This window comes from Hyperolius riggenbachi, chromosome 5 (assembly GCF_040937935.1).
Source record: "Hyperolius riggenbachi isolate aHypRig1 chromosome 5, aHypRig1.pri, whole genome shotgun sequence".
Lineage (NCBI taxonomy): Eukaryota > Metazoa > Chordata > Amphibia > Anura > Hyperoliidae > Hyperolius > Hyperolius riggenbachi.
In genome coordinates this window covers 241,165,393-241,237,481 of record NC_090650.1, presented here as the reverse complement: position 1 = coordinate 241,237,481, position 72,089 = coordinate 241,165,393, and positions in this window count along the sequence as shown.

Genomic DNA, 72,089 nt, shown 5'->3' with positions numbered 1-72,089 from the left:
AGTGCTTACCCATGTAAAAATGAAGGCTGCTGCTGGGGAGAAGGAGGGGGAAGCCTTGCACGTTCGCAGTGTGCGGCTGCTTCTATGGAGGCTCATATGTTGGGCTCCAATTTATGTGGTATAGAGTTTGTTATGTGCACATAGCTTCCACTCCTATCGGTTAGGTGCAGAAGCTGGAAGTGCCTCTACATTGAGCCGACAACTGCATGTGAATGCACAGGTTGTGCCGTGTAGGATCCAGGGGGGCTGACACAATCCTGCCAGCTAGTGATGATCGTTAATCTGCTAATTACGATTACACAAAATTTCATGTACATTTTTGTAGTCCTGGGCATAAGTAACTATGTTTTCAAAATTCAATCAATTTCCTGTAATCCATTCATAATTTTGCATTATTTTCATGTAATTTTTGAGTCATTTTGTGCTGACTTTATCTGTTAATAGCAAAGCCCTCATACATGCTATCATCACCAAAATAGCTACCTATCTTTAATGGAATAGTGCAGGCATGGGCAAACTTGGCCCTCCAGCTGCTAAGGAACTACAAGTCCCACAATGCATTTGCCTTTATGAGTCATGACCGTGGCTGTCAGACTTCTGCAAAGCATTGTGGGACTTGTAGTTCCTTAACAGCTGGAGGGCCAAGTTTGCCCATGCCTAGAATAGTGGGAACAAGTAAACAACAAAAATATTTTTAATAAAACCTTGTAGTTTTTGAGAAAATCGATTTTAAGAATGCAAAGGAAAAATGATTTTTAAACTCAGAAAAGTAAATAAAAAAATCCTCTGCATTTTAAAAATCGATTTTCTCAAAATCTACAAGGACTTTTTGAATTTAACTGCCAAAGTCGGCACAAAATTATGCAAAAATTTCACAAAATTACAGTTTCTGATTACGGTTACAAATAAAAATAATTAGGAATTTTCCCAACATTTGTCATTACAATTTATCATTGCAATTGTGAATTATGATGTGAAATTACGATTATGCGGAATTTGTGCTCATTTATTTATTCATTTATTGTATTTATAAAGCGCCAACATATAATGCACTACTGCCGTCACCCATCCAAAGAAAAATATTGTGATGTCATGATTGGCTGCTCAGGTTGCTCAGGGTAAAGGCCAGCAATCCCATTTTCAGGGGTAGCAGAGGTGGAGGGGCTCTGAAGTAAGGGCAGGCACATTCAGAGAGTGCAGGGAGCAGTCTTACATCTCCAGGATCCACATGCTGCCTGTGTTCTGCCTCCTTCCATCCTTCACAATGGTAACAGCACCCCCTGTGATTACATAATGCTTACGTCATTACAAGGGGCGATGTTACCAATGTGAAGGATGGAAGGAGGAAAAAATCAGGCAGCACATGGATCCCAATGAAGTGAGTTACTTCTGCCAGGAGGGGACAGGGCCTTCTCTCCTTCTACCTATACTGTTGGAGGGGAGGGGGCTCTGTGTCTACCGTTTCCTGGGAGGGTGCTCTGTGGTTATCTATACCAGGAAGGGGGGAGATCCTTGACTAGTCAATCTATATGAGGAAGGGCCTCTATGGCTACCTATGTGAAGGGGGAGGGGGACCTCTATGGCTACCCATACTGTGAGAGAAGAGGGGCTCTGACTACCTATACTGGGGGGAACTATCAGGCTACCTATATTAGGGGAGAAATCTTGCTACCTAATACGAGGTGGACCTCTTTGGCTACCTATATATTATAAGAGGAGAGGGGGCAGTGGCTCCACAACACTGTGGCGCACTGGGGCACTGGCCACCCCTGGGAATCACTGTGCCCCCCTGAGTGCCCCGCCTTTGTAACAAACATTTAATGGTTTCCAATCTCCGGAAGTGTGCACTGAATTAAGTAGGGTCTGTATAAAACTCTCCATGTCAGCCTGAGTCTATGTAGGGGTTAACTAAACAAAAAGCCTTATCTATCGGACTACCATAAATACCTCAGAAGCCGGTTCCCTTGAAATTAATGTATCTTGATGACACTTATATTAGCAAAAAATCCCCCTGCCTCCTTCTGTGTATTCAATGTATGTAAACTGTGTGTTCTGACATTGTCAGCCTACAGTAATAGAATCTGCAGCAGCTTATTAGGCAAAAGCTTACTTATTAGGCAAAAACTTACAATAAATTGTATCATCCTGATTCAAAACTTCCTGTCTCCAAAGTCAAGCTCTCTGCCTGAATGCTCAGCTAAAACAGAGAAGGATTACAGAGTGTTTCCAAATCCTGCCTTCTCCCACTCTTCTTAGCTCAGCTTGTAGAATCTGGAGCTGTAATGATTTGTGTGTGATTGCACACAAAACTGGAGAAGTGGATGACAAGAGTTGTGCTGCAGGAAATCCTGTAAATCTACCACCAGCACAACAGTGTGGTCAGAGTTTCTTACAGTGGTCTACTTTGTAGTTAGTAAGATGAGGATGTCAGTGAGCAATGCAGACTCAGAAAACAAGGAAATTGATGCTAGTTTAGAAGCCATAAAGTCATGTCAAGTAAGAGTAAGGTTAATGCGGGGTTTCATGTTGGGTTCTGTTCATCTAAGGGCTAAGATATGGGTTAGCAACAGCTGTGACCACTGTATCCCCCCCCCCCCGCCCCGGTGTAAAAGTGTGCCCAAACGATTCCCACCGGCCAAGCATCATGCCCCTTTTGCACCCCACTAAAGATTTAAAGCTGGAGCCGCCACTGAGAGGGGGCTCTCTGGCTACCAATACAGAGGGGACGGGCCCTATGGGGCTCTATGGCTACCTATATCAGGAAGGAGGAGCTCTCTGACTACCTATATGAGGGGGCCTCCCTGGCTACTTATACAAGGTGGGAATCTCTGGCTACTGATACTGTGGGGAGGATTTCTTGATACATATACTGTGGGAGGGGAGGGGGCTCTCTGGCTACCTTTTTTGAGGGGGGCTCTGGCTACCTTTTTTGAAAGGTTGGGTCTGGCTACCTATACTGAGGAATGGGAGTTTTCAGGCTACCTGCACAGAGGGGTGGAGGCTCTCTGACTTCCTATACTGGGGGGAGTGGTGGCTACAACTGGTAACCTATACAGAGGACCTCTCTGCCTACCTATATTGGAAATTTGGGTTGAGGCAGCATCCGGCTACCTAATACTGAATGCTTCTGTGGCTACCTATACTGGGAGGGAGGGGCTTCATCTGGCTATTTAATATTGGGGATCCTCTAGTTTGCGCATCACAACAGAGTACTTGAGCCTGGGGGGATGCAATATTTACACCCCTGCCCTAGGAGCTACATAGCTTAGAAACTGCTCTGAAGGTCAGTCTTGGCTATAATAACATTTTGCCTGTTTGCTGCTTCTTGCATATTGCTTAGGGGATTGCAGCATTTCTTAAGAGGTGTATTCACAAAACTTCGGTAAAATATATTGTGCAGGCAGCATGCATACATTTTGATGGTTGACAAGTAAAAGACACTACTTTCTTTATGTGTTATACACACAATACACGTGTGCTTGTACAGCATACAATATGTTATTTGTATAATGCATGATACACACAAGCAAGACACACTTTGGGCTTGATTCACTAAAGCGTGATAACTGCTATCACAGCAGTTATCATGCGCTCTGCCGCTCGCAAAAGTTTACACGCGAACAGCATTAGTTCACATGATAACCGAAGGTTATAGCGCAATCACGTGCACTTTTCACGTGAAACACGCACGTGATCGTGCGCAAACGTTTCTTTATCGGGCTTGATCACTAAACCGTGATAAGACAAATATCACACCCTATCAAAGTTATCAAACGTTATCAAAGTTAACATGCCTTATCAGAGTAGCTTAGCGAGTGCTACGAACCTGCAGGGGCTCAGGGCAGGAGGAGTGCCATTGCCAATTAGCAGGCATAAGTTTGTAGCACTCGCTTTGGTACTCTGATAAGGCATGTAAACTGTGATAATGGCTTGATTCACTAAACCGTGATAACTCATATCACGGCCGCACTAGTGTTTTTTATGCGATCGTGAATTTTCGTACTTAATTGCAAATTTTCAAGTGCAATTGTGCGCAAAAATTTGTGATTGTTTGGGAAACCGCGAAAATGCGCATGGACGTGATATGAGTTATCATGGTTTAGTGAATCAAGTCTAACGTGTGATAACTTTGGTAACATGTGATAACTTTGATAACGTGTGATATCTTTGATAAGGGGCTTGATTCACTAAACTGTGGTAACTCATATCACGGCTGTTTTCACACGCATTTTCGCATTTGTGAGCGATCGTGACTTATCATGCGCAATAGCAAATTTTTACGCAAAAATTATATGTTTTTTGCATGAAAATTTGCGATCGCTCACAATATTTGTGCGCGAAAACAGCCATGATATGAGTTATCACGGTTTAGTGAATCAAGCCCTTTGTGTGCAGGAGGAAGTTTTTGTTTCTCCTTGTAAAATGCATTGGAATACAACCCTTAGGGCCCATTTCCACTAGCCACCGCACACGGCTGCGAGACGCGCGGTAGCACTTCCGGGTCTGTGGGTACGCAGACGAATACCAGAAGCCATGCCATGCATGGCTATGGGATTTGCTGCCTCCCACATGAAAACTGAGGGCAAGCCGGCCGAATCGCTAGGGCAAGAAATTCGGCCAGTGGCGCCATTATTTTCTATGGCAGAGTTTCCCCAAGCTATTTGCCTGCGGGGAAACTGCGGATTCGACCCGGTTTCCGTGCTAGTGGAAACAGGCCCTTAGGATTATACAAAAATGGGAAACTTAATAAGACAAGAATTTCACCATGTACTGTAGATTTACTGGAATGCATAAATGGACAAAATATGAATTACATGTGGCCCCATTGACTGAAATATTAAGCCAGAATATAGCAGGTAAAGGAACAACTAGTGAATGTGTGCAAGGTCCAAGCAACCTCTGCATCAGTTAACAAAACAGAAAAACTAGCTGGTGGATTGTGCGTTGAGGTTCCTTATGTTCATTTTGCATTGAATTGGCCATGTTCCATACAAATCCAGTTTTGTATAGACTGATCTCAGCACCACATTTCCTAAATGGGTTTGTGCAACTGCAGTCATTTGAGTTCACCCAGAATGAGATGTTTTACTTAATAAATGCTGCCCACGATGACCTGGATACATTGTTTTTTTTTCTGTTGGCGTGTGCCCTCACTGCCCTGCTAGTTTTAACAATGCTCCCTAAATTCTTCCTAAAGTTACTAACTTGTGTGAAGTAATTACGGACCATTTACACTATAAAAGATCAGCTTCTAAATGCCCGAGCCTAAAAGAATAAAACTGACGAAAATCTATTGCAATTTTCCTTTAAGCCAAAATATAAATTGACATTTAGTGCCATTTCAACTATTGCTTTCAGATCAGCAGGCTCCCTTTTTCTAACAAATCTATTTCACTTCCAATAGACATGCACAGTGTGATGAATGATTTCAATACACGACCAATAAAACCCTAGCAGTGATAACATATGTCAATGTTCCTTGGAAGTCAGTGTCATAAAAATGGCTTTAGGCAGATATCAACAACTTCTCTTAAGTTTCATAAATGCACAAGTTGCTTTGTTTGTGGATTTTATACACTAACTTCCTGGCTCTACATAATAAAAATTATTAGATTTGTGACAGCTGTGCTTTCCATGTAGCAAGATGTTCAGTAAAGAAATGAATCTTTACTTACAGAGTTCTTATTTTGGCGCTAATTGCAATGATAGTGCAATTATAACATCAGTGAAAATTATGGAGTGTTATAATAATCCCTAAATAATTTTCTAATAAGCACAGGTTAATGATTTTGGCATATGCTGTAAAATGTCCATGATATTTGGCAGCGGTTGTAGGGACCTTTCTGTGGTTATACAATAAAAAACATTGGGAAACATATTTGTATGCATATCATTCCTAAACTGTCACCAGAGATGATTATTTATGATCATTTCAGATGGCAATAATTGATGAGATAAACAATTGTATCTAAAATCAGTCCTATAATATTATTTTGTATCTAAATCTGCCTGTTCTGACAGTTTTCCTCCTGTTTCCTTGCTCAACCACAGACAAAAAGAGATGGCCCGAACTGTTCGCCGGTGGACAGTTCCTGGTGAACAACGCATGTTCATGTTCACGTCTGTTCACAAAGATCGAACATAGGGCGTATTCCACCCTCCCCCTATACATTATAATGGAGCCAGAAATTGCCCCCTCACCACAGAGTCAGCAGACACATTGCAGCCAATCAGCTATCTGTCTCACCTGGACCCCCCCCCCCCTCCCAACACACACACACCTATTATAAAGCCAACACAACAGCCATTTTAGACTCTGCCTGTAGCTGCTGTGAAGAAGACTAGGAACAGAGATGTACTGCTATTAGGAAAAGCATTAATTAGGCCTGTGTTCTGTGTCCCCAGTGTAGTTTCTTTTTGCTACAGTACCAATTCATCATCTACATAAACCCTGCACTCTCACAGATGGATGCTGTTTTATCCCTGGTCACAGTCATGGCATTCCGCCACCATTCCCCCTTTCCATTTCCTTATTTCCCCTCTTTTGACTTCCCTCTCGACCAGGCTCCCCCTTCCAGGATCTCCTTTGGCATTTCCCTATTGCTAGACCTGCCTGTCTGTCAGCCTGCTATCCTGCTATGTTTGTTACTCTCACAGATGGATGCTGTTGTATCCCTAGTCACAGCCACGGCATTCCGCCACCATTTCCCATTTTCCCTTTCCTTATTTTCCCTCTTTTGACTTCCCTCTCAACCAGGCTCCCCCTTCCAGGATCCCCTTTGTCATTTCCCTATTGCTATACCTGCCTGTCTGTCAGCCTACTATCCTGCTATGTTCGTTACTTGTATTTTGTTCAGTTAGGCCTCTCTTGGTTGTTACCGTGAGATGTCAAGTCTGAGGACACTCCGAGGATCCCTAATGGTTAGGCCTTTCTGTCCAGCTAGCCTGTCCTGGCCCGATTGCTTAATGGTCCGCATTGCTCATTTCCTGGCAAGCACCAAGCAGAAAAGTAGCCTGCCACCCACTGGGGTGATGGCCTATCATCCCTTGTGGGGTGTGCTGGTGAAGACCTGTACCTGCTTAGACCCCATGCCATGGGGCTGCTTGCCCCTTGATACCAGTGATGTAACGTTCACTACATCACTACAGGCAAACATTGACAAATCATTTTCCTTTTTTATTTGTTCCATGAATGCAGATGTGTTTTTTGAGTCACAGTGATTTTCATAACATCTGCTTAGTTATCGGTCAGAGTTACACCGTACATGAAAATGGTTTTATCAAGCCCTTAAAAACTTTTGAAGAGAGCCATTGGAATTGTTGCTATCCTAAAAAAAAATCACCCACCTGAAGAAGGAAGCTGACTATTGAAGGAGGCAGCTAAAGACACCACAGAATTAACACATGTATATTACATATATTTGCATTTATTTATTTTGCTATAAAAGTTTAGCTCTTGGGTTATAACCTCAGAATTAAAACTTACTATTGGGCTAGCAATAATTCATAGTGCCATTCTTTTACACTAAAAAAATGGGTCACAGAAACATTATAGCCAGGATTTACAATAAATTGCTGGCTTTAAGGACACACACTGGAAATTGGATTAGTGACAGGTCTGTCCTGCTGCTGCCAAAGTTGTTCCTTGCTTAAAAATGTAATTCTAGTAGACATAACTCTATAAAATCTTTATGTCAAGAGAAGCAAGTAGATTACTTGAATTCTCACACACCATTTGAGTCTTCAATATAGAAAACATTATCACCCTCATCATCAACATCATCAACAACAATATTAGGAAGGTTGCAAACACGGAAAGGTGGGTACATAGCAATGGCAACTGCTTATGTTACCTACTGAAACAAAAACTATTTTTATGGCAGTTGTGAGAACTGTTATATTTTGGGAGTGCTTTAAAGTTTGTGAAAGAAGAGAGGGATTTTTAAAACGAGATTCATTATTGAAAACATATTTTATGACTGTGTGGTGTTCAATAAGTGAAGGTAAAGTAAGAATATAAAGTGTATCAATTTTTGATTTTACAGTAATAATCTGGATGATATGCATCATACATTAATGTTTAAGAACATTCATTAAAGTTATTTGACACTATCTACTTTCAATAATTTAAAGTTTTCTTATTAAGGCAATATTAAGCGCCTAGTTTTAATTGCCAAGAAAGAATAAAGTAAAAACTAATTTAAACTTTCACGCCTCTTTTCCATTCTTTTGAACTTGTTAAAGTGGTCTTCAGGACCATAATTTGCATGGCCTGAATTTTGGGATGACAAAGCTCAGACAAACCTACTATGGACTGGCCCAGTCTTGTTCATGTCCAAAATGTAAATATCAAGTTCATGGGACTCAAAGCCAGTATCTCACTTCATTATCATTAATAAAATATAAAAAGTGTCATGCTACCACTTAATAATCAAACCACTTTTGTGTGGTAGTTTCTAATTTCTCATTGCAACAAACTGGACTGCTGAATAATGGGCGTGTATCCTTTTTCACATTACTTATATGGTAATGGGATGTTTGATTCAATAGCAAGGGTGTAGCAATAGGGATTACAGAGGTTGCAACGGCTTCAGGGTCATTGGGCCAGAGGGCCCCCAAAAGGCCCTCCCTCAACTGCAGTATTAGCTCTCTATTGGTCCTTTGCTCATAACAAATTATCACTTCTATAAATACTTTGAATAGTAGTAATCATTAACAAACTGTTCCCCATCCCCTTCTTCCACTTCTGGCACTGTAGTTGCCATTGGCAGGTTTTGGTGCACCTTATCAATTGTTATGTATAGAGTGCTTGGGGGGGCACAATGTAAAACTTGCATCGGGGCCCACAGCACCTTAGCTACACCACTGTTCAAAAGTCATGCAATTAGACTTTAAGGGTTTACTCACGAACTTTACTATGCAAAATCGACCATAAAAATAACAAGTTGATTAAAAACACAATGCATAGGATGTTGTCATGTTATGTAGAGGTTTTATTTACAAAGTAAGCAACAAGTCTTTTGGACCTGGAAGAACTTATTTTGGGTATAGAACTTAGTTTGGGTATAGAATGATTATCGAAGTAGAAAGAAAGATGGAGATCTTAAAGGGCATATGCTCAAGAAGGGTGCCATGGAAGTTGGGGTGCTGGGGGAAGCAACTAGTAGATTATAGGTAAAATGAGATATATTCTACTATTGGGCAGTGGCTAATTCCAGTAGTAGAATATCAATATATTTTACTATGACCTAACCCAATTCTCTTCTCACACCAACCCCCCCCCCCCCCCTCCTACCAGTAGTAGGTCCTAACACTAACCTACCTCCACTCCTCTGCAATGTCTTCCACTCCCTCTGCCAATCTCTGTGCCACTTATAACTGCTATTTATCAGGTGTCACCAGTGTTCAAATTACACAATAAGTGCAGCTATAGCTGCAATTAACATTACAGTCTATGCTCCGCTCATTTTACTGAATGACTGACAGTGCCCAAATTACCTGCTTTGCTTAAAGGACCTTAAAGGTAAACACTATTATGCCTTTTGAAAAAGTATTCCACAAGTTCAAATATTTATTGTTATTATTAAATTTCAGACATAATTTGCTTTGAGAAAACTTTAGATGTGTTACCTTTCTTTAATATGATTAATTTGTTTTGGGGGCGAGCGCTTGTTTATAATAAATATGAATAAATACAATTTGTATGAGTCATTTAGAAATCATTGTACCAGTGTGACAGACAGAAACACTGTCATTATGTGATTGGTCCAGGGCCGAATATACCATAAGGCACTGTAGGCACGTGCCTACAGGTGCCTGATAATGGAAAGGTGGCTCACTCCCCTCCCCAAGAGTATTTCTCCCTCCTTCTCTATGCAGAGTCCTGATGACAGTGTAAATAAGAAGTTATTCACCCTTATCTAGGCATTCCAGTGATGAGAACTCCCTTCAGCCAGGGGCACCTCTAGCTACTTATTGGTCAAAATTTAAAAATAAAGTGTCAGGCTCTGCCACAGGCCTGGATTTACCTCACAGGAGCCTATAAGCATAGATGTCCTGTGCTTATAGGCTTTGCCCACCATGAACCTACAAACCCCCACCAAACTGCACAGCAAGTGTGTTGGCTTTCCCAGCTCTGACTTCTTCTTTACTTCCCTTGCCTGCAGGTGTCCCTTCATATTAGGTAGTCATCAGTACCCTCAATATTAAGTAGAGAGAGGTGCCCCCAAGTATCAGGTAGCTAGAGGAACCTCAGTATTAAGTAGCTAGTAGTAGAGGTAGGGGAAGCACAACCCAATATGGGGGCCTCCTCTGTATACTCTCTGCACCATAAACAGAAGACGTTATGCTGCTCTTACTGGTACCTGCCACTTTCATTCTGAATTTTGGCAATTACGTAGCTAGAGGTGCCCCTGACTGAAAGGAGATCTCATCAGTGGAATGCCGAGAGCAAAGTGAATAACCCCTCATTTACGCTCTCATCAGGACTCTGCATAGGGAAGGAGGGAGAGAGGCACATCTTCTGTTTTTTTTTGTGCAGAATGTAAATGTGCAAAGTAAAATCTTATTTTCTAGGTCCAATCTAAGAGCAAACAAATGCAGCCATGAGAGTGTACAAATGTTACTTAGGGGTATTTATAGAAACTAACTGAACTTTTTTGTGCCCTTTATTAAATATGTGTTTTATTTTGTTAGGGGCTATTGAAGGGCACACACAGAGCATGCATGTATATGACAGTAGGCACTGATAGAAAGGTGGCACATACTGTATAAGCCCAAGATAAAGTAAGCTGCTATAACACATGCTGTAAAACAATGAAAATAGAACTTAATTTTACAAATCAATCCTATATTCAACTTTTACAAAAAAAAAATCCTCATAGACCCCTTTCAGTAGGGGTAGATTAATCTTTCCTTAAGCTCCTTAGCGGTATACCCGACACTGTGTCGGGTATACCGCCGGCTGTCCCCAGGAGTCCCCCATTATAATTTTAAGCAATCGGATAGCTGTAATAGCTTCAGCTAGCACTAGGCTAGCTAGTAGTGGTGGCCGGCATCCTCAGATTACTTTTTATCCCACCTGATCGCCGCTAAATACATTACCTGCCTGGATCCAGCGATCGGCACAGCCTCCCTGCACATCTCCGGTCCTCTCTATGAGGAGGATCGGGTCTGCGCATGACATCATGACGTCATGTGCGATCCTCCCCATAGAGAAGAGTGGAGCTGTCCGGGGAGGCTGAGCCAATCGCTGGATCCAGGCTTGGTAATGTATTTAGCGGCGATCGGGGGAGGGGGGGGGGGTTCAAAAGTAATCTGAGGATGCCGGCCACCACTACTAGCTAGCCTAGTGCTAGCTGAAGCTATTACAGCTATCTGATCGCTTAAAATTGCAATGGGGGACTGTCGGCTGCAAACCCTCTGGCATGCGTAACGCCCAGGAGGTTAAAAAAGGCTAGGGAAACTAACAATATATCAATAAAGTACACTCGGCTAATTAAGGCACAGTGTGAATCCGCTAGCAGAATATTGTCAATGCTGCCAATATTGTACTATTAGGAAATGGATAATTGCACTAATATAATATTGGTCATTTTACCACTATTCTAGTATTGTTTTAACTAACCTTCCTCTCACACTAACCACTATCTACTCCTACCACTTACCTACCCCTTTCTAAGCCTAAACATTAACCACCCTTACCTACTCCTAACACTAACCTGCAGCTATCTAAGCCTAACACTAACATATTTCTACCTACTTCTAACATGAACCCCCCACCTGTGGCTAACACTTTAACCTGGTAATTTATCCCTGCCACTGCTATCTAAGCTGCAGTCTCTGCCATTTTTGGTCTACTCGTCTTCCCGGTGCTTCAGCTACACCTGTTGCCTCCCATGCCCAAATTGTCCACTGAGCGCTGCTATAGCATCAGTAATTGTATTTTTTTCTCAACTCAAGAAATATTACATTCTTACAGACTTCAACACAACATTTCCAGTATCAAAATAGCATTGAACCCTCTATTTCCTCTTCTATAAAGAAGGTATGTACCATTTTGACACCAATAAAGTCTGTTACGAGTCTATAATTCATTTCCATAGAGAATGAACAGATTATACCAAAGTTGTTCAGAAATGGTGGCTATAACATATGCTGTAAAACAATGAAAATGGAACTACATTTTACAAATCAGTTCTCTACTAAACTATTGCAGCATAAAAGGAATTTCCTCACAGACCTCCTTTACATTCTCAGTAGGTTTAGATGAATCTTTCATTACAAAAGGCCAGGGAAACTAGGTGTATATCAAAAACATTTTCTGGGGTAATTTGGGTGCAGGGTGAATCTGCTAGAAAAATATTGTCAGTTCTTCCGATACGCTACTGTTTGGCATTGGATAATTGCAATAATAGAACATTGATAATTTTACGGTTATTCTATTATATTTTTACATAACATGTCTTTCACACTAACCCTCCTATTTTCTCCTAACGTTTACCTACCACTATCTAAGCCTAACACAAAACCACCCATACCTACTCCTAATGCTAACCTACTGCCACCTAAGCCTAACACAAACCTGCCCTTACTCATAGCTAACAATAACCCCCCCCACACACCTACAGATGACACTTGCACCAGGTAACTTACCCCCATCACCACTATCTATGCTGCACTCTCTGACACTTTTGACTTCTCAGTTGCACTGGTGATTTAGCTATACTCCTCCTCAGGGCCGGGACAAGGCTTCCCAGCAACAGAGGCAGACATTCCAAAGTGCACCCCCCCCCCCCTTCCCCAAAGCAGGTAATTTGGGCAACTATAGGTGCCCATGTTAAATTTTTTCTTAATTATGCTAAATTACTGGCTGTAGCCTGTAATTTGGGCCCCCGGGGACACACAATAGAGGAACTTTGTATGTCAGGGACAATAGAAAAAGGACGCATGAACACACACACACACACACACACACACACACACACACACACACACACACACACACACACACACACACACACTACATATATACATTCACACACTGTGAATTGTTTTTGGTATTATTTTTGGATGTTTGTTATATACATTCACACACTGTATACACACTGTACATACACACACTGTACATACACACACTGTACATACACACACACTGTACATACACACACTGTACATACACACACACTGTACATACACACGTTGTACACACACACGTTGTACACACAAGCATTGTACACACACACGTTGTACACACAAGCATTGTACACACACACACGTTGTACACACAAGCATTGTACACACACACGTTGTACACACAAGCATTGTACACACACACGTTGTACACACAAGCATTGTACACACGCACACTGTACACACAAGCATTGTACACACGCACACTGTACACACACACACACACACACACACACACACACACACACACACACACACACACACACACACACACACGTTGAGCACACACACTGTACATACACACATTATACACACACACACACACTGTACACACAAACATTGTACACACACACACACATTGTACACGCACACACACACACACACACACAGTACACACACACACGTTGAGCACACAGACACTGTACATACACACATTGTACACACACACACACAAACATTGTACACACACACACACACACACACACACTGTACACACACACACACACACTGTACATACACACCTTGTACACACACTGTACATACACACCTCGTACACACACACACACACACACACACACACACACACATTGTACACAAACACACACACATTGTACACAAACACACTGTACACACACACACACACACACACACACACACACACACACACACACACACACACACACACACACACACACGCACACTTCACATGAGGGCACTGCTGACTATAGTGTACTGAAAACACATCACATCTAGTTACATAGGCAACTATTTGATGTGTGTGATTCCCTTTCTGCCTCTTTGAAAGTCCCCTCCCCCCCCCCCCATACCTCTTTCTTATCAGGTCTCCACCTGATAACAGCTGGGTGGTCTGTCTGTCCCAGTCATCAATGAGCAGCTGCCCTAGATTCTAGTAGCAGGGGGTTCCTGTTCCTCCCCACAGAGTCCAGCTACATCCACGCAGCCTCACACGTGCAGTCTCCAGAGACAGGCAACTCCGCAGGAAGCCGACACCACACCAGTTCCGTTCCTGCAGAAATCGGCTTCCTGCTGTTGCCTAGCAACCGATGCACACAGCCGTGCCTGTCATCTCTTTGATGACAGCGGCTGTTATAGTTCAGAGCAGGCAGGCACGCTCTGCTGAATAGTAGGAAAACACTGAGGGGACTCCAGAAAATTAGTTTAGTGGCAGGGAATATTGCAGAGCAGGAGTGTATAGGGCAAAGTAATGGGGCGGTGGGGAGATTGTAGAGGAAGAATGCGCCCTCTAGGGGAAGCGCTCAGAGGCTGCAGCCTGTCCTGCCTCTGCCTCGTCCCGGCCCTGCTCCTCCTCCCACACCCAAATTGTCCAATGAGTACTGCTATAACTGCTATAGCTGTAATTGTGTTCTATGCAGTGCCCATGTGTTCTAGTGGCCCTGGCACCCACATTTGCCAGATCAGGAATCTAGAGACATTTTTTCCCCAACAGTAATTTTATTGTTTTCTCAACTCAAGAGACATAACATTTTGACAGATGTCCACAACATTTCCAGTATCAGAATAACATTACAACTCTCAATTTCCTCTTCATAATGAAGGTATGCTCCATTTTGACAACATCAATAAAGTCAGTTATGAGTCTATAATTCATTTCCGTAGAGAATGAACAGATTAAACAAAAGTTGTTCAGATATAACACTTGTAAATAATGAAAGCAAAGAAATATTGTTGATTGCTTTTGCAGATCTAGGTGAAATGCTATTTAGCCAGCCTGGGAGAGAGAGAGAGAGAGAGAGAGAGAGATAGACAGAGAGAGAGAGAGATAGACAGAGAGAGAGAGATAGACAGAGAGAGAGGGAGAGAGAGAGAGAGAGAGAGAGAACATTGCAGGAAAAATTTACAAAATATGTCCTCGAACACTTTTATGGATGGTATCCACATAACAAAGTCATTTTAAGACGTAAAGGTTTAAATATGATAAATAAAGCCATTTTGCTATATGTTGTGCTGCTTCTTGCATATTATTTTCATTCTGCTTCTGATTTTAATTAACATTCTTGCTTTTATTCTTCTTGCATGTTATGTTTTCAAATATTTCTCCATCTCAAATTGAACAAAGGATTTAGATAAGAATCAATAATCCATTTTAATGGTTTCATAAATCTATTGCCCATAATAAAATCATCTTTTGTGGTTCTCTTTAAAAAAAGATTGCATTTTACTAATACTAATTCCAATAACATTACCAAGAACTCTTGTTTTTATGATACTAGCTAAATAATACTTTTAAATTGGATTTGAATCTCCATGAAATGAATGCTAGATGTGCTTTATAGCTTTTATTCCTATGCAGGAATACCGAACGTAATGTTGGATCAGTGTATTGTGCTTGAAAATAAAAAGCAACATGAAATTGAAAAATGTGGAATGAAAAAAAAAAGTGTTTTCCTAATGTTCTCTCTATAAAAGAGTATACGCCAGACATTATACACTTCAGAGCTGAAATACTTTCCTCCACTTTAATCTAATTATACAGAAAACATTGACCTGGACTTTACACCATTAAAACACTGCTTTCATTTCGGAAGAAATCAATAAGCATATCTTTTAAAATCTATTAAAGTATTTTTAAGCGGTTTTTGTATTGGTTTCTTAGGTCAAATGCCTTTGGTAAAACATTACAGAAAAAACTCTGAATAGTGGTAACAAGAAGATTTCTATTAAACATGAACTTTCTGTGAACTTGCAGCATGCAACAGAATGCATGCGATATGCATGAGTTGCAATGTTTGACAAGGCATTATTTTTGGTATTATTTTTGGATGTTTGGCATGTGTTATTTAACTTCAAACACTATTTACATAGTGTGGTGCAGGCCAAAGTAATATTACATTTCTTTATACAGCATTGTAAAATGTCAGCAATAACTTAAAAATGAAATCAGTCTAGAACACGGACACCACATGAATGCAAAACCGTTCTCTTATGAAAGTATCACCCTATCACATTACCATTCAGTGCTGTCCATTGTCGCTAGCTTACTAAGGTCATAACTAGATAAATAGATAATTGCCAGACAACTAAAATTACAAAACAAATAACACAACTATGATACTACTGGAAGGGCTAGTACACACCATTACATTTTTACTTCATGGGTTCATGGGCAGCACTGAATATATACATATATATATATATATATATATATATATATATAGATAGATAGATAGATAGATAGATAGATATTTCTCAGCTGTTATTTAAATTTGAGCTAAAAGTGTCCAGTCCAAATTTATTCATACCCTTCTCAATAATCAATAGAAAAGCCTTTATTGGCTATTACAGCAATCAAACGCTTCCTATAATTGCCGACAAACTTTTTGCATGTCTCCATGGGTATTTTTGCACATTCATCTTTAGCAATGAGCTCCAAATCTTTCAGGTTGGAGGGTCTTCTTGCCATCACCCTGATCTTTAGCTCCCTCCACAGTTCCTCAATTGGATTCAAGTCAGGACTCTGGCTGGGCCACTCCAAAACATTATGTTGTTGTCTGCTAACCATTTCTTCACCACTTTTGCTGTGTGTTTTGGGTTGTTGTCATGCTGAAATGTTCACTGGTGTCCAAAGCCAAGTTTCACTGCAGGCTGCCTGATGTTGTCATTGAGAATCCTCATGTATTGCTCTTTTTTCATGGTGTTGTTTACTGTCATTAGGTCCCCTGGTCCATTGGCTGAAAAACACCACCAAAGCATTAGGTTCCCACCACCATGTTTGACAGTGGGGATGGTGTTATTTGGGTTGAAGGCTTCTCCTTTTTTCCGTCAAATGAAGGAAACATTGTTGTGACCAAACAATTACATTTTTGTTTCATCTGACCATAGCACAGAAGACCAGAAGTCTTTTTCTTTGTCCAGATGAGCGTTTACAAAGCTCAAGCAAGCTTTTGTGTGCCTTATCTGGAGAAGTTCCAAGGATATAGACTCCTTGGCCTGCATCCTTGGAACCCAGCAGTGTGCAGTGTTTGTTGGATTGTCTGACTTGAGACATTGCCACCAGCAGAGCCCAGATTCACCAGGATGGCCTTGGTGGTGATCCTTGGATTATTTTTCACCTCTCTCACTATCCTCCTGGCCAACACAGGTGTCACTTTTAGCTTCCGACCAAGTCCTCTGAGATTTTCCACAGCGTGGAACATCTTTTATTTTTAATAATACTTTGCACCGTAGCCACTGGAACGTGAAAACATTTAGAAATGGCCTCGTAACCCTTTCCTGACTTTTAAGCAGCCGCAGGTCCTCACTGAGCTCCTTTGTCTAATTCAGGGAATACACAATGAGATTTTTCAGCAGATTTACAGTCCGATAGTTTTTCCAATCATTTTTTTGATCTATTTCCATTCACTTCTATGAGAAATCGATCAGAAAAACAATTGGAAATCAGATTGGACCTGCCGGAAATTATCTATCGAAAATCTCATGGTGTATTCCCAGCTTTAGCCATGACTGTCTACAAACTGCACAACTGCAGAGAGCTGTTGTTTTTCACCCGTTGAGTTGATTAAAACAGCTGTTTCCAAATAATCAGGGTAATGAGGATGCTTTAGAACAGCTTGGACTATTTGGAATGGTATAGAACTTTGGATTTACCCACAGACTGTGACAGTTTGTGAAGGGTATAAATAATTTTGGACTGGACACTTTCTGCTTAAATGTAAATAAAAGCTAATAAATGTTTTTTTGCCCCAATAATGCCTCTTGTACATCATCTTATTATTATTTGTGAGACACCTATGTTATTTCCCATGAAATAATTACTTGCTGGTTTAATAAAAGTAACTCTAAGTTAAAATTTGTCAGGGGTATGAATAATTGTTGCCAGCACTGTATGTGTATATATATATATATATATATATATATATATATATATATATATATATATATATATATATATATATATATATATGTATATATATATATATATATATATATATATGTATATATATATATATATATATATATATATATATATATATATATATATATATATATATATATATATATATATATAACGCCAGTCCTGCACTCCCTTCACTGGCTACCTATAGAATGGAGGGTCCTATTCAAGATTGGCCTACTGACATTTAAAACCCTGAATAATCTGGGCCCTGGATACATGAAAGATATGTTGCGTAGCAATCCCCGCATTCTCAGATCCACAGGTTCTAATAATCTAGTCATACCCAGAGTTCAATTGGAAACTTTTGGTCCAAGAGCCTTCTGTCATGCTGCCCGTATGTTTTGGAACTCCTTACCTCAACAGATCAGGACAGCTCCATCCCTGGACATGTTTAAAACCCACCTGTTCAGTTTGGCATTTGCAGAAATATAACTTTTGTTGTGTGAATACTTCATCCCACTACCAACTACTGAATCTGAGAGAGCCTAAGCGCTTTGAGTCCTATGGGAGAAAAGCGCTATAGAAATGTTATTGTATTGTATTATTGTATATATATACGCTACTGATTGCCATCAACTGATTTGAAGCTCCAAGTGATTTCCTCTCTCAATTGGAAGCAGATCTAACCTGCTAGGCATTATTGATCAAAACACTGGCTATTGTTCTATGCGTACATCCTTTCTATCGATTTTTAATTGATATCCAATTGGAAAGATGATTAGGAATTTAGGAATCTAATCACAATTTGTAAAAATTGCATACATGTGTATGCTATCAAACTTCAGTCAGATCTGAATCTTAATATGTTCACTCACTCAAAACAGATCTGAAGTAAAAAATTGTATAGTGTATACAAGCCATAAGATGTCAGCTGTGGTATCTGATAGTATATTCTGTAAACAATAGCAGTCATGGTTACACTGAAAGCAAACTATCACTGACTACATGTACAAATTTGTTAGCATCAGAAATAAGTTTTAAGACAATTGACAACATTTTACTATATTGTTTAATAAAATTAATATCTGAATTGTTTTACAGATTTATACATACCGGTGTGTTTTGGAAGCACCACTGGTTTAGCTGAACCTGCTAGTATATTCTGGGAGTTTATTGTAGTTATGGTTACACTAAATAGCAAACAATCACTGCCTGATTGTACATATGTGTTAATTATTTTTAAGACTATTGTTAATCTAATTATATATGTTTAATACAATGTATTTCTGTATTATTTTACCGCTTTGTGCATATGTTTTGGGAGAGCCACTGTTTCACCTGAGTCTGTTGTTTTAGTTTTCATACCCAGTGATGCAATTTGTATTATTGCAGTTTACCAGAGAGGGGCCAGAAGGAAAAAAGCTAGAACATTATGATGCTATTGATTTAGGCAGTATCATCTTTAAAGTACAATGTAAAAGTGGTCATTACCCACAGACCAGCACTTTTATCCCAGCACTTGGCTATTGAAAAGCTGGGTGCTGAAGATTGAATTCAACACAAGAACTGGACAAAAGTTTGGCTAAAATAAAACTGAGTACTGAACATGCTTGGCTTTATAATAGGTAAACACCACTGTACCATGCATGTGCTATAGCTGATATCTAGGGCTTAGCTATTCAAAAATTGAGTGCCAACACCTAAGTGAAACACCAACCAACAAACATATTGGAAGTTGAGTAATGGCTAAGGTGGATGTTCCCCCACATGTTTGGCTATTTTATAGCCAAAAGTTTATTACTGCTCCTCCAATGACCCAGCGCCAAACTCACTGCCTGGCATTAGGCTATATTATAGTCAATCTCTGATGCTCCTCCAAGGGCCCAGCTACTAACTCCCCCTAACACTCTTATTACAGCTTTTCTGCAGATATATATATATATATATATATATATATATATATATATATATATATATTTTTTTTTTTTTTTTCCCCTCTCTGTGAGAACTTAACATACATTCAACACACTACGCGAATAGGCACAGCAAAATAGTTATGTTCTGATATTTTATACCCTGTAAATTAATAACTACATTCTAAAACAACAAATATTATGATATTGTGGAGATAAAATGACTTGTATGCAAATGCTGCCCTGGTATTATATAGCTGTGTTTCTAGGGAATGTCTTTGGTAACTGAAGCAATGAAGTCTCAAAGTCTAAAACAAAAGCACTTCCATTAAAACACAGACCAACTAAAGTCCATGGTACTTTTGGGATTGTAGGCCCTTATAATGTAAATAAATAAAAGGAACACAGCAAGTATTATTATTATTATTATTATTATTATTATTATTATTATTATTATTTTATCTTATATACAGAGGATCCAGTAAAACACAGCTACAAACGTCATCCAGCCAAATGTAGGAAATAGGAGGTATTCTGAGAAAAGTGATCAGTGTCCGGGCCAAGAAACCAAATACTATTTTTGCCAGAAGATGCAGTCCAGGCACTGTAGTGAGAAAGCGCTTGCTGTAGGATAAGCTTGCACTGGTTGTGAAGGTCTCACAGTAGCAACTGGTACTGATAGTCACTGTCTGTAATTCGGGTCTTTCCTCCATCATCTCCCCATTTTTCTTTCAATCATCCTCAAATTTTAAAGTGATAATTAAGAGAGCGATGAAAGGCAGGCAGGTAACAACACGCCCGTCACCCCAACAGGCCCTGGGCGGGTGACACCACCCAACAGTCTCCTATTAACGATCATCCAATGCACCTCTGATAACTTGGTACCTAAATCACTTTCTGGGGCTTTGCTGTAACAAACCCGAATGACTATTACCACTCTTCTGTCATTGCACCGATGGCTGGAGTTTGTCTACACCAGGGATGCTCGGATACCCCTTTTTATTATTCGAGTTAGGTCGAATTCGAATAGTAAATTATTCGAGGTCGGTTGAATATTCGAGTCGAATATTTTTTACTATTCGATTCGACCTCGAAATTCGAGCTCACTATTCAAGTCGGTATTCGAACTCATTATTCAAGCTGACTATTCGAATTGGCCTTAAATAGCTTCCAACACTTGTTTTGGGGGTGAATGATGCAAGAAACATCTTTTTTTCCAAGTAACAACAGCAAGTGATTATGTGGGGATGTTCCTTTAAAAAAAAAAAAAAAAAGGTGGAAAGAGAAGTTGTGTCCAAAATTCTGTTCAGTACTGTATAGTTCTTCTTCTTCTTCTTCTTCTTCTTCTTCTTCTTCTTCTTCTTCTTCTTCTTCTTCTTCTTCTTCTTCTTCTTCTTCATATCTTCTTCTTCTATATCTTCTTCTTCTTCTTCTTCTTCTTCTATATCTTCTTCTTCTATATCTTCTTCTATATCTTCTTCTTCTAAATCTTCTTCTTCTTCTATATCTTCTTCTTCTTCTTCTTCTTCTTCTTCTTCTTCTTCTTCTATATCTTCTTCTTCTTCCTCTATTTCTTCTTCTTCTTCTTCTTCTTCTTCTTCTTCTTCTTCTTCTTCTTCTTCTTCTTCTTCTTCTTTTATATCTTCTTCTTCTATATCTTCTTCTTCTTCTTCTTCTTCTATATCTTCTTCTTCTATATCTTCTTCTATATCTTCTTCTTCAATATCTTCTTCTTCTTTCTTCTTCTTCTTCTTCTTCTTCTTCTTCTTCTTCTTCTTCTTCTTCTTCTTCTTCTTCTTCTTCTTCTTCTTCTTCTTCTTCTTCTTCTTCTTCTTCTTCTTCTTCTTCTTCTTCTTCTTCTTCTTCTTCTTCTTCTTCTTCTTCTTCTTCTTCTTCTTCTTCTTCTTCTTCTTCTTTCTTCTTCCTCTTTTCTTCTTCTTCTTCTTCTTCTTCTTCTTCTTCTTCTTCTTCTTCTTCTTCTTCTTCTTCTTCTTCTTCTTCTTCTTCTTCTTCTTCTTCTTCATCTTCTTCTTCTTCATCTTCTTCTTCATCTTCTTCTTCTTCTATATCTTCTTTTCTATATCTTCTTTTTCTATATCTTCTTCTTATTATTATTTTTCTATTTCTTCTTCTTCTTTTTCTATATCTTCTTCTTATTATTATTTTTCTATTCTTCTTCTTCTTCTTCTTTTTCTATATCTTCTTCTTCTTCTCCTTCATCTTCTTCTTCTTTTTCTATATCTTCTTCTATATATCGTCTTCTTCTTCTTCTTCACGTATTTCTCTTCTATATTTTTTTTTAAAGAAATGCAGCTATTTTTGAGCGTAATAGCTGGTGGCGCATGGTGGAAGCACCATTTGATGTGCTCCCTGACAGTGGAAACACACAGACAGCAGGAGGTAAATTCAGCAAGAGCAGCAGCAGGAGGAGGATGATTGTGTGGCAGCAGGCGGTCAATGAGGCAAGCAGCGAGACATAATAGGCTGTGGTACCTAGCGGTGGTACCAGGCCGTAAATACCACAGCATGAGGTTCCAGACAGCGGTCGTGAAGCCCACATCGTGTCCAATACACAACTGGGACATCACAGTTTTCAACCCGGACACCTCTAAAGATAATATCACAAAGTATTGAAAAGTATATATATATTTTTTTAAAGAAATGCAGCTATTTTTGAGCGTAATAGCTGGTGGCGCATGGTGGAAGCGCCATTGTATGTGCTCCCTGGCAGTGGAAACACACAGACAGCAGGAGGTAAATTCAGCAAGAGCGGCAGCAGGAGGAGGATGATTGTGTGGCAGCAGGCAGTCAATGAGGCAGGCAGCAAGACATAATAGGCTGTGGTACCTAGCGTTGGTACCAGGCCGTAAATACACAGCATGAGGTTCCAGACAGCGGTCGTGAAGCCCACATCGTGTCCAATACACAACTGGGACATCACAGTTTTCAACCCGGACACCTCTAAAAATAATATCACAAAGTAATAAAAAGTATATATATATTTTTTTTAAAAAATGCAGCTATTTTTGAGCGTAATAGCTGGTGGCGCATGGTGGAAGCGCCATTGTATGTGCTCCCTGGCAGTGGAAACACACAGACAGCAGGAAGTAAATTCAGCAAGAGCAGCAGCAGGAGGAGGATGATTGTGTGGCAGCAGGCAGTCAATGAGGCAGGCAGCGAGACATAAATAATAGGCTGTGGTACCTAGCGGTGGTACCAGGCCGTAAATACACAGCATGAGGTTCCAGACAGCGGTCGTGAAGCCCACATCGTGTGCAATACACAACTGGGACAACACAGTTTTCATCCCGGACACCTCAGAAAAATTAAACCTTTTTTATTTTTTAATGTTTTTTTTTTTTTTTTTTTTTTACAGCAAATTACACATATAGCTATTTTTGGTTGTAATAGCTGGTGGCAGAGTGGCAGCAGAAGGTAAATCTGTGTACCCTGGCAGTGGGAAACACAGACAGACAGACAGCAGCAGCAGCAGCAGGAGGAATGGAGGAGTAGTGTGAGTGTGGCAGCAGGTAGGTAGGCAGCGTGACATAATAGCCCTGGTAAATAGCGGTGACACCAGGGCTGTAAATAAACACAACAGGAGGTCCCAGACAGCGGTCGTGCAGCCCACATCGTGTCCAATACACAACTGGGACAACACAGTTTTCAACCCTGGCACCTCAGAAAAATTAAACCTTTTTTTTTTTTTTAATGGTTTACTTTTTTTTTTTCTTTGACAGCAAATTTAACATATAGCTATTGTTGGACGTAATAGCTGGTGGCAGAGTGGCAGCAGAAGGTAAAATCTGTGTACCCTGGCAGTGGGAAACACAGACAGACAGACAGACAGCAGCAGCAGCAGCAGCAGGAGGAATGGAGGAGTAGTGTGAGTGTGGCAGCAGGTAGGTAGGCAGCGTGACATAATAGCCCTGGTACCTAGCGGTGATACCAGGGCTGTAAATAAACACAACAGGAGGTCCCAGACAGCGGTCGTGCAGCCCACATCGTGTCCAATACACAACTGAGACAACACAGTTTTCAACCCGGGCACCTCAGAAAAATTAAACCTTTTTTTAATGGTTTACTTTTTTTTTGACAGCAAATTACACATATAGCTATTGTTGGACGTAATAGCTGGTGGCAGAGTGGCAGCAGAAGGTAAAATCTGTGTACCCTGGCAGTGGGAAACACAGACAGACAGACAGCAGCAGCAGCAGGAGGAATGGAGGAGTAGGGTGAGTGTGGCAGCAGGTAGGTAGGCAGCGTGACATAATAGCCCTGGTACCTAGCGGTGATACCAGGGCTGTAAATAAACACAACAGAAGGTCCCAGACAGCGGTTGTGCAGCCCACATCGTGTCCAATACACAACTGGGACAACACAGTTTTCAACCCGGGCACCTCAGAAAAATTAAAACTTTTTTTTTTTTAATGGTTTACTTTTTTTTTGACAGCAAATTTAACATATAGCTATTGTTGGACGTAATAGCTGGTGGCAGAGTGGCAGCAGAAGGTAAAATCTGTGTACCCTGGCAGTGGTAAACACAGACAGTCAGCAGCAGCAGCAGGAGGAATGGAGGAGTAGTGTGAGTGTTGCAACAGGTAGGTAGGCAGCGTGACATAATAGCCCTGGTACCTAGCGGTGATACCAGGGCTGTAAATAAACACAACAGGAGGTCCCAGACAGCAGTCGTGCAGCCCACATCGTGTCCAATACACAACTGGGACAACACAGTTTTCAACCCGGGCACCTCAGAAAAATTAAACCTTTTTTTTTTTTTTTTAATGGTTTACTTTTTTTTTTTTAACAGCAAATTTAACATATAGCTATTGTTGGACGTAATAGCTGGTGGCAGAGTGGCAGCAGAAGGTAAAATCTGTGTACCCTGGCAGTGGGAAACACAGACAGACAGCAAAAGGGCAGTACACAGCAGCCCACTGTAGGTGTAAAATGTGTGGCTACAGGCAACGTAATAGTCAAACTGAACCAGGCTGGCTTAGTAGTGAGCAGGATCCAGGAGGTGGTAAAGGGTGGTAAGGCATATTAACAATGGTTCCGGCAGCCAGTTCATGTCCCCCTCTCGCCGACAACAGGGGCCAGGAACTCGCCTTCCACCCACGCCTGGTTCATCTTGAGAAACGTAAGTCTGTCCACAGACTTGTGAGACAGACGTGAGCGTTTCTCGGTGACCACGCCACCAGCTGCACTGAAGCAGCGCTCGGACAGCACGCTGGAAGGGGGACAGGACAGCACTTCCAGGGCGTACTGCGCCAGCTCACTCCAGATCTCCAGGCGCTTGACCCAATACTCCATGGGATCAACAGGGGCATCGCTGTCAAGCCCGCTGTAGGACCCCATGTAGTCAGCCACCATGCGGGTCAGGCGCTGGCTGTGACCGGAGGAGGATGCTGCTGCATGTACCTCCTCTCTAGTCACTGCTGGAGCCTCTACAGTCCTGTAGAGCTCGTTGCTGAGAGACAGCAGGTCTGTGGGGCGCTTGCTGCTGGATGCAGGCACCTGCTGCTGCCTCTGTGCTGGCTGGACAGTGGGGGTGGAAGGCTGGGGTAAGGCTTCCTCCAAGCGCTCAACAAGGGCCTGCTGCAAGCTCCTTATTTGTTGCGCTGGGTCTCCTCCTGCAGGAGGCAGGAACTGGCTCAACTTCCCCTTGAGGCGCGGGTCCAACATCATGCTGATCCAGATGTCCTCCCTCTGCTTCATCTGGATCACCCTGGGGATCCAGATGTCCTCCCTCTGCTTCATCTGGATCACCCTGGGGTCCTTGCGTAGGCACGTCAGCATGTGCGCTGCCATTGGGAAAAGGCGGGCCACGTCTGCTAGCACATCGACGGCAGTGCTGTCCTCATCCTCCTCCTCTGCCGCCTCATCCTCTCTCCACCCCCGCACCAACTCAGCTACACTGTGCTGATCCCCCTCATCAGCAGCAAGGTCAGGGACCTCCACCAAGTCCTCCTCCTCCTCCCCCTCAGAGGTGGACTGTGCAGCTGCATGCCGCTCCTGCTGGGCCAAGGCTGCCGCTCCCTTTTCCAGCAAAGCATCGAGGGCCCTGTTCAGCAGACAAACCAGGGGCACCCACTCGCACACCATAGCATGGTCCCTGCTCACCATGTTGGTGGCCTGCAGAAAGGGAGCCAGCACTAAGCACACCTGCTGCATGTGCCCCCAGTCGTCATCGGGGACAATGGACCGGATGTTGCTGGTCTTGTCCCTTTTCTGAGCGGCGGACACAGTGGCCAGGGCAAGGTACTGGTTGACAGCATGCTTCTGTTCAACCAGACGCTCCAACATCGCCAGGGTGGAGTTCCAGCGAGTTGGAACGTCAAGGATCAGCCGATGGCGTGGCAGCTCCAGCTCCTTTTGCACGTCTTCCAGGCTCGCAGAGGCTGCAGCCGAGCGCCGGAAGTGATGCACAACATTCCTTGCCGTTTCCAGCAGTTCGCCCATCCCCTGGTAGGTGCGCAAGAACTTCTGCACCACCAGGTTCAGCACGTGGGCAAGACAGGGGATGTGGGTCAGGTTTCCCTTGTCGATCGCGGCAACCAGATTGGCCCCATTGTCGCCCACCACCTCTCCGACTCTGAGGCCTCTGGGGGTCAGCCAAATCCTCTCCTGCTCCTGGAGTTTGGCCAACACATGGGTTGCCGTCAGTTTGGTCTTCCCAAGGCTGACCAACTGCAGCAGCGCTTGGCAGTGGCGTGGCTTCACGCTGCTGCTGAGGCGGGGGGTTTGGCCAGGTGTGCCGGAGGATGGCAGAGGATCGGAGGAACCTGCTGCAGTTCCCCTGACCCTGCGGGGTGGCACCACCCACTGTGTTGCTGCTGCTGCTGTGCCCGCTGCTGCTCTCCCATCCTCACCCCCTTCCACCAAGCTGACCCAGTGGACAGTGAAGGACAGGTAGCGGCCTGTCCCGAAGCGGCTGCTCCAGGAGTCCATGGTGACGTGGACCCTTTCACCAACCGCGTGCTCCAGCCCTCGCTCCACATTGGCCATGACAAAGCGGTGCAGTGCAGGCATGACCTGGCAGGCGAAGAAGTGTCTGCTGGGGAGCTGCCAGTCTGGGGCTGCACAAGCAAGCAGCGCACGCATGTCGCTCCCCTCTTGCACGAGCGTGTACGGCAGGAGTTGGGAGCACATGGCCCGTGCCAGCAAGCTGTTCAGCTGACACACGCGACGGCTGCTGGGAGGCATTGCCCTAACCACCCCCTGGAAGGACTCGCTCAAAAGGCTCTGGCATTGCCTTTTGCTAGCACGGGAACCAGCGGAGACAGCAGAGGAGGCCACTGAGGACTGGCTGCCAGAACAGGCCTCAGTGTCGGCGGCAGGAGTTGCAGAGGGGGGAGGAGCAGTGCGTTTCCTCACTCCTGCTGGTGCTGCTGGAGAAGCAGGAGGGCGGGTGGCTGCTGTTGCTGCTGCTGCTGCTGAAGGCGGTGCAGTGATGTGTGTGGTGCCACTGCCAGCACCAGATGCCTTCAGCCTCTGGAACTCCTCATGCTGGTGGTAATGTTTAGCAGCAAGATGGTTGATGAGAGAGCTGGTGCTGAACTTTAAGGGGTCTGCACCTCTGCTGAACTTCCGATGACAGTGGTTGCAAGTGGCGTACTTGCTGTCAACTGTGGGCATGGTGAAAAATTGCCAGATTGGTGACAAGAAAAGCCCCCTACGGCCTGGCCTGGAGCCGCTGCTGCCTGTCTCCCTGTGGTGGTTGGGGGGGGGGGCTTGGGTGCGGCTGGTGGTGGTACTGGCAGATGCTGCTGCTGCTGCTGAGCCTGAGACATCAGCAGGCTGTGGGACCTGCCTACTGCTGCCAATGCTTGCAATGATGCGCCTCCTTGCAAGGCCCACAAGCGCATCCTCCTCCTCCTCCTCAGAGCTGCTGATGATGACATCCCCAGGTGCTGGTGGTGGCGGCACCCAGTCTTTGTCTGTCACCACGTCATCATCATCATCATCATCCTCCCCCTCCTGAAACATGTCCTGCTGGGATGATGACCCCCCAAACTCCTCTCCTGATGCATGGATGGGCTGCTTGACTGTCGCCACAGTCTTGCTGTCCAATCCCTCATCCCCCAAAGTGCCCATCAGCATCTCCTCCTCCAAATCGCCAACAACAGCAGACAATTGACTCATGATGCCTGGGGTCAAAAGACTGCTGAATGACAGATCGCCAACTGACGGTGAACTGGCCTCCTCCCCAGGCCCTGCTGGGCGGCTGCTGCGAACAGGGGTGGTGGTGGTGGTGAGGGTGGAGGCCTCGGATGCAGAGCTGATGGCAGGCTGCTCATCCTCCGTCATCAGTTGCACCACAGTGGCTGCATCCTTTTCCTCAATGGGACGTTTCCGACCCGGCTGGAGGAAAATAGGAGCAGGTACTACACGCTGCTGCTGCTGCTGTGTCTCTGCAGCGTGAGTTGCTCCTGCTGGGCGGCGCCCAAGGCATCCACGGCCAGTGGCTATAGGCGGAATGTTAGCCACTGACGCAGCTGCTGCTGCTGCGGAACTGTGCATGGTGGCGCGGCCGCGGCTTGCCACAATGATGCTCCCTCTCCTCCTGATTCCCTTGCTGCCCTTCCCCTTGCCCAAACCGCGCTGGCTGCCACTTCTAGACATCTTTGATGTTTTGGGCAAAAAACAAAAAAGTTTTTTAAAAGGGCGGGTGAAAAAGTGGGGTACTTTAATGGAGTGGGTTGGTGGGTGAGGTGACACTAATCACTAAGTGATTAGATCGCTAAGTGATTACTAGTACAGTACAAATACAAAATACAATAATTAGGAATCAGTAAGTGTAACAGTGAACAGTGAGTGTGTCCCCTAGTACACTAACTAGAAAATACAATAATCAGTAGTAATCAGATTCAGTAGAAGGAAATAGAGTGTGTGTACACTACAGACAGTGCACACACACACACACGCAGGAGCTAGCCTATGAACAGTGACTGAGTGTCCCTCCCTAGTACAGTAAGAACTAGAAAATACAATAATCAGATTCAGTAGTAATCAGATGATTCAGTATAAGGGAATACTGTGTACTGTACAGACAGTGCACGCACACACACACACACACACACACACACGCAGGAGCTATGAACAGTAACAGTGAGTGTCCCTAGTACAGTATTCAAAATACAATAATCAATCAGTAAGTAAAGGACAAGACAGGGTAGAATAAACAGCAGAAACACTGGTATAGATCAGAAATAAACTAACAGAGGACAGGAGGACAGCTGCCCACACAGGCAAGGCCCTGAGGCCTAAAGCTGTGTAAGCTTGCCTGCAGCAGCTGCCTGTCTCTATGTAACACACAAGCTACTAACTAAAATACAATCTCTATCTAGCTAACAACAATATAGGTGTATAGAGCAGGTGTATGTGAGCAAAAACGCTAGGTAGTTGACCACTATAGAGCACTTGCTAAGCCAAAGCACAAAGGAGCAGATCTCTCTCTGTACAAAGTCAGGCAAGGACGGAAAAACCAAACATGGCGGCCGCTATTTATAGGGTAGGGGCTGGCCAGGGTCCCCCTCTGTGATTGGCTGCCGTCAGAGGGCCTGGGAGCCCTCTGATTGGCTCTAAGGACATCAATCTGGGCTATGACGCTATTCGAGCTCGGTATTCGAGCTCGAATAGCGCTGTTTGCTCGAATAGCTTGAATAGTGAGTGGGCTATTCGAGTTCACTCGAATAGCCCATTCGAATAGCTGCAGCTATTCGAGCTCGGTATTCGAGCTCAAATAGCTGAAAAAGAACTTGAATATTCGAGCTCTGCTGAGCACCACTGGTCTACACTATAACAACTGCATGATATTGGAATACTGCATAAGGCCATGTCTAAAATGTCAACACTTGGTTGACAGTGGTTGAGTAGAGTTGATGAGTCAGTGTTTTCAGATTTTTTTTGTCACTTGTTTCAATGGTGTATTGGAGTATAATTACAAGCATTTCATAAGGTTCAAAAGCATTTATTAACCATTACATCAAGTTTATGCAAATAATCAGTATTTGCAGTGTTAGCCCTTCTTTTTAAAGTGAATGTGTACCGCTTTAAAAATAAAAAAGTCAGATACTCACCTAAGGAGAGAGAAGGCTCCATCCTAATGAGCCTTCCCTCTCCTCTCCCGGTGCCCGGTCCCACGAAGGATCCCCCGTAGCAGTATTCGACCAGTTCGGTCAAATACTGCCACTTCCGCTGCCGAAGGGATGTTTCGGAAGCCTTCGGGAGCACTCGGGCTCCCGAAGACGGGCCGCTCCATACTAAGCAATGCGCAAGCGCCCTCTATGACGCAATTGCGCGTGCGTAGTATGGAGCGGCCCGTCTTCGGAAGCCCGAGTGCTCCCGAAGACCTCCGAAGTCCCTCCGCGAACAGGGGAGCCAGCGCAGCACCGAGGGCACCAGGAGAGGAGAGGGAAGGCTCATTAGGACCGAGCCTTCCCTCTCCTTAGGTGAGTATCGGACTTTTTTATTTTTACAGCGGTACCCATTAGCTTTAAAGACCTCTGCAATTTGCCTTGGCATGCTGTCAATCAACTTTTGGACCAAATGCTAATTGGTGACAACCCATTCTTTCATAATCAATGTTTGGCGCTTGTCAGAATTTGTGGGATTTGGTTTGTCCACCCACCCCTTGAGGAGTGACCACAATTTCAAAATTGAATTAGGTTCTGGGGAGTTTCCTAGTAGAGATGGCCCGAACGGTTCGACCGCGAACCGATTCGCGCAAACTTCGGTGGTACGCGTTTGTGGTGAACAACAAACTATATGCGAGTACGACCTGCCCCCTAAATTACATCATTAGGGTCAACTTTGACCCTCTACATCACAGTCAGCAGACATAGGGTAGCCAATCAGGCTATACTCCCTCCTGGAGCCTCCCCTCCTTTTAAAAGGCAGGCAGCGTCAGCCTTTTCACTCACTCGTGTGGCTGCAATAATTAGAGAAGAGAGAGAACCTGCTGTAGACATAGGGAAAGCTTAGTTAGGCTCTTGTGTTAGGCTTGTTAGCTTGCTCCTTGCTGATACTTATTACTACAAAGCACCCCTTAACAGCTCTTTTTAAAACTAATGTTGTTCTTGTGATCTATTTTGTGTGTGTGTGTGTGTGTGTGTGTGTGTGTGTGTGTGTGTGTGTGTGTGTGTGTGTGTCCCACACACACTTGTGTTGCATATACAACCCTGTTAGCCAGTCATAGCTGGCCCTTGACCTCTTGGTAATTCCTACTGTGCCACTGCCAGGCCCAGCACATTCAGTGACTACCTGTGTGTGTGACAGCTGCACATTTGTAATACCAATCACTGCATACCTACCTGTTCAGTGCACCTACCTACGTGAGCGCACACAGTGTTATATAACACCAGTCACTGCACCTGTTCATGGTACCTGAGTGTGTGACAGCTGCACATTTGTAATACTAGTCATTGCATTATTGTTCACAGTACCTGTGTGACCGCATGCTGTGTAATATAGCAGTCCGTGCATACCTGTTAACTGCACCTGTGTGACAGATGCACATTGTATTGTAATATCAGTCACTGCATACCTTTCACTGCACCTGTGACAGCACATTGTTTTAGACAGGTCAGTGCATACCTTTCCCTTCACCTCCCCCCGATATGGACAAAACAACAGGCAGAGGCAGAGCCAGAGGCAGGCCACTCAGCAGGTCTGTTCGAGTTTGTGCTGATGTGATTTCGTGTGGCTCTGGACCAAAGTATAGTGCTCAGAAGAAGGCACGCCCCATCAACTCCCAAATTTGTCAGGACGTGGTTGACTATTTTAACACAGAACACCTCATCTTCCGCAGCCACCAGCGCTACTAAAAGCACCACATCCGCTGCATTTGACCCTTCGCAGGAGTTATTTGGTGGGGAATTGACTGATTCACAGCCATTATTGTTACAACAAGATTAAGGCACTAAGCAAGTTACACTACCTCATATGTCTGAGTTAGGTGACACTATGGACGTAACGTGTGAGGTGGAGGATGATGAAGTACCTGCTGTTGGTGCAGTTTTGGAGGTGTCTGATGCAAGAAAAGATGGGGAAGATGATTATGATGATGATGATACTGCCATGGATGCCACGTGGGATCCTAATAGACAAGATGACCAAGGGGTCAGTTCAGAGGGGGAGTCAGAGAGGAGTAGGAGGAGACCAGTTGCTGAAAGAGGCAGGGGGACAGAAACAGCTGGTGGCAGTGTCCAGCACCATGTATCGCCACCTATGGACAGCCAGCCAGCCAACATGCCCTTCAACGTCAGCTGCTGACGCCACCATAGTGCCCACACCCCTGGGCTCTGCAGAGTGGACATTTTTTGTGTGTCTGCCTCAGATCAGAGCAATGCCATCTGTTCTCTCTGCCACCAAAAATTGAGCAGTGGAAATGCCAACACCCACGTAGGGACAACTGCCTTACGAAGGCACATGGAGAAAAGGTACAAACTGCAATGGCAAAACCACCTGAGGAAAAGCAGAACACAAAAGCAATGCCACCCTCCTCTTCTGTCTTCAGGTGCATTATCTTCAGCCGCTTTCTCACTTGCACCTTCACAATCACAGTCACCCTCCTGCACTCCATCTCTCACCTTTAGCGGCTACTGCTCCTCTGCCCACAGCAGCAGCCAGGTGTCCGTGAGGGAAATTTTTGAGTGGAAGAAGCCAATATCTGCCAGTCACCCCCTTGCCTGGCTTCTGACAGCTGGCTTGGCGGAACTGTTAGCTCGCCAGCTGTTACCATACCAGCTGGTGGACTCTGAGGCCTTCCGAAAATTTGTGGTCATTGGGACACCGCAGTGGAAGATACCAGGCCGCAATTATTTTTCCAAAAAGGAGATACCCAAACTGTACCGTGAAGTTGAAAGGCAAGTGGTGTCATCTCTGGCACACAGAGTTGGGTCAAGGGTCCATCTGACCACGGATTCCTGGTCTGCCAAGCACGGTCAGGGCAGGTACATTGCTTACACAGCCCATTGGGTCAAACTGGTGAACGCTGGCAAGCAGGGAGTATGCTGCGGCTGTGCAGCGGACCTAGTTGTGACACCTCCACAGCTTGCAGGCAGGCCTGCGCCACCTCCTCTCCATTTCCTCCTACTCCTCCTGCTTCATCCTCTTCGCTGTCATCGTCCTCCTCCTCCTTTGCTGAGTGGCAGTTCAACTCTACTGGTGCTGCGATCTCCTCTCCAGCTACACAGCCCCAGCACCCCAGGGCCTATGCTGCATGCCAGGTATGACGGTGTCACACCATCTTAGACATGTCTTGCCTCAAAGCGGAGAGTCACACTGGAGAAGCTCTCCTGACTGTGCTTAACAAACAGGTGGATCAGTGGCTGACCCTGCACCAGCTGTAGATCGGCAACGTGGTGTGTAACAATGGCAGCAATCTCAATTCTGCACATATGCTAAATCTAATAATTCAGAGATTTGTGTGTAAGTACCCAGGCTTAGGGATGGTCGCAGATTTCTGCGATTCCAGTCGGAAATTGGCAATTCCGTTCCATTGCATCGAGTTTCCGCGGAATGATGCGTATTCCGCCGGAATGCAAATTTTTGTACGCCAAGCACAAGGAAGACCCGCCTAGACACTGTAGACAGACGGACTTCTGCATGAAAATATAAATTTCTGCACCAATTAGAGCCTTAAGAATTACCAACCAATCCTACATTAGCAACCAGCTCCCTAGCTACCTATCAGCACCTATCCCACCCATTTTGTATATAAGAGAGGTGTGCAGTCACGAAGCTTGTGGGTTTCAGTCTGGTGTTGGAGACAGAGGAGAGACAGACCCATACTAGTTGTTTTAACACAAAACAAAAGTCTTTTTCAAGACTATATATATATATATATATATATATATATATATATATATATATATATATATATAAACCAAAAGTTTTTTTTAAAGACTCTGTGAGAGAGAGTTAGAGTGTGAGCTGTAGTAGTAAGCTAGCTGTATTTGTGAGAGAGGTACATTGTAGTTTGAGTGATTGATTGCAGTGTAGTGTGCTAGTACTGCAGAGCCAGTCAGGCCGCAGGCTTAAGTGTTTGACAGAGTGAGAGTGAGAGTGAGTTAGTTGATTGATTAGTGCTTGATTAGTTGAGTGTAGTGAAAGTTTTTTTTTCCAATTTTTTTTGTTTTGTTTTGTTTTCTTTATTTTTTTTTCTTTTTTTTTTCTTTATTTTATCCCCTTATTTTGTGATCTCATCTGCTCTGTCGCTCATACCCCTTTCTCCAATAAAGTTTTTGGCCCCAAAACAATGGAGTGAGAGCAGCAGCAATTTACTGACACTCCTAAAAAGGTTGGTGGATCACTGCAAGTATGTGATCAGGTTGAGGGTGGCAGCAGCAGCAGGGAGCGTTCCCCCAGGGTCAGAAAAGTCCTCCCTGTGTTTGCAGCATGCAGGAAAATTTTGACAGAGCAGGAGGCACAGAGAGTTGTCGATTACTTAGACCAGGGACCCTCTACCCAGTCTGAGGAACTTCAAGCTAGTGGCAGCAGCACCAGTAGTGGCCGCCAGGTTCTTCCTGACCAGAACCCGATCGCAGCTGCTTCTCTTCACAAGGTTGTTTCCTCCCAGTACTCTGCTCCAGAAGTAGACAAGACAAGACAAGACAAGACAAATAACATTTATATTGCGCTTTTCTCCTTGCGGACTCAAAGCGCCAGAGCAGAGCAGCAGCCATTAGGGCGCGCTCTATTGGCAGTAGCAGTGTAAGGGAGACTTGCCAAAGGTCTCCTACTGAATTAGTGCTGTCTTACTGAACAGGCAGAGCCGAGATTCGAACCCTGGTCTCCTGTGTCAGAGGCAGAGCCCTTAACCATTACACCATACAGCACACCAACATCACTGAGAGAGATGTGGAGAACGTTTGGGAGGAGGAATTGGAGGAGACCATGGGACCAATCTCCCAAGAAGTGGTGGGTTCTTTGGTGACAGAAATGGCCACTGTGATTGCTTCATCCAGTGTCACTACCAGTCAACATCTGTCGGCTACAGAGGTGTTTGGTGGCCAGGAGAGTCCAGAAGAAGAGTCACTCATTGAACTGGCTGATATTTTTGATGATGAGACGACTGATCCAACGTGGTCGCCATCTGGGTTGGGCACTGGCAAGCGTGAGCAGCTTGTAGAAACAGAGCAGACGGTTGGCCAACAGCAGTCTGCAAGTGCTTTTACGTCTGTCAGTAACCGCCAGCAGTCCAATGCTGAGGATCGAGGTGCTAAAACAGTTTGCACCACTGCTGGACGTGCACGCACGTCCCTTGCCTGGAATTATTTCACTGTTCTGGAAGAGGATGAATCCAGGGCAGTCTGTTCTGTGTGCCGTAAATTGGTGAGCAGAGGCAAATCGGGCAGCGGGTTCGGCACTTCAGGGCTGATAAGCCATCTGCGCATCCATCACAGACGGGAGTTTGAACATGTGAAAAATTCCAATAAGATGGGTGGAGGAAAAGCAACAGCAACAGGCCCCTCCTCGTTTTTTCTACTCGTCCTGTGATTCCTGTCCCTATCCAAACTGCTCAGTCCTATTGTTCAACTCCCTCTGTAAGCCAGACTGGTAGAGGACTTCACACCTCAGCAAGCACATCGTCATCACCCTTGGTGTCCTCTGAATCGCCAGTGTTCCAGCGTCAGGTCTCTGTGCCAGAAATGTTGCAGAGGAAGCGGATGCTCCCTGCAGCTGATCCATTCATTGTGAAAAATAACGCACTCCTGGCAAGGCTGTTAGGCCAACAGCTGCTGCCCTACTAGTTTGTGCACTGTGCCCCCTTCCGCAGACTGATGAACAGTGTTGCTCCACAATGGCAGATCCCCAGCCGCCATTATTTTGCTAGGAATGCTATCCCTGCCCTTAACCAGCACATTGTGGAGTGTGTCGAACTGTCTTTGGATCATGCTGTCTGTGGAAAGGTGCACTTCACCATGGACGGCTGGAGCAGCAGGCTTGGGCAGGGAAAGTATCTCACTTTTACCACCCATTTGAGTCACCCTCCATGGTGCTGCTGAGAAGGGGGCAAGCTCTGGGGCATCTCAGCTGGTGGTGCCGCCACATGGGTTGAAGGGGAGGCCTGTTCCACTTCTCTCTGCTACCCGTTGCTGACCCTCTTAGCAAGTGGCCCTGCTCCTGCTCTGGTCTGCAGCACCATCGATGCCAAGCAGTGCTGAAAATGGAATCCATGGAGGAGAACAGGCAAACCGGATCTGTAATCCTTGCAGCCTTACACAATCAGATTCGGCAGTGGCTGACCCCCCGAAAACTGGACACAGGTGTACTGGTGTCCGATAATGGTGCCAACATGCTGGCCGCCATTTTGAAAGGTGCTATACCCACTTACCTTGCTTGGCCCACGTCTTCAACCTTGTAGTCCAGAATTTTTTAAACACTTTTGACGGGTTGAAGGACGCTGTGGCCTCAGCACTAAAGGTATCAGCCCACATTCGTCGCTCCACAACTGCCACCACGGCCATTAAACTGCTGCAGCGCTGCCATAGCCTGCCGCAGCACAGGCTTATTTCAGATTGCCCGACGCGGTGGTACTCCACCTTCCACATGCTGGAGAGGCTGTGGGAGCAGCGCATGGCGGTCAGGCTATACCTGTCTGAGGCATCTTCCACCAGAACAGGCCACTGGACTACATCACTGGGGACCAGTGGCAGCTGATTGGACAGGTGTGCAAAGTATTGGAGCCGTTTCAGCAGGCAACAAAAGTGGTCAGTGACGAGCACTGCAGCATAGAGGTGCTCCCTCTTGTCTTGATGATGGAAAAGGCTCTTGACAAACTGGTCGAGCAGGGTGAGGAAGCCCTACTGAACAGTGGCCAGTCAAGTGAATGTGTGAGTGGGCATGCTCCAGTCCTGGATGAGGAGGCAGAGCTTGCGGAAGAGCCCATTGTCCGGGGAAAGAAGATTTTGACGTGGAGCTGGAGCATGACGACAACAGTTCTGACAGCCAGGAAGAGGCGATTCATGACAGACATCTCTTCCCCATGGCTGTACATATGATCCAGTGCCTCCGTAAAGACCCCCAGATTAAAAAGTTAAAATCAAGGCTCGACATGTGGGTGGCCACCATCTTAGATCCACGGTGCAAGCCCCCTCCCAAGCAGATACCAGGATGAGCCAGTTCGGGATGCCCTTCTTCGTTGGGTAGAAGATGCGTTTCCTGCACCTGTATCACGAGCCCAAGCTACCAAGCCTCATCATCATCATACTCAGCAAATGTCTGGTGGTCCCACTCCCAGCAGCAGCAACATTACCCAATCTGTGAACCTGCTGAGTATGCTGAAGGAATTTTACCAGCCAATGCAAGATACTCCTAGTGTAAGAATTGGACTGTTTGAAAATCCATTCTTAGAGCACATGTTTCAGACAAAAGACGTCACTTCCTGCTTAACTGACCTTAGACGGAGATAAAGTTCAAATCTGCTGAAAAGCATCTTTTCAGCCAATGACACTGAGCCGGAAGTGATGTGTGGTGAAGGGGTGGAGTCAAGCAGAATATAGAGTCTTTGACTATGTAGTTAGGGGGGCTTTTGGCTGGAATGTGCGGGGAGGGGGCATTTGGTGCTTGGATTTGCTGGGGTAAGGCTGCTGGCTGTGGTAAGGCTGTAATGGGTCTGCGTAATGTGGGCTGTAAGGAGGAGATTTAGTGGGAAGCTGCATTAATGTTATGTATTAAGGTATACATTGTGGGTATTGTTTCCTAAGCTTTATGTTTTTATATGGTCCAATTTCTCTGTACTTGTCGCTTACTGTAATACATCAATATCTGTACATGTATCACAAATACCACTTGCAATATAAACTTTATTTATACTCTTGTTTTTTTTTTTAAACTTTTTATTTCCAAGACTATGGCACATATATACAAATGATTAGCAATGTCAAAACATCTGTGTAACATTCCATAGCAAAAGTTATGGTAAATCAAACATTTCTATTACTATACAGGGTCATCAGCCTTGGGTTTTTAATTTTCTCCCTCCCCTTAAACCTTCCCATACCTCCCCGCTTTAAATTTCCCTCCCCCCTCCCCCCTAGTATTTTCAGGAGTTCCCTCCCCCCTCCCCTTTTGTCTCTGTATGTTATGTTATCTTATTTTACCAGTTAGAACACAGTTTATTCAATTTGCATTTGGTGGGTTAGCGAACCTCTAGCGTTCCCAGAGTGCCATGGAGTTGCTCTGTTAAATACCATTTGGTGTAGGTAAAGTTTCCCATTAATGCTATACGTTCCCTGTCCGTGAGCTGGGTAAGTATAAACTTTTTCCATTTTTTAAAGAAGGATGCTGTTTTTTTATCTTTTGCTTGCAAAGTATTCATTTTGTCTAGTATAAATAGACGGTGTAGTTCCTGCTTTACCATGGTCACCTTGGGGAGGTCATGGTCTAGCCATTTTTTGAAAATTACCTTCCTGGCAACTATCAATAGGATGTGGAATAGAGGTGATGGTCGTAACCGTGGTTGGTCTAGCTCGTCGGGAACATAATTGAAGATGGCCAGGTACTGTTCTTTTAGTACAGCTTTTCCACATAAGCTGTTTGCATAATGGAAAACTTTATCCCAGTATTGGTTAATAGGAGAGCAGGTCCATAGGCAATGGTATAAGTCGGCATCTTTAAGCTTACATTTTGGGCAGTGTGGGGTGTAGTGCAGCGGCGGTTGTTTGTATTTGATGTTAAACGCAAATTTTGCTTTGTGCATTAACAGTAAATGGGATGTTCTCCATGTTTCACTGATCACATTATTCCTCACTGTACTCCACCCCAGCATTATTTTATCTAGTAGAGCATCATCTTGGAATGTGATGTTCCACGCTTTGCAAATCTGGTTCTTAATTTTTGGGATCCAGAGTAGCTGTAAGGCTCTGTATAAATCTGATAAGGACTTTGTACCTCCTCCTGGACCTATAAGAGTATCGAAGGTGGTAAATTCTGCAATGGGCTTAACCCGTTGGACTAATGATTGCACCATGGATTTCATTTGGAGATATGGAAAAATGTCAGATCTAGGTAGACCATACATGTGTCTTAGTTCAGGAAAAGGACACCATGTCCCCTTTCTGATATCCAGCATATGTCCCAGTGTTTTGATTCCCTTCTGTTCCCACATAGAGAAGTTAGATTGTTGTATACTTGATGGGAAGTTGGGGTTTCCCCAGGTTGGTAAATATTTTGATATTCGTGCAGGGAGTTTGAACAGTTTTCTTTTTTTTTTTTTTCAACTTTAGTTTTTATTGATGAATAAAAGAAATTAACAGTTACAGCTTATTCAAGAATACAGTTTACTACAATGCACAGTCTTATCAGCTAAGCAGTGGTCTAACCTTGCAGAAGATGGGTCTACTAATATAATATTATTAATGTGGAAGAGAGCTTTAATAAGACCATCTTTTATATTGTTGATAAGACAGTGGCATGGATCAGCGATGAGCTGAGACTTGGCTTATCAGTTGAGAATAGATTAACTAACACAAACAAAAAGAGGACGGGGGGTAAGTGTCCGAAGTACGTTAAGCGTTCAAAACAACATGCTAGGTCGAGGTTCTGGGGAACCCATGGACGTGTGGGTTTAGAGTGTCCACTACATAACTTCCTCTATGATGCTTGGGATCTATTTTCCCTAGCATTCGCTCGGGAGGATGTCCAGTCCGACCACCGGCTCCACGTACCTAGGAAGTGGTCTGGCTTGTTGGTCAGGGATGATGTGATATATTCAAGCGAGTATAAATCCTTAATTTTGAGGATTAGGGACTCTTTAGGGGGCGGGGAGCTTTTCCAAGTTTTAGCTAGTAGAGAGAGGGCTGCGTTGCAGACCTGGGAAATAAACGCATTTGCGTTTTTGGAAAGTCTGGGAATATATCTGTGGAAAAGGGCGACCCAGGGGTCTGGCTGGATCTCACTCCCGAGTATCTCAGACAAAAATTGGAAGCACATAAGCCAAAATGAATTAACTATAGGACATTCCCACCAGCAATGCACCTGATCAGCTTTCTGGCCACAGCCTCTGTAACATAATTCAGAGGGTATCAGGCCCCATTGGGATAGTTTGGAGGGCATGCAATACCAATCATAGAGTATTTTATATGAGCGTTCTTTAAGGATAACGTTCAGGGAAGATTTGGACATGTTACCGAAAATAGAGAGCCAAGATTTATCATCTAAGGAACTCTGTAGCCTCTCCTGCCATTTGTGCATTGCTAGTGTGGTGTCCTCCAGTGTTTGGTACCAGATTACTGAATACATTTCAGAGATGAGGCCTTTCCTGATTATTTTGCTTATAAATTCTTTTTCAACTTCACATAGTTCGAGCCTGAGGCCCTTTTTTTTGAGAGATAGAACAAATCCCCTTAACTGTAGGTATCGGAAGATCTCTGCTGGGGGGAGAGAACGTTTATTGGATAAGTCACCCCAGGAGAGGACCTCCCCATCCATCAGTAGATCTTTAACACTTGTTATTCCCTTATTCACCCATGTTTTCCATGGGCGAAGATCAAGCCCTGGGGTAAAATCTAGGTTCCCGAATAGTGAAGTTAGTTGAGAACTGAGTCTGCATAATCCTAGGGATTTGGCTATGATTTTCCATTGGGATAAAGCGGTTTGGATTATGCTTGCTTTCTTCAGCGGAGGGATAGCTGGTTTGTCTGTCCATATAAGGCATGATATAGGGAAGGGTCGGATTAGGGATGCTTCCAAGTCCACCCATCTAGTTCTACCCGGAGGAGTTGCCCATTGTATAGTCTGTGCTAATCTGGAAGCTCTATAGTAGTGCATTAGCTTTGGAGCTCCAAAGCCCCCTTGGAGTTTTCCCCTAGCCAAGTATTGGTATTTTATCCTGGGAGGTCTGTTGCCCCATATAAAGGATGTTATATGGGATTGCAGCTTCTGGATGTCTCTTGTGGCTACATTGATGGGCAGAGCCCTGAATAAATAGAGGAGTTTGGGCAATAAGGTCATTTTTACTGCTGTAATACGTCCTATCAGGGATAGGTGGTAGTGCGACCACTCATTCAATAGAGCATGGAGAGTATTTAGCATGGTGGGGTAGTTTGTACCATAAAGGCTATCTAAGTCAGGGGTTATCAAGATGCCTAGGTATTTAAGAGCCTTTTCTTTAAATTTAAAACCAAAGGCTGAGGAAAGGGCTTGCTTCTGCGTCTCAGTCAGTCCCATTGCTAAGGCCTCCGATTTGGTTTTGTTTATTTTGAAGCCTGAGATTGTGCTAAAGTTATCAAGGAGCTTAAATAGGTTAGGCAGAGACACCTGTGGGCTAGAGAGTGAGAAGATGGTGTCATCCGCAAACAATGCTATCTTGTAAGAGGAATCACCTATATCAATCCCCTTTATGTCTGGGCTATTTCTGACTAAAATGGCGAGGGGCTCAATGCACATGGCGAATAGCAGGGGGGAAAGAGGGCACCCCTGCCTAGTACCATTAAGTATTGGAAATTGGTGAGAGGAGAGTCCCATATTGCTTACAACTGCTGTTGGGCCTGTATACATGCTTCTAACTATATTTAAGAATCCTGCAGGGAGTCCGAACCTCTGCATCACCAGCCTCATATATCTCCAGTCCACTCTGTCGAACGCCTTCTCCGCATCCAAAGAGAGGAGCAGAGAAGGCGTCCGACAGGTCCTCATGGCCTCCACAACCCCCAGCGTCCTACGCACGTTGTCTGTAGTCTGTCTACCCCAAATGAACCCAGTCTGGTCGGGGTGGATAACGGTATGTAGGCATTTGTTGAGTCGAGTTGCAAATACTTTTGCTATCAGTTTGAGGTCGATATTAATTAAGGAGATCGGGCGATAATTTTTGACCTCGCATGGGTCTCTGCCCGGCTTGGGGATCACCACTATTGTTGCTTTAAGCATTTCAGGGGGGAGATCTTCCTCTCCTTCCATTAAACGGTTCATGAGTGTTGCTAATTCCGGGGCTAATATTTCCTTATGTGTTTTATAGTATTGAGGGGAGTAGCCGTCAGGGCCAGGGGCTTTTGAGGGTTTCAATGTCTTAATAGCTGCCACTACCTCTTCAGGAGTTACTGGGGCGTTCAGCCCGGCGATATGGGTGTGATCAAGTCTGGGTATGGGGACTCGAGATAGATATTCCGAAATGGCTGTCACTGGAGTAGTTGTTTTATTAGTGGTGGTACCGTTATAGAGGTCGCTGTAATATTTAGCGAATTGTTGTATTATTGATCTGGGGTCATGAAGGAGCTGTCCCTGAGGGTTGCGGACCGGGTTTAGTCTATTGAGGGCTAGTCTTTGAGTTAATTTTCTGGCCAGCATTGTGTCGGGTTTATTACCCTTTTCGTAGTATCTTTGGTTAGTGAGGCGCATGGAGTAGTCTGCTTTGGAGTAGAGCAAAGAGCACAGTTCTTGCCTATGAGTCTGCAGCTGCTCAAAAATTGTCGGGTCATTCCCTGCAGCGTGCATTGTTTCAAGTCTTCTAATTTCTTTCATTAAACTGTCAGTTTTAGCCTTTGCTTGTCTCTTTAGCCTAGCTGAGATCTGGATAAGTTTGCCTCTTATGGTGGCTTTGTGTGCCGCCCATCTGATGGCCTGGGTGGTATCAGAGGGGGCATTCAGGGAGAAGAATTGTTTTATTTCTTCTAGGATAGTACAGGCAGTTTCAGTGTCGACTAGAAGTGAGTCGTTCAGTCTCCAGTGAGGGGGATATTTGCTGTGCAGGGAGTTTAAGCTAGCTACCACAGGAGCGTGATCTGACCATGAGATCTCGAGTATATCTGTCGTATCTATGTTCTCTAATGAGAGAGCATCGAGTAGAATATAGTCTATTCTAGTGTAGCATTGATGTGGATGCGAGAAGAAGGTGTGCCCTCTTTCTCCCGGATGAGTCGCCCTCCACGCATCCCATGTATTCGTGTCTCTCAGGAACTGCATCAGTATTTTAGTAGAGGAGCTGCGTCTGTGGGAGCCTGGGTTCTTGCTATCTAGGGTGGAGTTGAAGTCCCCCAGTATCAGCACTCTTCCCTTCCTATATAGTGCTATTTTATCTAATAAAGTCTTAAAAAATGGTCTCTGTCCCTCAGATGGGGCATAGACCGAAGTCAGTGTAACCGGTGTACCCTGAAGGTCACCTGTTACTATTATGAACCTCCCTGCTTTGTCCCTGTGTATGGTATTTGCTATAAAGGAGATACGTTTGTGGATCAGAATAGCCACCCCACATTTCTTTTGGGAAGCCGAGGCATAGTATACAGATTGATAGGATTTGTGCCAGAATTTCGGCTCATGGCCCCATTTATAGTGGGTTTCCTGTAGGAATATAATATCGACTTGCTGGTTTGCATAGTACTTACATGCTAGTCTTCGTTTATTAGGGGAGTTAAGGCCTTTGACGTTATGCGTAATAATTTTGATTGAGGAGGAGGTTAGGGCTGGAGGAGGGATTAAATTAGAGGACATTTTGTATTAAGGGGTAGGCAGCTAGGAAGCGGGGTCCCTGAGCTGCGTGGTGCGCTTGCCTCGGATTCCCATTTAATATGGTAGTAAACATAAGCATGAAGTTGGGCCTAATAGTGGACACTTTCCGAACAGTAAAACAAAAATCATAACAATAAGAAAACATATAAATGAACATTAGCTGTAAAATCAGGAGAACGTGATAGAACCATTCGTCCCTACCGTAGGTAGGGGGGGAGATATTTAACGGTAATATCTCAATTAAAGTTAGTCTATGCTGCGAAGGCATTTGCAGCTTAAATTGGGGGCTGTGCATCCTGGTAGCCGCCAGACTGGAACATGCCTCCGGATTGCCGGCTCATAAAAGCAAAAAGCCGACCTGGGAGTGGGGATGTAGAAAGACTGGGCCAGTCATATGGAACAGTAATGGAAGGTATAATGTGAGTCAGAGTTTCTACTATCCCAGACAGTGGGCAGTCCTCGCCAGGGAGTGGGTATGCGCCAAGGCGCCATATGTGATGAGCTTTGGGGGAGCAGATCAAAAAGATAGAAGTGAAGGGAAAAACAAGTATTCTCACCCAGCTGAGTCGTCGGGGGAGGGCGAAGAGGGAGACGCTGGTGCTGATGATCGGGGAGATCTTGAATCTCTGCGTGGAGCTACCGTGGTCCATTCAGGTTCTGGAGGGGGAATCCTTTCGGCCTGGGGTTGAGAAGCTGTTGATGGTGGAGGAACTTCATGTTGCAGACCCAGTTGAGTAAGGACATTTGTAATATCGTCTGGGTCACTTAGGGAGAGCTGCTTGCCTATATGTAGTACTGTTAATTTAAAGGGGAAGCCCCAGCGATACCTTATTTTATGGCGGATTAGTATAGATGTGAGGGGCTTCATGTCTTTACGTTTCTTTAATGTTGTAGGGGAGAGGTCTGGGAAGATCTGGATCCTAGCTCCTCTAAAAGTGATCTCCGGAATGTCTCTTGATGCTAGCAGTATGATTTCTTTCGAACTGTAGTAGTGCAGCCGAGTGATGATATCTCTCGGCGGGATGCCATCTTTAGAGATAGATCTTAGAGCTCTGTGGGCTCTGTCCATTCTCAGGTCCTCCTCTTTCAGTGTGGGAGCTACTGCGTGAAACAGTGCTGTCAGGTATGGGCCTATTTCTTCCTCGGCCTCTGGTACTCCGCGCACTCTCAGATTGCACCGTCTGTCTCTATTCTCTCCGTCCTCCCTGGCTTCCTTCAGGGCTGCCACCTCCGCCTTTAGCGCAGTCATGTCGGTGTCAGTTTGCTTGTTGTGGGCTCTCACCTCGTCTAGACCCTTTTCTAGGTCATGGATTCTGTCGCCCAGCGATGAGATCTCTGATCTAATTTCTCTCACAGTCTCTGAGTTTGTAGACTTTATCAGCTTCTCCAGGTTGTGGAAGAGCTGGTTCAGGTCCGCCTTAGTTGCTGTGTCTTTAGACGTATTCTGGCGCCCGGGAGTCTGTAAGTCGTCTGCCATGGTGCCGGCGCCATCTTGTGAGTTCGCTCCCTTGTTCTTTCGGGTGAAGATCTCGGCCACCTGGCCCTCGTTTTGTTTCTTGGGACCCATGGTCTGAGAGCCCGTCCTCAGAGGAGCAGGGTGGGCTGTTTTGGCGTGGGTCCGTAGAGGTGAGAGGTGCTTAAGAGGCTGATTTAGCCGGAGCTAAGGAACCATGCGTCCGTCTCGCTTGGCCTCCAGGCTCCGCCCCTTGAACAGTTTTCTTGTGGCCTGCCATGCTGCAATGGTGTCACGGAACATAGCGTTTATTTTTAGTCTTAGTGGAAGTTGCTTAATTTTGGCATGTAGCAAGCCCATTGGCAACCAAGGTGACGCCATTTCGGCTTCTAAAGGATAATTGGAGTGTACGCTTGTTTGGTTCAACCAATCTCTAGCATGTCGCAGCAGAGCAGCCAAATTATATGCCCGTATGTTCGGCAAATTGAAACCCCCCATGTCTTTTGAGCATTGTAGCTTAGCAAACGCTATTCTTGGCTTTTTCCCCCTCCAGAGAAATTTAATAAAAGCAGTTTTTAAGAGCTGCTCGTCCTTGTGCCTGATAAGGAGTGGGATTGTCTGCAGGGGGTATAGCAAGCGACCCATTGAGACCATTTTTATCAATGCTGCCCTTCCCGCTAGGCCTATAGGGAGATTGTGCCAGTTGTTTAGCTGTCCTATGATACTTTTGATTAATGGACCGTAGTTTTCCGCATACAGATTTGCAGGGTCCCTGGGTATATTTACTCCTAGGTATTTGAAAGATGAGGATTTAATTGCTACCCCTAAGTGTTTCCAGTGGCCTATTGGAGCGTGAGTGGATAGCGGAAAAAGAAAACTCTTTTCTTTGTTTACTTTATACCCTGCTAGAGGTCCCATCTCTTTAATGATTTGGAAAACCTCTGGGACTTGATGTTTGGGATCCTTCAGGAACAATAGGGCGTCATGTGCAAACAGTGCTTGCTGTGTCATGGTTTCCCCTATTTGTAGCCCAGGAATACGACGCCTCAGTGTTGTTACTAGTGGCTCTAAGGCTAGGTTGAATAATAACGGCGACAGTGGGCACCCTTGCCTGGTCCCTTTAGTTAGGTGTATGGGAGTAGAGGTATACCCTTGGGTGTTAATTCTGGCCGTTGGGTTGGTGTACATAGCCTGAATTGCCTTTAAGAAGGCCCCAGAGATGCCCTGTCGTTTCAGTACTGCCTGTAGCCAATCCCACTCCACATTGTCAAAGGCCTTTTCTGCGTCAAGTACCAGAACGGCTGCGTTTTGATATGTGTGTGGGTATGCTTTTACGTGCTCTTGAATGGTTAGGAGTTTTCTTACATTACTCACTGCTGCTCTGGCGCGGACAAAGCCCGTTTGGTTTGGATGCACTAGGTTCGGTACCAGTTGCGCTAGTCTATCCGCCAGTATTTTAGATAAAATTTTCATTTCTTGGTTTAACAGCGATATAGGGCGGTAGGAGCCCGGACTAGTGGGGTCCTTTCCCTCTTTTGGGATGAGCTTTATGTAGGCTAATTGACCTGTGGCCGGATAGTCTCCTGTCTTTAATATATGGTTATATAATTGGACTAATGAGTCTGCCACATCTTTTTGTAATATTTTAAAAAAACTCCGCTGAGAGGCCATCTGGTCCTGGCGACTTCGCGTTCGTCAGTGCTTTTATAGTTTGGAGGACCTCTCCTTTTGTGATTTGTGCATTCAGCATGTCTGCTTCCGCATTTGTTACTTTAGGTAAGTTAATATGTGCTAGTATGTCGTCTAAGTCGGGTCGCGGTGTTGTATCTGTTTCATACAATTTGGCATAGAATTTAGCAAAGATAGAAACAACTTTTTTAGGGTTGTTTTCAAGAATACCTCTCTCATTTTGCAGTGTGATTGGTTTTTCTTGCTTCTTAAATTGTTTGGATGCTATGTTCGCTACTAATCTACCTGCTTTTTCTTCAAATCTATGAAAGAATAGGTCTGAATGTGCTTTTTGTAGGTTTGCTTTCATTGTAAACAATAGGTCTGCTTTTGCTTTGTCCCGCATCCAGCATTCTCTTGTTTGGGGAGTAGGATTGGCCATATAGTTTTTTTGGGACTTGCTAGCCTGACCTACCATTTCTGTATATTGTTGTGCAAGCTGCTTTTTCCTTGCTGCCACGTATGAAATTATCCTACCTCTTAGCACTGATTTTGCCATCTCCCAAAATAATACAGGTGTTGGCTTGTGTTGTTTGTTGTCAAATTCATATTCACACCACCAGGACCTCAGAAGCTGCTCGAATGCCTCATCCCCATATAATGCTGTAGGAAACCTCCATATAAATTCAGATTTTTGAGGGGCTAGGTCGCGAAAATCTAGGACCACTGGAGCGTGATCTGAAACCAGTATATCCTTTATTGAACAGGACTCAATTCTATTGGTCATGGCAGGGCTGGTTAGGAGTAGATCTATTCGTGACCAAGTATTGTGTTTTGGGGAGAAAAAAGTGTATTCTTTATCAAAGGGGTTTAGGTATCTCCAGCTGTCCACTAGGGTGGTCGCTTCTAGCAATGATGTCAGTCTGGTATCTGTTTTACGTGGGGTTGGATTCGGGCAGCTTCTATCAAGTGCATGGTCTAAGACCGAGTTCATGTCTCCTCCTACTATAATCGGTGTTTGTGTATTAGCAGTGACTTGGGCAGTGAGATTATCAAAGAATTTTCTATTCTCCCCATTGGGTGCATATACATTTATTATCGTTATTTGTTCTGTGGCTAATTCTAGTTGAATTTGTACCCATCTACCTTCTACATCGTGAGCTTGGTGAAGGCATTCATGTTTGAGGTGTTTGCTTATTAATATAATGGCCCCCGCTTATTTGTTTACTGCTGGAGCGCCGTACCCAGCTTTTTTTCAGGTAAAGCACCTGCTCATTTCCGAGGTGAGTTTCCTGTAGCAGGCAAATATCCGGGCGCATCTTTTTAAGGTGCGTCAGGACTCTGGATCTTTTCCCTGGTGATTGCAGTCCTTTCACATTCCATGTAATTATTCTCATTAGCCTAGATCCCATTGTTCAATATAACTGTACCTGGTCTTTCTGATTCTAACATCGTTCTTTTGAGCATACAGAGACAATACCCTCCCCCCTTCCCCTCCCCTCTGCCCCATCCCTCCATAGGTGTAAGAAAGAATGGTAAACATATATATTTTGCATATCAGCAAAACCACTTCTCTTCTTCCTTGTATAGGATTCCTCATCGTGCTCTGAGGAACCCTCTCACAGCAATATTCAGTAAACTTATATTAATTTGAAACAATTAACAGAACATAAGTTTTAAGAGTGTTCACGCTGGGGGGTTAACTGGTGGTGAGGGAGTTCACTTGAGTTAACCTTTCTAGTATAGGGCATCTTCTGATTAAGTGACTGCGGTTAGGTATCAGTTAGCAGTGCTTACTGTTTGTTCAAAGTTAAGGTTTATATATATCTACCGCTGCCATGGAAAAGAGGTCTCGTCAGTCCGCTGGGGAGGTTGATCTCGAGCGTCGGGGTGCCGGAGTTCCCTTCAGGTAATCTTGTGCTTCTTCTGGAGTGTGGCATGTGATGATCTGGTTATCTTCATCTGTGATGCGCAGTATCGCTGGATAAGCTAAGGCGAACTTTATCTTGCGGCTGTAGAGTGTGTTGCATATCTTGCCAAACGCCTGTCTCTTTTTAGACACTTCCAAAGAGTAGTCCTGGAAGAGATGTATCTCTCGGCCTGCATACAGTAGATCCTCAGCGGCTGCTCTGTAGGCCGTCATCAATTTTATCTTATCAGCGAAGTTTAGGTATCTGGCCATGATCATTCTTGGTCTGTTAGTTTTGCGCTTCTCCTGGGGGGGTCCTACACGGTGGGCACGTTCTACTTTAAGCTCTCCTGTGATCCCCAGCAACTTAGGAATTTCCATTGAGCAGAGTGCGTGAAGTTCTGTGACTGGGACCTCCTCTGGGACTCCCACTATCCGCACATTGTTTCGGCGGGACCTGTTTTCCAGGTCCTCAAACCTCTCGTGCGCTATGGCGTTTTCATGGAGTAGGGAGTCTATGTTAGATTGCGCCTCACGCAGTTCGTCCTCACATGTGCTGACTCTGTTCTCTAATGTAGCGAGTCTCTCCCCCTGTTTGCGCTGCTCTTGCTTGAGTTGCTGGAGGGATTTAGTGATGGCTGAGTCTATCATGCCCCTTATCTCCGGTGCTAGGACTTTCCCCACCTCTTGTGCCAGCTGTTTATAGTCGATCTGCATACCTGTTTGTTCCCGGCGGTCTGACTGCGTCTCATCCCCAGAGTCGTGGTCAGGGGAGTTTTCTATGTTTTTTGCTTCTTCTCCTTTTTTTGGCCGCTGCTTGCTTACTTTATCTGTAGCGCCGCCCGCCATCTTGGACCTCGTGGCTGCCGCTCCCTTCGGTGTTTGGGTGCCAGCCCTCTTTAGGAATTTGTCCATACGGCGCTGTAAGGTTCTTCGGGGGTCCTGGGTGTTGGTACGAGCGGTTTGGGAGGACCAGATGGCTGCGTTCAGCTGTGATTTGAGCCACTGTGAGAGGGTTCAGCCGGAGCTCTTCTCCCCTCAGCCTCCCATACAAGCGCCGGAACCGGAAGTCATTTTATACTCTTGTTGATGTGTATTTATTTGCCAAACGACCACCTAGAACTTACGAGAAATCGGTATTGTTGTCTTTATTGTTGAGGCAATATTTTCAGCAATATCGTATTTCTTACATAAATGGTGAGCCAGGGAGGAGGTGTGTTATGATTTGGCGGGAAAGCATATTAATAACTGTATAATGTTGGATGTTGGATTTGTGATTTAGGTTTGATATTGATGTTATACTACAGATATATTGTGAGGAATTTGAGCAAGCAGCCATGTAGTGAGATAGCCAAGTGAGTTTCACTGTAAACCCTGCCTGTGTACAGAGATCAAAGTGTTCGCATTGAATAGATTGGCCATTGACTTGTTTTGGGGGTAAACAGAATGGACAATGCTGTGGAGCTATTGCTTGGTAAAATCACAAAAGTTAAAGGTTTCCAAACAATAGTTAACCAGATACAGGACTCAGAAAAACCATGGCTTCAGATTAAAAGTTTTATATCTGAGGCTATGTTGGCCAAGAAATATTCCAAGACAGAAGCAAAACATGCCTTGGTATTTGCAGCCTGTTGGATGGCAAAAGAGTTTGAATGTATGAGAATAGAGAAAAGAAAATTAGAAGACAGGGTGGAATATTTAAATAGTGCAGTCAGCAGATTGACCATTTCTGCTCAAAATGCTGCTGCTCTAGGATTAAATAATCAGAAGACAATGGAGGAAAATAAGGAGTTGCAAAGTGAGAATGAGAGATTAACTGAACGTCTCAAAGATGCAGAGGCAGCCATAAGATCTTTAGCAGTGTCCCATACACAGGCAGACATTGATCACTCTCAGTGTTTAGCACAGATAGAGTATTTGAAGCAACAGTTGGGAAAACACAGTGCAGTGGTTGCTGCTTTTAATGTTTCCATGTCAGAGAGTGATGAGTGTGACTGGGATGATGCATGGATGAATGAGATGGATGGTGAGGAGGCTTGCTATGATAGAGAGTTAAAGATGGCTCCTATAAGTACAGAACACAGGGTGGATCCTCTAGGCATGCTTATCTCACAGACTACTGCTGTAAGACCATTGTCCAGCTCAGAAATTCATGCTTTAAGTCAGGAGTTAGGATGTATCGATTTGAATGATGATCCTATAGAAATTCTGATGAGAATTGAGCAGTTTGAAAAAGTGCATAAGAATCTGAATCCCAATATTGATGTGTTTGATGTCATTGTGGCCAGTCTGGATAATGCTCTTGTAACGATTGTGGAACTTTCTCCGTGATCAGCACACAACGCGTGCGCTGACACGGCAGAAATCCTCCACAAGCGTATATTTGCAGGCACCCAGCAAAAGGTGCTATGCACCTGTAGAGGGAAATTCCTGTCGGCAGATGGCGCTGGGGAGTGCAGAGGAACCAATCCTCTGTACCTCCACAAGTGCCAGACAGGAATTGTACGAAGCGCAGAACGCAATCGCAAGAGAGGCGATTGCGAATGAGAGCGAGCAAAGGGACAGGTTGTATGTGTGTGCACCAATCCAGTCGCCACCCCGCGACCGCGCACACACAACAGCAGATACGAAATAGGAACACGATCACGAGAGGTGCGATCGCCAGACGTGACACAAGGCAGATCAGAATAGAATACGAGGGTAGCAAAGGCACAGCAAATAATACAACGAGAAGATGCGGAAAATAACAAACGCTAGCTAACCGCGAACACCGCACTCATTCGCAACAGTGCACGCGGTTATGCGCGGTCTCCATGTGATAAGCACAATAGAGACAAGCACGCCTAACTAACCATCGACAGACAAACATGAAACAGAGGACGCGAGCGCTTGCTTAACGGTTACCTCACCGAGCCTCCAGCAAGCGTAGCAGACAAGACAGACACACGAAAACAGGGACAAGCGAGAGATAGGATCCACAGCACTAGCGAAAAGTGGCTAGCGCGATCCAGGTACAGAGTAGCAGAACAGAAGGATCCCCAGCGCTAACGAAAAGTGGCTAGCGCGATCCCAGAAGACAGAACAGAAGGATCCCCAGCGCTAGCGAAAAGTAGCTAGCGCGATCCCAGAAGACAGAACAGAAGGATCCCCAGCGCTAGCGAAAAGTAGCTAGCGCGATCCCAGGAGACAGAACAGAAGAGATAGCTGGTAGCAACCGCTGCACCACCTATACTCCAAGAACAGAGATCAGAACCATTTCCTATCGACCACCGTTGGGACAGGACAATGGCAACAGGCAAGACAAGACAGAACAGGCAATACAGTTAATACAACCTGACTGGGCTAGAAGGGGAGCCTAAAACAACCCCCAGGAATTAACTATACTAGATAGCAATGGCTGACACTCCAGCAGTGTCCATCAGGAACAGACCATGGAAAGGAAATGACCAGCCAAGCCTTCTGGGAAACATAAAGCTCTTATAGTGCCAGTCATCAAAGAAGGCAGGTAGGGGATTTGCATAACGAAACAGACCAGAACTTGCAATGGAAAGACAGGTCTCTGTTCCAGAGTCCTGCAGCATGCAAACCTAAACAATGGTCAAAAGGCTGCCTGCCTGCGCAGGCAGCTGAGCGGATTCTCACAGCTCTAAGATCAAGCTTGCCTCATTCAGTGTTTACCGAACCCAGAATTAAACATAATTTAGTGAATGAGGTGTTGAAGTCTCTGGGTATTGAAGAGATAGATTATCATGCCCGTTTTGGGAACTGTACACAAAGAGGGCAAGAATCTGTCCAGGGTTTCACCGACCGATTATTTACCTTGTACAAATATACATTGCCAGTTGGAACACAAGGGACATTAAACGATGAACTCTATAAACGTGCGTTACTCAACAGAGCCCTCCCTGAAATTCGTAGATTAGTGGGATTTGTGATTTCAGCCCAAAGCTCTTACACTGAAATTATAAACTGTTTTAAGAGGGCTGAAGCAATGTTAAAAGAACATAACAGGTCTAATCAATGTAGCTTGCCAATTATGGAGAGGCCTGCTCCAGCCCATAGAGTTCATAGTAAGCCCTCGCCCCAATTCAGAGATCCCTCTAAGAAATGTTTTGCATGTGGAAGCAGTAACCATATTGCACAAAACTGTTCCTTCCATCAAGCAAGAGCACCTCTACCACAGGCTTTCCACAGCAATGAGATACGGAGGTGCTTCCATTGTCGGAAACAAGGCCACATCAAGTGGTTTTGTCTATTTCTTGGAGGAGACAGGAATAATGTTATGAGAAATAATAGCTACCGTACCATGAGGAGAGAAACTGAGGTGTATTCTCCCTGGTGGGGGAGCAGGCAGAGGAGCCAGTACAGGGCCTGGGTTCCTTACAAAGTTCTCAGATCACATACTGAGCAATTACAAGCTGAGGTAAGTTGGCTTCGAGGGAAATTTGCTCAGGAGGTTAGTGAAATAAAGCAGGAGATACTGGAATGTAGAACAATGAGGAACATTCCAGAACACAGTTTTCCTAGGAGGAACTTTGTCAAATGTTAATAATGGTTTTTCAGTTTCTATTTTGTAGGAAACCGATGAACAAAAGAAGATCCTGGCTGTGTTTTGTTGTTTGTCTGTCTATGTATGCATTTGTGTATAAAGAGGATCCTAACGTATTTTTTTAGAGTTAGGAATAAGCCTCTTTATTTAACCACTTGAGGACCCACCCTTTACCCCCCCTTAAGGACCAGCGCTGGTTTGATTGATCTGTGCTGGGTGGGCTCTGCAGCCCCCAGCACAGATCAGGGTGCAGGCAGGGAGATCAGATTGCCCTCCTTTTTTCCCCCCTATGGGGATGATGTGCTGGGGGGGTCTGATCTCTCCTGCCTGCTGTGGGTGGCGGGGGGGGGGCACCTCAAAGCCCCCCTCCGCGGCGAAATTCCCCCCTCCCTCTCCTACCTGCTGCCTCCCCCGGTGATCGGGGCTGCACAGGACGGCTATCCGTCCTGTGCAGCCAGTGACAGGACGTCCCCTGTCACATGGCGGCGATCCCCGGCCGCTGATTGGCCGGGGATCGCCGATCTGCCTTACGGCGCTGCTGCGCAGCAGCGCCGTACAAATGTAAACAAAGCGGATTATTTCCGCTTGTGTTTACATCTAGCCTGCGAGCCGCCATCGGCGGCCCGCAGGCTATTCACGGAGCCCCCCGCCGTGATTTGACAGGAAGCAGCCGCTCGTACGAGCGGCTGCTTCCTGATTAATTAGGCTGCAGCTGGCGACGCAGTACTGCGTCGCTGGTCCTGCAGCTGCCACTTTGCCGACGCACGTTATGAGTGTGCGGTCGGCAAGTGGTTAATTGATCATTTTATCTGCAGTCAGAAAAGTTAAATTCTAAATTACTTTTGTAGTTTCAGGTTCTGACTGTAGCCATGGAAATGTGAATAGGTTGCCTTTGTTACTTTACTATAGTAGAGGGTTTTGTGAATGGCCTGAAGGCATGGCAGGTGAGATTGTATTTTTGTTTTCTCACCTCTTGTAAGGATCCATGCACAAAGTTGCGGGCTATTTAAATGTTTTTGAATTTAGCGTTTTACAAAGGTAACAATTTATTTTGGGAAAACCAGATTTAAAATGCCTTAAAATTTGTAATGTAAGGTCAATTATGTTAATGAACAAATTGTAAGGCCTTGTTCAATCTGGAGTTTTTGTTTCTGGTTGTGAGCTTTGTTTCAGGTACTTTGCATATACCTGAGATTTCAAAGCACACAACAGTTTTGATTCATTTCTTTTAAATTGGGTTTTGTATGTAGTCAAGTGGGGGATGTTTGCTCTAGTACAGATGTTTTGTTACAGAAAGCACAATTTAAATTGTTCATATTGTTAATGTAAATGCCCAAATAATTGAATGTACAGGTACAATATGCAGACCATATCTCAGCCAAGATTTAGCCAGAATTGTTGGTCAGATTTTGCAGAAGTTGAAAGCCCCATGTGCTCTCATTATGAGCATCTTAACCCTTGAGAATTTTAGTAAATGCAGTCAAAGGTCTACAGAATTGTATAACTATGTGTTGGGATTTAACTGTTATGTCTACCTTTTACAGAGATCGTTTTCCAGAGTGTTGAAAAACATTGCATTTAGAGTGTTACAGTCCAGATATCAAAGTCGGTTATGTTTTTATAATGTTTTCTATGTGTTGCAAGTTTACAGAGTCACAATTGAAGATGATGCTGATGTACAAGGACATGGGTGACCCTTGTGATTGAAATCAGTTTGCAGTACTATTGTACTTAGTAGGTAATATAGTTTTGAAGCTATGAAATCATAATGAGGTTCCATTGCCTGGCTTTGTCTGCTAACCTGTCTGTTTCAGAATCACGGAGTGGAGAGCTCTTTGGCTAATTTCCCAGCATCTGTGGCAAATAAGGTGCTGTGTGCCTCACAAACTGAGTGTGGGAGCATCATGAGTCCATCCTGGCTTGGTAAGTGGCATGCTTGAGTGCTGCCAGAGTATGACGTGGTACTGTCAGTGCGGGCTGAGTAAGTGGAGAGGCAGGTGTAACTTGCCATAGAAGTCCAAATCTCAGCAACCGCGCAAAACCACTGTGAACCAATGTGAGCTGGGAGAGGGACTCGGCAGAGGAAGCCACACAGAGCTGGAGTGTGACCACCCAGAGTGGTGAGTGATCAGAGAGCTGAGACTGTGAGCTGGGCAGATAATTGCAGATGTGTGCATTCTAGGCGTGGCCTGATATTGGAGTAGTAGTGGACAGAGCATGTGCTAGTCTCTAAATTGATACTCTTGGAAAATTCGATGGGTCCCATGCAGTGTCTTGATATATCACTGTTATTTTCAATCAGAAGTCTTATCAAAGCTGCTTAAAGTAAATAATGGGGTAGGACTTGTGATTCTGTGAACTGTGTTGTTTTGTGTTCTGTTATGTTGCGCAAATGTAGGTTAACCAAGAATCCAGTGTGCTGGAACCTTGAGCCGGATGTGCTATCTGCAGATGTCTTGATAACTTCTGGGACTGTGCAAGAGCCTGAATGCATCGCCACTGGAGTCGTTATGAACTTTTAAATCTGCAATTTGGAAAATATTTACATAAAATAACTTTATGGACTGTTTTTGGTGGGAAACTTACATTGATGGACTCTTTATATGGACATTGGAATCCAATTTAATTCCCATTCATGGATCTATGGACTGTTACGTTTTGGTGAAGGTTCTCTCATAAATTTCGATCACCTTCAAGTGGGGGATTGTAAGAATTGGACTGTTTGAAAATCCATTCTTAGAGCACATGTTTCAGACAAAAGACGTCACTTCCTGCTTAACTGACCTTAGACGGAGATAAAGTTCAAATCTGCTGAAAAGCATCTTTTCAGCCAATGACACTGAGCCGGAAGTGATGTGTGGTGAAGGGGTGGAGTCAAGCAGAATATAGAGTCTTTGACCATGTAGTTAGGGGGGCTTTTGGCTGGAATGTGCGGGGAGGGGGCATTTAGTGCTTGGATCTGCTGGGGTAAGGCTGCTGGCTGTGGTAAGGCTGTAATGGATCTGCGTAATGTGGGCTGTAAGGAGGAGATTTAGTCCCCTGGCTTACGCGAGTCGCGACAACTCCTGCGGCTCCAAACCAAACTTATAATGACCGCCGTGGAACCACCGCTAAGTCCCATAGCCTACGCGAGTCGCGACAACTCCTGCGGCGCAAAAAAAAAATCCGGTGGAAAAGCCAGTAAGTAGGTCCCATGGCCTACGCTTGGCAAAAGCAAGGTTTCCATTGCAATACCTTTATTTTTACCGGCGGAACGCGGAATTACACGGAATTCCGCCGGAATGCAATGGCGACGGAATTTGGTTCTGCCGGAATTCCGGAATTCCGGCGGAACAGAAATTAAACTTTCTCATCATCTATACCCAGGCTTATAAGACGTCCTGAAGCAGTCCAGGAAGTTGTGTGAGCATTTCAGGCGGTCTTACACGGCCATGGCACGCTTGGCCGATATTCAGCAGAGAATGAACTTGCCGGTGAGATGCTTGATTTGCGACAGCCCAACTCGCTGGAATTCAACCCTCCTTATGTTTAACTGCCTGCTACAACAGGAGAAAGCCGTCAACCAGTATCTCTACAACTACAGTAGAAGGACACAATCTGGGGAGATGGGGATGTTCTGGCCGAAGTCCTGGACACTCATGCAAAAAGGTGACAAACCTGGTGAGTCGCAGTGAAGGCGCCATCAGCGACTTGATCCCATATGCTTTCTTCCTGGAGCGTGCCGTGCGTAGAGTGGTGGATTAAGCTGTGGAGGAGCATGAACAGGAACAAGAAGAGGAGGAAGAGTTGTGGGATCAATTTTAAGAACCAGATGTTTCCTCAACACCTGCGGCAGCACAGAGGAGGGGGGAGGAGGATTCCTGTGGGGAAGAGGAGTCAGATGATGGGGAAGGTTTTTTTTTTTTGGAAGGAGGAGGAGGCGGAAGAACAACCGCAGCAGGTGTTGCAGGGGGCTTGTGCTGCTCAACTTTCCCGTGGTATTGTTCGTGGCTGGGGGGAGGAGTAGAACTCACCTGACATCACTGAGGAAGAGCAAGAGGAGATAAATAATACTTCTGCATCCAAATTTGTGCAAATGGCATTTTCATGCTGTCCAGCCTGTTGAGGGACCCCCATATAAAAAAAACTCAAGGGGAATGAGCTGTACTGGTTGGCCACGCTACTAGACCCTTGGTATAGGCACAAAGTGGTGGCGATGTTTCCAAATCACCAGAAGGTAGAAAGGATGCAGCACTTGCAGAACAAGCTGGCAACTATGCTTTACAGTGCGGTTAAGGGTGATGTCACAGCACAACGGAATAAAGGTGCCACTGCCAGTAATCTTCCTCCTCCTCCCATGTCCATGCAGGCAAGGACAGGACGCTCTAGTGATCTCATGGTGATGTCGGACATGCGGACATTCTTTAGTCCAACGCCTCGCCTTAGCCCTTTCCGGATCCACCCTCCACCAACGCCTCGACCAGGAGGTAGCCGGCTACCTGGCCTTAACTGCGGATGCAGACAACAGCGATGAACCCCTGGACTACTGGGTGCGCAGGCTTGACCTGTGGCCAGAGCTGTCAGAATTTGCCATCCAACTTCTGTCTTGCCCTGCTCAAGCATCCTGTCAGAAAGGACCTTCAGTGTAGCTGGAGGCATTGTCACTGAGAAGGGAAGTCCCTAGGTCACAAAAGTGTTCAGTACCTCACCTTTATCAAAATGAATGAGGCATGGATCCCGGAGGGCTACTGCCCAAAGACTAAGTCAGTCCCCACACACAGCATCTCTGCCTGCACGCGGTGTGACTGCCTGCCTCAAGACTAAGTCGCTCCCCAAACAGCATCTCTGCCTGCAGGCCGCTTGACTGCCTTCCCCGCCACCCCCAACAGGGTCCAGGACTCCAGGTGCATTCCTCAATTTTTAAGGCCACTGCTAGCAGCGGCCGCTATAATAATTTTTCTGGTGCCTGTACATGCCTGCCTAATTTTTCTGCAACAACAAAACAAAAGGCATGTACATGTGTCAATTCCCCTTTGTGATAGTTACCTTGCCGCGGTGAAGGGGCTTGCGTATCACAATGAAACAATGACCGCCAGCTATATAAGTATCTTGGGGGGGGGGCACAGCCAAGATAATAAGGTTGTTGCTTCATTGTGTACAGACCAAATTTGATCAGCTGGACACTCAGTCACTGTTGTTCTGTCATTCAGCTACCTCAGCCCGACCATGCCATGTGGGCTTGAAAACCGATATCGCCTGCACTCTGGCCATGGTGCGCACCAGTCTAGCACGGCCGTCACTACACAAACAGCTGTTTTTGGTGCGTTATACAGTGAGTTTGGTCTGTCAGTGTGAAGCAGTACACTAATTACACAACCTGATTGATGTATACACATGCAAGATGTTTTAAAGCACTTTAGGCCTCCAATTTAGCATGCAATGTGATTTCTGTCCCTAAAACGCTGCTGTGCGTCAAATCCGGATTTTTGCTCGGCGTGTATCTCACTCCGCCATGCAAAAACTCAGGTGTTAGACCCCTTGAAACATCTTTTCCATCACTTTTGTGGCCAGCATAAATGTTTGTAGTTTTCAAAGTTCGCCTCCCTATTGAAGTCTATTGCAGTTTAAAAAGTTTGCGCGAACCAAACTTTTTGCGGAAGTTCGCGTTCGAGGTTCATGAACCAAAAATTGGAGGTTCAAACCCTCTCTATTTCCTAGTAATGGACCCAAAATGTCAAAGTTTTGTTCCCTGAGCCACTTACATATCACTTTGGCATGGCACGGACAGTACCGTATTTCGCGCCGTATAAGACGCTCCGGAATATAAGACGTACCCAGGTTTAGAGGGCAAAAACCAGGGGAAAAAAATGTGTACTAAACCTGGTGTGTCTATATACTGGAGCGTCTTGTAGATGTTCTCCCCCAATTAATGTCCTCCATGTGACCTCAGGTGTCCCTCAGGTGTTCCCAGGGGTCCCCAGTGTGGTCCCCCTGTGTCCTTAGGTGTCCCCAGTGTGGTCCTCGTGTCCTTAGGTGTCCCCCATGTGTCCCTAGCTGTCCCCCATGCTAGCTGTCCCCCATGTGTCCCTAGTTGTCCCCATGTGTCCCTAGCTGTCCCCCATGTGTCCTCAGGTGCCCCCCATGTGTCCATAGCTGTCCCCATGTGTCCCTAGCTGTCCCCCATGTGTCCCTAGCTGTCCCCCATGTGTCCCTAGCTGTCCTCAGGTGCCCCCTATGTGTCCTCAGGTGCCCCCCACGTGTCCATAGCTGTCCCCATGTGTCCTCAGGTGCCCCCTATGTGTCCTCAGGTGCCCCCCATGTGTCCTCAGGTGCCCCCATGTGTCCATAGCTGTCCCCCATGTGTCCTCAGGTGCCCCCCATGTGTCCTCAGGTGCCCCCATGTGTCCTCAGGTGCCCCCTATGTGTCCTCAGGTGCCCCCATGTGTCCTCAGGTGCCCCCCATGTGTCCTCAGGTGCCCCCCATGTGTCCATAGCTGTCCCCCATGTGTCCTCAGGTGCCCCCCATGTGTCCTCAGGTGCCCCCCATGTGTCCATAGCTGTCCCTCATGTGTCCCCGTTACCTGTGTGTTGTGTGATTGTGCTGCCCCTATGTGTTCCTGGTTCCCCCGTGTGGTCCGCTGACTCGTGCCCCTGCATGCTTGTGTCCGCTCCCGCAAAAGTGCTCTACCCTCCCCGCAATTATGCTCCAGCCCCCCCGCTCGTTTCAGCCACCCTCCCCGATTGCGTGTACGCTGCCCCCGATATCCAAATAGCCGCCGCAGTCTTACTGTATCAGCGGTTTCCGGGATCGCAGCCCTGTGGTCTCCTGTCTCATCGCTCTAGTGATGGCTTCTGCTGATGACGCGCATTGCATCCACACGGGGGAACCAGGAACACATAGGGGCAGCGCAGACCACACAGCAGGTAGTTACATGCAGGGAATCCCCGACGTAGCGGCGGTTCGTATCGGCGGGTGTTCGTCAGGGATTCCCTGCATTTGCCGTATAAGACGCAGGGGCTTTTTCTCCTCATTTTTGGAGGAGAAAAAGTGCGTCTTATACGGCGGAAAATACGGTACTCCATCATGCTAGGAAAGGCATTGTTCTTCAGAAAACTGTTCTTGGATGTTTGGAAGAAGTTACTCTCAGAGGATGTTATTGTACAATTCAGGGCCAGTTTAAAGGGACCCTGAGCAGTAGATAAAAATCAAATTGGTACTTACCTGGGGCTTTCTCTAGCCCACTGTAGGCCGTGACGTCCCCTGGTGTGCTCCTGGCTCCTCTCCCGGTCCCGCTGGTGACTTCTACACCTACCGATTTCATTTTTATCTATGGTTCGTGGTCCCTTTAGGCTGTGCTTTCACAGTGGGACGTTACAGGCGCATGTTAGAGCAGCCTGTAATGCAGCCCAACTCACAGTAGTGAAAAATCAATGGGCTGTTCACAGTGCCCACGTTGCGTTACAGTGTAAAGCTGGAGGTTCAAAGAAAGTGCAGCATGCTGTGCGTTATAGGTGGTTTTAGCTGCATTAGACTGTTTGCACATGCTCAGTAAGGGGAGAGACCGCTATTGTTCCTAGCCACATGGCTAATTAATATTCACTGCACAGTAGTGTTGTCCAGATCATGAACAATTCGGATCTTTGATCCGGATCTTTTTTGTGAGTCAAATCATCCGGATCATCACAATGAAGGATTCGGTTAACAGTGAATGTCTGGAAGAAACAGGAACTGCAGCTTCTGTGAACAAGCACAATCTTCCTGCTGCATCTTTCCCTTCCCCATTAGCACCCTCAATGTGCCTTCATTCTCCTGCACCTCTCACTCTGCTGCACCCCTGCTTCCTGCTTCCCTAGTAAAATGATTCAAAGATTCGGTTCAAAGATCCGGATCTTTTCAATGATCTGATTCAAATCATCCGAATCATTGAAAAGATCCGGACTTCCCAGGATAGCACAGAGAGCCTCATACCGCAGCTCAATGTGACGTCCAACTTCAACACCACCACGCGTTGCGTTAGGGGCACGTTATGCGACCTTAACATCCCCTAAAACGCAACATCTTGGTGTGAAACAGGTCTTAAGTTGCAATGGGGCCCCAGGGCAAAGGTAAACTGGCAACCCCATATTAACCCCCCCTTCCTTGTGCCTTGTAACCCGTCAGTGTCGTCATTGAGGTAAGCCATTGCTCTTATTTTATTATTTTTATTATTTATTATTTTTATTATTTTAAGCTTTTTATCCTATCTGGATGCCTCTTTTCCTCAATTTCGATCACACCTCAGCTCCTGGGGGGTGACCACCCGTAGCTTTGTTTCAATGGGTTCTGGTTTCTTAAGACAGTGACCAACATATAGGTGAGATCCTGTACCCATTTGGAGATGGTTATTCTCCAAAAGCCTTTAACTGGATGGTTGCCCAGCCTCGCAACCCAGCTTTGTGATCACAACCTTCGATTACGATCTGTTTTGTATCTCCCTAAAATGTATTAAACTATCCGGACTCCCGGTGTCTCTGTGTTTACTTGTTCAAGGTCTGCAATTGCCCTGTTTCAAGTTGGCTTTAGGGCACTTGTCCTCTTTGCCTTAACGGCGGTGCCAGTCCTGGTACCATTGTTGGCTATGTTCTTATGCAAAATTTTAAGTAAGCCCACTCCCTTGGATGAGATGGATGAGAAGAAGCCCCCTCAAATGAGTAATCTCAGAATGCTTTACTCTTGACATGAGACAGAGCTAATTGTAGTGCTTACCTTTTTTCCCCAGACACTTATCTTCCTATTGTCCTCAGCAGTCCAATCCCTGTACTCTTTCCAGAATATGACAATAACATTTCTATAGTGCTTTTCTCCCATAGTACTCAAAGCGCTTTGGCTCTCTCATAAATTGGTAGTAGGATGAAGTATTCACACAACAAAAAAAAGTGAACAGGTGGGTTTTCAGTCTGGAACACATCAAATGATGGAGCTGTGGTAGGAAGTTTCATAAAGTAGGAGCGGCATGACAGAAGACTCTGGGACCAAAAGTTTCCAGGTGGACCTGTGGATCTGGGATTGCTACGCAGCTGCAACATTTCCTTGATGTATCCAGGGCCAAGATTATGTAGTAATTTAAATGTCAGTAGGTTGATCTTGAAAGGCCAATGTTGGGAGCATTACATTAGTCCAGTTGGGAAGTAATGAAGGCATGGTCCAAGGTTGGCAGATCTTCTTGGAGAATGAGATGTGAAATAATAAGTGGAACCTATAGCTACCTATGACAGGCAAGGGAAGTAGGAGAGAAGTGACAGCTGGGCCAACAAGAACACTTGCAGTGCAGTTTGGTGGGAGTTTGTAGGTTCATGGAGGGCAAAGTCTAAGGTGGCAGGACATCTGTGCCTATAGGCTTATGTGAGGTAAATCTGGGCCTGGGCACCACAGCTCCATAACTCTGACTCTCCCTCGGGGACATCTCTTGCACCCTTGAATAGATCTGTGGCACATACCGCTGATCTTTGGGGCTGACCGCGATTCTGGAAATAGGTGTTTTTGGATGAAATTCATTCCCATGGCAAAGAAGGCTTTGCAATTGATTTTGTGGACACTCTATATAATATTCTGGAGAATACTGTATGTAATGCTAATTACAACAGAGAGAAAATATGTGCATCAACCAAGTGAACCTGACAAATCTGGCTTTGCAAATTTGGCCTATTGGCTAATCACGAGACATTGCTCATGCAAATATGCATTCGCTTTCGCATGCCTAAATATGCAGGGTCAAAAACCAAAACAGCAAAACAATTGCCCTGCGGGAATTAGTTCATGCTACATAGCACTATCCAGGGGCGCCACGAGGAGGCTTCCCATAGCCCCCAGGCAAGTGGTGAATGGCTTGTTTTAGGAGGTGAGAGCCCTGGAGCAGGCTATTTGCGCCTGTCCTCCCCTTATGTGTCGCGCCCAGGTCATGCGCATATAGCAGAACGCAAAGGACATTAAGGTAAGTGCCTGTTTTTAATCTTGGGAGGTGTGTGCGGGCGACTCTTCCCGGCGCTGGCCACGCTGGGGAGATCGCCTGCACCTCCCAGCATGAACTAATTCCCGCAGGGCAATTGTTTCGCGGTTTTTGGTTTTTGACCCTGCATATTTAGGCATGCAAAAGCAAATGCATATTTGCATGAGCAATGTCTCGTGATTAGCCAATAGGCCAAATTTGCAAAGCCAGATTTGTCAGGTTCACTTGGTTGATGCACACATTTTCTCTCTGTTGTAATTAGAATACTGTATGTAGTATATGCAAATTGCCATCATAAAAACTCCAGCAGCAAACTTTGTGTAAACCAGCCATTTGTGCCATTCTCAATACTTTTGGCCATGACTGTATATTATATACATAACATTGTTTTATTTTAGACTAGCTGGACACCCGGCGTTGCCCGGGTATGTATTTGGCTGGTGTTGGCCCCGCCCCCTTTTCCTAACCCTAACACACAATTACTTAATTACTTAATGACCAAGTATGTGAGCTTTGCGGTCTTTGGCATCAATAATTTGCATTGAAATAAAATAAATCGGATTGGCTGTGGCTCCACCCCTTTTCTGAATTTGAAGCCACATCACCCAATGGCCAAGTGTACCAGGTACAGGGGATTTACAGTGCAAGAGGCTTGTGCCATTAACAGTGCAAGAATGGCAGCAATTAAATATTCCCCTTAAAAATCAATAGGTGGATTTTGATTGGCTTTTGTACGCTCCACCCACATTTCTGAATATTAATCCCAGTTACTCTGTGACAAACTGTGCAAAGTTTGAGAACCCTACCATTACCAGTGTAAGAATGGCTGCAGTTTACATTTTCCCAATGAAATTTGTATTTTTCTCCACCCACTGATTTCCTGACATTGTTCGGGTATGTATTTGGCTGGTGTTGGCTCCGCCTACTTTTTCTAACCCTAACACACAATTACTTAATGACCAAGTTTGTGCGCTTTGCGGTCTTTGGCATCAATAATTTGCATTGAGATTAAACAAATCTGATTGGCTGTTTGTGGCTCCACCCCTTTGTCTAAATTTGAACTCCAGTCACTCAATGACCAACAGTACCGGGTTTAAGGCTTGTGCCATTAACAGTGCAAGAATGGCAGCAATTACTTATACCCCTTGAAAATCAATAGGTGAATTTTGATTGTCTTTTGTAGGCTCCGCCCACTTTTCTGAATATTAATCCCAGTCACACAGTGACCAATTGTGCAAAGTTTGAGAACCCTGCCATTAACAGTGTAAGAATGGCTGCAGTTTACATTTTCTCAGTGAAATATGTATTTGTCTCCACCCACTGATGACCCGGTATTGCCCGATTATGTATTTGGCTGGTGTTGGCTGTGCCCACTTTTCCTAACCTTAACACACAATTACTCAATGACCAAGTTTGTGAGCTTTGCGGTTTTTAGCATCCATAACCTGCATTAAAATGAAACAAATAAGATTGTCTGTTTGTGGCTCCACCCCCTTTTATCATTTTAAACCCCAGTCACCCAATGATCAACTGTACCAGGTTTAAGGCTTGTGCCATTAACAGTGCAAGAATGGCAGCAATGAAATATTCCCCTGAAAAATCAATAGGTCATTTTTGATTGGCTTTTGTAGGCTCCACCCACTTTTCTGAATATTAATCCCAGTCACCCAGTAATTAACTGCAAAGTTTGAGAACCCTACCATTAACAGTGTAAGAATGGCTGCTGTTTCCATCTCCCCAGTAAAATTTGTATTTGTCTCCGCCCACTGATGACCCGGCGTTGCCCTTTTATGTATTTGGCTGGTGTTGGCTGTGCCCACTTTTGTAACCCTAACGCGCAATTAATCAATGACTCAATTACCAAGTTTGTGAGCTTTGTGGTCTTTGGCATTAATAATTTGCATTGAGATTAAACAAATCTGATTGGCTGTTTGTGGCTCCACCCCTTTGTCTAAATTTGAACCCCAGTCACCCAATAATTAACTGTACCAGGTTTAAGGCTTGTGCCATTAACAGTGCAAGAATGGCAGCAATGAAATATTCCCCTTGAAAATCAATAGGTGAATTTTGATTTTTTTTGTAGGCTCCACCCACTTTTCTGAATATTAATTCCAGTCACCTAGTAACCAACTGTGCAAAGTTTGAGAACCCTACAATTAATAGTGTAAGAATGGCTGCAGTTTACATCTTCCAGTGACATTTGTATTTGTCTCTACCCCCTTTTTAGTTCTGAGAATACAAAGTATCCTATACTTTATTCCAGGTGATGTACTATGTGTGTGCCAAATTTCATTCAAATCCGTTCAGCCATTTTTGCGTGATCGAGTAACAAACGTAACAAACATCCAAACATCCGAACATCCGAACTTTACCATTTATTATATTAGTAGGATAATAGTCATGCATCCTTTAACTCAGTGGTCCTCAAACTTCTGCCCGTGGGCCTAATGCGGCCCCCGGAGGCATTTTCACTGGCCCCCAACACAAAATGTATTGTATATATAGATGCGGCCCACTGCACCATCCTACTAATATAATAAATGGGAAAGTTCGGATGTTTGGATGTTTGGATGTTTGGATGTTTGTTACTCGATCACGCAAAAACGGCTGAACGGATTTGAATGAAATTTGGCACACACATAGTACATTACCTGGAATAAAGTATAGGATACTTTTTATTCCCATAACCAAAAAGAGACAAATACAACTTTCACTGGAAAATGTAAACTGCAGACATTCTTACACTGTTACACTGGAGGTGTGTTTAGCTTCTAAGGGTAGAATGGTTAATTTGCATATATTCCGCAGTGATGCCCTGGGAAACATCTCAAGCTCACTCCAACCTAAATTATCGCAAATTCTTTCTGTTTTAAGAAAGCAAACTTTTGTTTTTCTTAACATCTTAGTAAGGGGGCTTTTAGGACTATTTGTAGTCCCTTACACACTCTAATGAGTTCTGGGTCACCATGAGCTTGCTGGTTAGTCTGTATCTCTCGGTGTTAGAAGCCCTACTGCATAGAGCCAAAGTAAACCATGCTATGCACTGATGAGGATCAAACAATCCAAAACAGTCTGTATGCATGTTGGATTATTATGGCTCTGTACAAATTAATAAGCTGACACATCATTGCATTCCAGTGGTTCTGGAAGTGTGTTTAGCTTCTAAGGGTAACAATGGTTAATTTGCATGTATTCAGCAGTGATGCACTGGGAGACAGCTCAAGCTCACTCCAACCTGAATTATTGCAAATTCATTTTGTGTTAAGAAAGCAAACTTTTGTTTTTCTTACACTGTTAATGGTAGGGTTCTCAAACTTTGCACAGTTGGTTGATTTTCAAGGGGAATATTTCTGCCATTCTTGCATTGTTAATGACACAAGCCTCAAACCTGCCATTCTTGCACTGTTAATGGCACAAGCCTCAAACCTGGTATAGTTGATCATTGGGTGACTGGGGTTCAATTTCAGAAAGGGGGTGGAGCCACAAATAGACAATCAGATTTATTTCATTCCAATGCAAATTATTGTTGCCAAACACCGCAAAGCTCACAAACTTGGTAATTGAGTAATTGATTCATTGTGTGTTAGGGTTAGGAAAGTGGGCACAGCCAACACCAGCCAAATACATAAGGGGGCAACGCAGGGTCATAAGTGGGTGGAGACAACTACAAATTTTACTGGGAAAATGTAAACAGCAGCCATTCTTACACTGTTAATGGTAGGGTTATCAAACTTTGCACAGTTGGTTACTGGGTGATTGGGATTAATATTCATAAAAGTGGGTGGAGCCTACAAAAAACAATCAAAAGTTACCTATTGATTTTTCAGGGGAATATTTCATTGCTGCCATTCTTGCACTGTTAATGGCACAAGACTCAAACCTGGTACAGTTGATTATTGCGTGACTGGGGTTTAAATTTATATAAGGGGGTGGAGCCCCAAATAGCTAATCTGATTTGTTTCATTTTAATGCAGGTTATTGATGCCACAGACCGCAAAGCTCACAAACTTAGTCATTGAGTAATTGAGTAATAGTGTGTTAGAGTTAAGGTTAGGAAAAGTGGGCGCAGCCAACACCAGCCAAATACATAATCGGGCAATGCCAAGTCATCAGTGGGCGGAGACAAACACAAATTTCACTGACAAAATGTAAACTGCAGCCATTCTTACACTATTAATTGTAGGGTTCTAAAACTTTGCACAGTTGGTCACTGGGTGACTGGGACTAATATTCAGAAAAGTGGGTGGAGCCTACAAAAAACAATCACAATTCACCTATTGATTTTCAAGGCAAATATTTAATTGCTGCCATTTTTGCACTGTTAATGGCACAAGCCTCAAACCTGGTACAGTTGATCATTGGGTGACTGAGGTTAAATATTTAGAAAAGGGGTGGGGCCACAAACAGCGAATCAGATGTGTTTCATTTCAATGAAAATTATTCATGCCAAAGACCACAAATCTCACAAACTTGGTAATTGATTATTGACAATTGTTTACACGTGAGGTGTGTTTAGCTTCTAAGGGCACAATGGTTAATTTGCATATATTCAGCAGTGATGCCCTGGGAGACATCTCAAGCTCACTCCAACCTGAATTATCGCAAATTCTTTCTGTTTTAAGAAAGCAAACTTTTGTTTTTCTTAACATCTTAGTAAGGGGGCTTATAGGACCATTGTAGTTCCTTACACACTCCAATGAGTTCTGGGTCACCATGAGCTTGCTGGTTAGTCTGTACCTCTCAGTGTTACAAGCCCTACTGCATTGAGCCAAATTAATCTATGACATGCACTGATGAGAATCAAACAATCCAAAACAGTCTGTATGCATGTTGGATTATTATGGCTCTGTATAAATTAACAAACTGTCACATCATTGCATTCCAGCAGTTCTGGAGGTGTGTTTAGCTTTTAAGGGTAACATTGGTTAATTTGCATATATTCAACAGAGATGCACTGGGTGACATTTTAAGCTCACTCCAACCTGAATTATCGCAAATTCTTTCTGTTTTAAGAAAGCAAACTTTTGTATTTCTTACACTGTCAATAGCAGGATTCTTAAACTTTGCACAGTTGGTCACTGGGTGACTGGGATTAATATTCAGAAAAGTGGGTGGAGCCTACAAAAGCTAATCAAAATTCACCTATTGATTTTCAAAGTAGTGGAGCCACAGCCAATTAGATTTATTTCATTTCAATGCCAATTATTGATGTCAAAGACCGCAAAGCTCACAAACTAGGTCATCCTTAAGTAATTGTTTGTTAGGATTAGAAAAAGTGGGCAGAGCTAACACTAGCCATTTACATACCCGGGCAACGCCGGGTGACCAGCTAGTTAAATATATATATAGAATAGCAGTGCTGACACCACCCATCCACATACTGTAGAAGCCAGTGAGGAGTCATTCGCTGGTTTCTAATCCATTTCTGCATCAGGTGACACTGCTGTTAAACTGGATGGCAGGTTGTCACCTGGATATGCTCATTGTCTGGTGCACAAAGATGTTCTTTGGGCACTACATGACTGAATGGCTGCTGCTAGGTGTTCTCCTCTGGGCGGGGGAACGCTACCTAGATTCAATGTAATGTTTTTTTTTAACATCATTTTATGTACAATCTGGCCCCCTAGCAGTCTGAAGTATGTTGACCGGACCCTTGACTGAAAAAGTTTGGGGCCCCCTGCTTTAACTAAACATAATTGTTATAGTTTACAAAAATATGAATGAAATGGATTTTCTGATTTTTTTAGACCATTGACAAAAATGTAGGTTTTGGTAATGTGGCAAGTTGGGATGAATTCAGAATGTTTATATGGAATTCTGCTGTTAGGATGAAATGATCTCTTTTAACAGACATGTAAAAACGTAAAACAACAGTCCTATTTTAATGCTGCTTTACGTTATAATAAGTATGCCAAACAGTCCCGCTACATTAGATTTAGCCCATAAAAAACAATGAATTCATGGTAATCCTAGAATCAATATAAAAGTAAATTGACAGGATTAATATATTTCTGCAACATAATATATCTTTGGTATATGAACGCATACATCTCAGAGGTATTCATAAACATTGGCAATAAATCCATACATCTCAGGACCTCCCTTATTACCATGGTAAACTCATAAAATCAGCATGCAAGGCACAACCTGAGTTATTTGATCAATGTCTTCTTAGGGGTTTATTTTATGAAAGCTAAGCACAGATTCTTGTTCCTAGCTTCATCTTTTACCCTTTTTTATTCTTTTCTTTTCATACCTCCATTTTCTTTCTGAAGGTGAATTCTAATTATACCAGAAATGTACGCCCTGTCCCAGCGCTGTCTCTAATTGCATGCACCATTTAATCTGGCTATAGATGGCCTTACTAACATGAAATGTAGATTTCTACACTGAAAGGGGCTCTTTCTTACAGTATGATTGTGAGCATAACAGTAACATCATTATGTATGCTTCTGCAGGCTTTTCCCTGAAACAGAGGATGGAGTATTTTATATTTTTGTGTTGTGTGCTGGGAGACGAGTGCACAAAATACAATGGGCTTGATTCACCAACTGGTGCTAAGTTCTAGCACAGGAGTGAAAAGCCACTTAGTGCCCGAAATGTAGCTTTGCGGACACTAATTGCCGCTCAAAGCTACATCGCGCACAGCCCAGTGCAGTGCGCGGTGCACCGGTAATAGTGTGCGGTGTGCCGGTAATAGTGCGCGGTGCGACAATAAGGTTGCACCCGTTGCCCTTTTTTGTTGCACTTGGTGCGATGAAAATGGCGCATCGGGTGCCCCCGAAATGGCGCACCAGTGCGCTGCTTCGGGGGCACCCTATGCACCGTTTTCAAGCAGTGGGTGCAACATTATCCTCTCCCCCGCGCACTATTACCGGCGCATAGCGCTGTGCACTGGGCTGTGCGAGATGTATGGGCGCAAACCACCTAACTCAGTGGTTTGCGCCCATTAAGTCTTAGGGCACACTAACCGGCTTAGCACCGGTTAGTGAATCAAGTCCACTAGTTCCTTATCCCTTTTCTCACGTGAGCTGTGTGCATAAAGAGTATTATATAATCATTGCTACAAATTTAATTTTTCCCAAGTTTGTCACTTTGACTAGGCCTAAAAAAGTGAGCTGCGTGAATTGGTTGCCAAGGAGCAACGATATGGTTTTTGTTATTTCTGCTGTTGTGGGAGTAAAAAAGTCTTCTGTGTCACACTACCTCCGATCACTACCTTGTTGTCCAATCAGGCACAAGAAGAGTTCTTACTTCCTGTATTACTTCCTATCTACATGTTACTTCAAGAAGTGTTAAGTCCAAATAGGGTGTGGCTTGACCACCACCAAATTATTTGATTCCTTTGTATGCACAGAAGGGGCAGACCGAAGCAGCGTTGTCTTTTGCAAAATGATGCATATCCCCTTGCTAGATCATGGGAAGTAAGAAGCTTGTATAAATAGTATATTTTCAAGCAACATATAACCAACTTAAAGCGGACCTGAACTCAGAACTACCTCTCTGCTCTAAAAGACACGCAACAGCATAATAACCTTTCTTTGTTACAGCTGATACAAATCCTACAATAAATCTGCAGTGTTTCTACATCCTGCTTTAATGGAAGCATATTGTTGGCATCCTGTGCTTTCAAATGAGCTTTTCTGAGCGTACCTGCTGTGGCAATCAGGTGACACAGCTGAGGGATCAAATTTCAACTTGTGATTACACACAGGTTAGGGGAAAATAGACAAGCTAAACTCTCTAAATGCATACAGGGTTCATTTCTCTATGTTTTCCTTATGTCCTGTGCAAAAGTTCAGGCCCATTTTAACTGGCATTGTTCATTTTTATTTTATTTTATTTTATTTTTTTGCATTGGCATTGGATTAGCAGTAAAACTACAAGCAAGGCACAGAGGACATTTAACTAAGTGTAAAGGCTAAAACATTTCATATTTCAGCTTATAGTACAGTCATGCTTACAAGGCATGATGCAATTGTATCCTACCAGAGCAGCAAACAGCAATGATGTGCCGAAAATACAAGCTCCTGTGGATCTGCACATCAGGATTCATGCCCGGCTCCAATAAAATGAATAGAAAAACTGTGCATGAGCATGTTTTCCTGTTAACAGCTCAACATTGCAGTGTTGGGTCGGCACATCATGTATCATATAAATGTGTGATGGCCTTGTAGTGTTAAGAACTGTGCATGTGTATGGAGGGAAGCATGAACAATTTGTGAAAAGTGGATCTTGGTAAATAAAACAAATATATTTTTGAGGTGGAGCTGGAAATTTGGTGACTCCCTTATTAAGAGAGCAAATAACGCTATAATCCTACCTCATGTTACCTGTTAATCCTACCTACTGGGCAGGGGTGCCTGGACCAACTGGCAGTAAAGGCAGTCGCCTGGGGTGTTGGACATGTCAGTAGGCGCAGCTGAGGCCACCATGCCACCACTGTGTAAACATGTTTTCCGTCTTTTATTGTGTACACTGTGCAGAGAGCAGTGGTCTTGGTGGATGAGGGAGATCGTCGCTACCTCTGTGCACACCCCCTCTACCCCCAGACAGTAGAAGGAGCAAAAGAGATCTGCTCAATGCCTTCTCTTCTTCACATCAGTAGCCAGTGTTCACTAAGTTGCGGCCCACCTCTAATTCTGCCCCCTTGTCAGCCAAGCCATGAGGGCGACATGCTGGCTATGTACACATCCCCTACAGATTTGTGCTGCCAGTGTGTGTGAAGGCTATCACACACACACAAGTCTGGGGTCCGTCCATTCACTGCAGTGCGCAGTGAATGGACGGACCCCAGAGCTGTGTGTGTGTGATAGCCTTCACACACGCACAGCAGACATGAGGGACAGAGTGTGACACAGCTGCAGTACCGGGAGGTGGGGGAGAGATGAACTGTGACCTGATGTCTGCTACTATTTCCAGGGAGACTGTGAGTGGATCTGGATGTTGGGACCTCTGCTCCTGTTACTGCAATCACTATCTGCATCCTGGACAGTAGAAACTCTGGCTGCCCAGCATTAAATCATTCTGATTATCAGCATATATGTTGTCACTTACAGTATATGCTGATTAATCAGTAGAGCAACACAGCCAGTTGTCATACTGTCCAGGATG